The sequence below is a fragment of the Vulpes vulpes genome, chromosome 10, assembly GCF_048418805.1.
Source record: "Vulpes vulpes isolate BD-2025 chromosome 10, VulVul3, whole genome shotgun sequence".
Classification (NCBI taxonomy): domain Eukaryota; kingdom Metazoa; phylum Chordata; class Mammalia; order Carnivora; family Canidae; genus Vulpes; species Vulpes vulpes.
The window spans coordinates 37,856,429-37,917,376 of record NC_132789.1 but is presented as its reverse complement, the minus strand read 5'-3'; the positions used below and the strand labels follow the sequence as shown (position 1 = coordinate 37,917,376).

Below are 60,948 nucleotides of genomic sequence, written 5' to 3'. Positions count from 1 at the left end.
ATCGAGTTCCGCATCGGGCACGCTGAAGGGAGCCTGCTTCTCCCTCTGCCTGTGTCACTGCCTCTCTCTGTGTGTCTCTCATGGGGAAATAAATAAAATCTTAAAACCAAAATAAGAGAAATCCTGTGCCTACCGCTTGCCCTCGTTTTGAGTCCAAAATGTGAACTATGTGATATAGAGATCCACAGCGAAAAATGAAACTGGTTTTAGGTCCATGTGACCTCTGAGGTGTTAGGTACCAAATTTATCACACTGTAGGAGCACCACCATGGTCCAGATCACAAGGAAAGCCCCGCTGAAGGTGAGCTCACACTCCAAAACTAGGAAACGGTCGAGCAAACAATCCATGTGAGGGATGGTCAACAGGTATAAGAAAGGGCATATTTACACAAATACTTCACCAATAATTTCATGTCATGAAAGGCGTAGAACAAAAACTTGAAGTTCTATGAAAAAGTACAAGACCCTGAAGAACAGATGCCAAAACAAACAAACAACGAAACCAACCCCAGAAAGAAAAATGGAGTCATTGAGATAAAGAAATCAGTGGATAGTATACACTTCAGATGGACACCACGTACTTTTTAAAGATGGTATATATTTAATCACGAGAGACACAGAGAGAGACAGGTAGAGACACGGGCAGGGGGAACGCAGGCTCCAGGCAGGGAGCCGGCTGTGCGGCTCGATGCCGGGACTCCAGGATCACGCCCTGGGCCGAGGGCACATGCTAAACCGCTGGGCCACGCAGCCATGCCCAAGATGAGGGATTTGAGCCAGTGCATGCGGGCAGAACAATGTGAGACTCCACAAAGGAAAGGTCCGACTGACGCTTGAAAGTCATCTTTATGTATCCACGCATGGCACACAGGCTGGGTTTCAGGAACGAGGCTGAGATGGGCGCTGAACACCACGTGTGGCCATCATCTTCTCCCAAGCTCCACACTGTAGCGTTGTGGAGCGCGATATCGCTGTGCACCCTGACATGGTTCAGCCTGCGGTCATCACATTGCGGGCTGACCCAGAGACGAGATCGTGGGCATCAGAAGGACGCCCCAGGGGGAGGGAGGGCGACTTGGGTCCAAAGTCCGTGGGGCCTGGGCCAGCACACCCCAGGGGCTCAGCACACGATCACAGGATGAAAGAATGGACGTTGTTGACGTGGTTACACGGAGAAGCAACAGCAAGCGCTCTGACACGTCCATCTTAGAGAAGCTGTAAGATTAACTTACACAATTAACCGAATGGATACATTTTCCTCAAATTTACCAGGAGGGCAGAAGTTGCAGGTGTTTGAGTGTGGCTTCCCCAGTGTCCCCACTTTGGGAGTGGCGTGGTCTCATGTCTGGGGTGGGGGGCAGGGGGCCCTAAGTTACACTGGGGCTAATGGAGCTCTCTCAGGCTCAGCTCCCCTTGTGGAGGCTGGGCGTCCCCGCTGGACCCTTTGGTCTCCCAGTCTGCTCTCCAGGGTTGATGCCCCACTGGCGAAGGGAAGCTCCAGTAAATGAGGAGCTTTCTACTAAGGCCTTCCTTCCTTCCCTCTCTCCCTCCTTCCTTCCCTGCCTACTTCCTTCTTTCCTTCCTTCCTTCCTTCCTTCCTTCCTTCCTTCTTTCCTTCCTTTCTTTCCCCTCCCTCCTTCCTTCCTTCTGTCCCTTCTTGCTTCCTCCCTTTCTTTCTCTTGCCATGGGTCCACACCTCCCTCCCTCCCTTGCTTTCTTTGAACTGAGCTCTTTACCCCAATTGCCCTGAGGCAGCCCCACAGGCAGCCCTGTGACAGCCCAAGACACCTGCTTGGACTAGAGTTGTAGAATGGGGTGAGAGGGCCACGCCCCACAATAGAAAGGTAGAGAGGCAAGGGCTATGGAATTTTGGCTCTTGTGGTAAGTCTCGTATCCGGTAGCAAAATGATTCTTACCAGTTCTTAAAGGAGTCATGGGTATTCCTGGCTCTTTTGCCTGTCGCTGCAAAGTATCATCAGCTTCTCACGTTTCCTGAAGATATGTGTCCGAATTTGATTGAGATTCCACGGGATCTATATATTGGTTTATGAAGATGACTTTAATATATATACGAATATATATATATATATATAATGTATACTTACTATGTACACATATGTATAATCTGTTTATTTGATGCTATCACCTGGAAAGGATATGGATGTATACTTTCCTTCCAGGCTCGGGTCCTGCCATTTTCTGGGATTCAGAGGTTCAAGGGTCAGAGCTTCAATGAGATCATAATGTGGGGCCCCCTTCTTTTTTGCAGGAAGCATTTGTTAACGGCAAAAAGTCCCTAGTCCGTTTCCACAAATCCTAGGTGCAGAACAATAGAGTCTTGGAAGAACCAGACCAAAGAACCTTGAATCCTTCTATGTCTATAATAGGGGTCTTGTGCTTGTGTGGGAGTTCTTCGAGGTCACCCATTCTCGCATTCACTTTCATCCAGGGCAGATCAATAGGACTCACCTGTGTAGAGATCAGATGACATGATTTCCACTCACTCTTCTCTACCTTGTGTCCTTGGTCTTGCTGTTTGCTCTGGGGTCACAGACCAAATTCCATGGAGAAACCAGTTATAAATGTAGAATTCATTCAGGCCGGCTAATTAGGAAAGAGAGGAAAGAAACTGGTTTTCTGGCAGAGACGACCCTGCTAAAGGTATCTCTGGCATCTGAAGGCGATTTACAAGGATGAAGGTAACATACAGAGAATAGTACGATAACCACGTTGTGGGTGAAAACGCCATGATGGACAAGGCTTACCCTGCAAGCTAAATGTTGATTGGCATTGTCTTGAGTTCCCAACATTCACCAAGTGAAGCTCCTGGGGATCGATTGTTCTGGCAATTCTGGATGATGTCAGAACCGTCCCACTCACAGGGAAATCATCTCTCCAGGATAGGATTTGTGAATCACGGAGGTCTGGATGGAGTTGGCTGGAATGTTGGGGAGGATAAGACTTTAACGTCTACTTAGGGCTGGGAGGGGGAGTAGGAGCAAAGAACAAACTGGAGTAACGGAGAACAGTAGCGAGAAAAAAGGAGCGGGGGCTGGAGGTTTTGGAAGGAATAGAGCAAGATTTGGGTGGGGAAACCTGTACGTTAGGGCGGCAAGGAGGGACAGCACTATGAACAGGAGGGAAAGAGATAGGCTTATGAGTTGAGAGGGGTGGCCGACGCTGGGGAGTATTCTGTGGACAAAAAGAGTTACGTACAAGAGGAAAGGGCCTTGGACAATGAGAGAAGGAAGGAATAGAGTAGATAGAAGGAGACCGGGGTTGAGAGGAGGAAGGAAAAGAGTGGGTAGGTGGAGCTCGGGGTCGAGAGGAGGAAGGAAAAGAGTGGGTAGGTGGAGCCCGGGGTCGTGAGGAGGAAGGCAAAGAGTGGGTAGGTGGAGCTCCGGGTCGAGAGGAGGAAGGAATAGAGTGGGTAGGTGGAGCCCTGGGTGGAGAGGAGGAAGGAATAGAGTGGGTAGGTGGAGCCCGGGGTCGTGAGGAGGAAGGAAAAGAGTGGGTAGGTGGAGCTCCGGGTCGAGAGGAGGAAGGAATAGAGTGGGTAGGTGGAGCCTGGTTTCGGGAGGAGGAAGGAATAGAGTGGATAGGTGGAGCCCGGGGTGGAGAGGAGCAAGGAATAGAGTGCGTAGGTGGAGCCTGGGGTCGAGAAGAAGAAATCCGAGGCAGCTTTTTTGTCATTTCTCCAAGGGCGTTTGGCTAGTTACTCATCTTGACCAAATGAGTAACTGGACATAAGCTCAGACTTACCCCATTATTTATGTCCCAAGCCAGGCCGCGCATCATCCCCTGGCTCAATGCCCATTGTGATACGTGTGGGCCCCTCCCTCTGGGCACGTCAGCAGGCTCACCAGCCAGGGACATGGCCCCGGGTGCGAGGTTGGAGAGTGATCCCAGGAAATAGCAGACAGAAGAAATGTCATAGGAGTCCCTAGGCCTTGGGAGAACATGTAGTTTTGCCCCTCACTAGGCAAAGATCGATCCAAGGGCTGTGCTGCAGTCCGGGCCTGGGCACCAAGAGAATGCATCGGAAGCAGGTGTGGGTAAAGTGGGAAGTGCATGCCTCCAGCTAGTTAACTTATTCCCTTCTCCAAAGCCCTCGTACATCACTTAGGCCACTCCATGAATATCAGTGATATTATTAAGAAGTCCAGGTGAATACCTGGAAAACTTCCTGTTTCCTTAGTCGGTTTCATGATTTCCTGTTTCTTGAGTTTCCTGGCTTTAACTGTAACCTGGATTTTCCATGAAAATACTGCTTCCTTTGCGTATGTCTTAAATAGGGACCCTTCCTCCCAAACTCTACGGTTCTTCGAGGTGGGGATGTACAGTATTTTCCTTGTTTCTTCTGACACCTTCAAGCTATTATGCCTCTTCCTCATTAGGAAATCTCTTGTTCCATAGAAACTTTGCTACTCACCATTTCCCTGGCACTCCAGATATAGATACCCGTTTCTTCGATGAGAAACTTGCGCTTATCTCAAAGTCTTAGTCTTGAAGCCATCATCGTTTTTGAACAAAAATATTTATTTATTAGAGAGAGTTAGACAGAGAGAGACAGACAGACAGACAGAGAATGACAGCGAGAGCAGGACGGAGGGAGGGAGAGAGAGAGAGAGAGAGAGAGAGAGAGAGAGACAGGGAGGAGAGGCAGTGTGTGTGAGAGAGAAGAAGCTGGGGAGGGGCAGAGGGAGAAGTAGAAGGAGATGTCCCACTCAGTGTGGAGTCTGACATGTGGCTTGATCCCAGGAACCCAGGATCATGATCTGGAGCAGAGGCAGATGCTCAACGCACTGAGCAACCCTGGCACCCCTTGAGTCCATCATCTTGAGTGACGTCAGCGTCCATGTAGATGATCCCGTTCAATCTACAGTGTCCATGTAGATTCAATGCTTTGTCTTCTCCTTTGATTTCTTTATCAATAATATCCACCCATCCATTCTACCTCAGCTGCTGCTTATGGCCATACCTGGTGTTTTCCAGTACCCAAGAATTTTCCCACTTCTGAAATCATGTACTCACACATTGCATTTTCTGACTACTACTTCCTGAGCTTACAATGTAATCACTGAATTGTTCTTACTTCATGGGGACTACAACCACTGACCCTTCCTTTCTTCTTATTGATTCTGATTCCTTTTATCTTGATTTCTCTCCTCACCCACTTCAGAATCTATGATTCCTAATTTCAATGATTTTCTTACCAAAGTCTATGCTCTCTTGCCAGATCTCTTTATTCTGCTTTCTTGGGCAGAAAATCCCAAGTCTGACAGATTCCAACAATTTGACATTCTGATGTTGATGAATGCTGCTGAAAAAAAAAATGTCATACAATGAGGAAGATACAACATAATACCCATAATTCTCAATACCTGTAAGACTGTTCATGGTGAGGTTTTTTTTTTTTTTATTAGAGTTGAGAAATATGCGAGACAACCTTAATGCACGTCAATAAGGACTTAGGCAAATTGTGGTGCAGCCATGAGAAAATGCTCCGCATCACTTGCCATCGGGGAACTATGAATCGATCCCACAATGAGATACCATCTCACACCAGTGAGAATGGGGAAAATTAACCAGGCAGGAAACCACAAATGTCGGAGAGGATGTGGAGAAAGGGGAACCCTCCTGCACTGTTGGTGGGAATGTGAACTCGTGCAACCACTCTAGAAAAGTGTGCGGGGGTTCCTCAAAGAGTTAAAACTAGATCTGCCCTTCGACCCAGCAATGGCAGTGCTGGGGATTTACCGCAAACATACAGATGCAATGAAACGCTGGGACACCTGCACCCCGATGTTTCTAGCAGCAATGTCCACAACAGCCAAACTGTGGAAGGAGCCTCGGTGTCCATGAAAAGATGAATGGATAAAGAAGATGTGGTGTATGTATACAATGGAATATTACTCAGCCATTAGAAACGACAAATACCCACCATTTGCTTCGACGTGGATGGAACTGGAGGGTATTATGCTAAGTGAAATCATTCAATCGGAGAAGGACACACATTATAGGGTCTCACTCGTTTGTGGAATATAAAGAATAGTGAAAGGGAACAAAGGGGAAAGGAGAAAAATGAGGAGTGGGAAATATCAGAAAGGGAGACAGAACATGAGAGACTGGTAACTCTGGGAAACGAACGGGGCGGGGGGGGGAAGGGGAGGTGGGGGTGACTGGGTGAAGGGCACCGAGGCGGGCGCGTGATTGGAGGAGCACTGGGTGTTGTTCTATATGTTGGCAATTGAACACCAATAAAAAATGAATTTATATAAAAAAAAAAACGATGGTGCAGCCAATCCTAGTATACGAAAAGGAAATGTCCAGATGTACAAAATAAGGAGAGATAAGCACTTGAGGTTATATTAATGGCAGTGTAGGATGCGGTGGTGTGCAGATGATTAAATTTGTTAACTGCTAGGGGCTTGGTTTTTGCTGCTTATCTGGAAGTAAAACAACTGTCGTCACTGAGAATTGGAAATGTCTCTGACTGGTATCTGAGTTAAACATAATTTCCCCTGAGATACCAAAATCCTGTGCCTGGGATGCCTGGGGGGCTCAAGCGCTGTGCATCTGCCTTTGGATCAGGGATTGATCCTGGGGACCTGGGATCGAGTTCCGCATCGGGCACGCTGAAGGGAGCCTGCTTCTCCCTCTGCCTGTGTCACTGCCTCTCTCTGTGTGTCTCTCATGGGGAAATAAATAAAATCTTAAAACCAAAATAAGAGAAATCCTGTGCCTACCGCTTGCCCTCGTTTTGAGTCCAAAATGTGAACTATGTGATATAGAGATCCACAGCGAAAAATGAAACTGGTTTTAGGTCCATGTGACCTCTGAGGTGTTAGGTACCAAATTTATCACACTGTAGGAGCACCACCATGGTCCAGATCACAAGGAAAGCCCCGCTGAAGGTGAGCTCACACTCCAAAACTAGGAAACGGTCGAGCAAACAATCCATGTGAGGGATGGTCAACAGGTATAAGAAAGGGCATATTTACACAAATACTTCACCAATAATTTCATGTCATGAAAGGCGTAGAACAAAAACTTGAAGTTCTATGAAAAAGTACAAGACCCTGAAGAACAGATGCCAAAACAAACAAACAACGAAACCAACCCCAGAAAGAAAAATGGAGTCATTGAGATAAAGAAATCAGTGGATAGTATACACTTCAGATGGACACCACGTACTTTTTAAAGATGGTATATATTTAATCACGAGAGACACAGAGAGAGACAGGTAGAGACACGGGCAGGGGGAACGCAGGCTCCAGGCAGGGAGCCGGCTGTGCGGCTCGATGCCGGGACTCCAGGATCACGCCCTGGGCCGAGGGCACATGCTAAACCGCTGGGCCACGCAGCCATGCCCAAGATGAGGGATTTGAGCCAGTGCATGCGGGCAGAACAATGTGAGACTCCACAAAGGAAAGGTCCGACTGACGCTTGAAAGTCATCTTTATGTATCCACGCATGGCACACAGGCTGGGTTTCAGGAACGAGGCTGAGATGGGCGCTGAACACCACGTGTGGCCATCATCTTCTCCCAAGCTCCACACTGTAGCGTTGTGGAGCGCGATATCGCTGTGCACCCTGACATGGTTCAGCCTGCGGTCATCACATTGCGGGCTGACCCAGAGACGAGATCGTGGGCATCAGAAGGACGCCCCAGGGGGAGGGAGGGCGACTTGGGTCCAAAGTCCGTGGGGCCTGGGCCAGCACACCCCAGGGGCTCAGCACACGATCACAGGATGAAAGAATGGACGTTGTTGACGTGGTTACACGGAGAAGCAACAGCAAGCGCTCTGACACGTCCATCTTAGAGAAGCTGTAAGATTAACTTACACAATTAACCGAATGGATACATTTTCCTCAAATTTACCAGGAGGGCAGAAGTTGCAGGTGTTTGAGTGTGGCTTCCCCAGTGTCCCCACTTTGGGAGTGGCGTGGTCTCATGTCTGGGGTGGGGGGCAGGGGGCCCTAAGTTACACTGGGGCTAATGGAGCTCTCTCAGGCTCAGCTCCCCTTGTGGAGGCTGGGCGTCCCCGCTGGACCCTTTGGTCTCCCAGTCTGCTCTCCAGGGTTGATGCCCCACTGGCGAAGGGAAGCTCCAGTAAATGAGGAGCTTTCTACTAAGGCCTTCCTTCCTTCCCTCTCTCCCTCCTTCCTTCCCTGCCTACTTCCTTCTTTCCTTCCTTCCTTCCTTCCTTCCTTCCTTCCTTCCTTCTTTCCTTCCTTTCTTTCCCCTCCCTCCTTCCTTCCTTCTGTCCCTTCTTGCTTCCTCCCTTTCTTTCTCTTGCCATGGGTCCACACCTCCCTCCCTCCCTTGCTTTCTTTGAACTGAGCTCTTTACCCCAATTGCCCTGAGGCAGCCCCACAGGCAGCCCTGTGACAGCCCAAGACACCTGCTTGGACTAGAGTTGTAGAATGGGGTGAGAGGGCCACGCCCCACAATAGAAAGGTAGAGAGGCAAGGGCTATGGAATTTTGGCTCTTGTGGTAAGTCTCGTATCCGGTAGCAAAATGATTCTTACCAGTTCTTAAAGGAGTCATGGGTATTCCTGGCTCTTTTGCCTGTCGCTGCAAAGTATCATCAGCTTCTCACGTTTCCTGAAGATATGTGTCCGAATTTGATTGAGATTCCACGGGATCTATATATTGGTTTATGAAGATGACTTTAATATATATACGAATATATATATATATATATATATATATATATATATATATATATATAATGTATACTTACTATATACACATATGTATAATCTGTTTATTTGATGCTATCACCTGGAAAGGATATGGATGTATACTTTCCTTCCAGGCTCGGGTCCTGCCATTTTCTGGGATTCAGAGGTTCAAGGGTCAGAGCTTCAATGAGATCATAATGTGGGGCCCCCTTCTTTTTTGCAGGAAGCATTTGTTAACGGCAAAAAGTCCCTAGTCCGTTTCCACAAATCCTAGGTGCAGAACAATAGAGTCTTGGAAGAACCAGACCAAAGAACCTTGAATCCTTCTATGTCTATAATAGGGGTCTTGTGCTTGTGTGGGAGTTCTTCGAGGTCACCCATTCTCGCATTCACTTTCATCCAGGGCAGATCAATAGGACTCACCTGTGTAGAGATCAGATGACATGATTTCCACTCACTCTTCTCTACCTTGTGTCCTTGGTCTTGCTGTTTGCTCTGGGGTCACAGACCAAATTCCATGGAGAAACCAGTTATAAATGTAGAATTCATTCAGGCCGGCTAATTAGGAAAGAGAGGAAAGAAACTGGTTTTCTGGCAGAGACGACCCTGCTAAAGGTATCTCTGGCATCTGAAGGCGATTTACAAGGATGAAGGTAACATACAGAGAATAGTACGATAACCACGTTGTGGGTGAAAACGCCATGATGGACAAGGCTTACCCTGCAAGCTAAATGTTGATTGGCATTGTCTTGAGTTCCCAACATTCACCAAGTGAAGCTCCTGGGGATCGATTGTTCTGGCAATTCTGGATGATGTCAGAACCGTCCCACTCACAGGGAAATCATCTCTCCAGGATAGGATTTGTGAATCACGGAGGTCTGGATGGAGTTGGCTGGAATGTTGGGGAGGATAAGACTTTAACGTCTACTTAGGGCTGGGAGGGGGAGTAGGAGCAAAGAACAAACTGGAGTAACGGAGAACAGTAGCGAGAAAAAAGGAGCGGGGGCTGGAGGTTTTGGAAGGAATAGAGCAAGATTTGGGTGGGGAAACCTGTACGTTAGGGCGGCAAGGAGGGACAGCACTATGAACAGGAGGGAAAGAGATAGGCTTATGAGTTGAGAGGGGTGGCCGACGCTGGGGAGTATTCTGTGGACAAAAAGAGTTACGTACAAGAGGAAAGGGCCTTGGACAATGAGAGAAGGAAGGAATAGAGTAGATAGAAGGAGACCGGGGTTGAGAGGAGGAAGGAAAAGAGTGGGTAGGTGGAGCTCGGGGTCGAGAGGAGGAAGGAAAAGAGTGGGTAGGTGGAGCCCGGGGTCGTGAGGAGGAAGGCAAAGAGTGGGTAGGTGGAGCTCCGGGTCGAGAGGAGGAAGGAATAGAGTGGGTAGGTGGAGCCCTGGGTGGAGAGGAGGAAGGAATAGAGTGGGTAGGTGGAGCCCGGGGTCGTGAGGAGGAAGGAAAAGAGTGGGTAGGTGGAGCTCCGGGTCGAGAGGAGGAAGGAATAGAGTGGGTAGGTGGAGCCTGGTTTCGGGAGGAGGAAGGAATAGAGTGGATAGGTGGAGCCCGGGGTGGAGAGGAGCAAGGAATAGAGTGCGTAGGTGGAGCCTGGGGTCGAGAAGAAGAAATCCGAGGCAGCTTTTTTGTCATTTCTCCAAGGGCGTTTGGCTAGTTACTCATCTTGACCAAATGAGTAACTGGACATAAGCTCAGACTTACCCCATTATTTATGTCCCAAGCCAGGCCGCGCATCATCCCCTGGCTCAATGCCCATTGTGATACGTGTGGGCCCCTCCCTCTGGGCACGTCAGCAGGCTCACCAGCCAGGGACATGGCCCCGGGTGCGAGGTTGGAGAGTGATCCCAGGAAATAGCAGACAGAAGAAATGTCATAGGAGTCCCTAGGCCTTGGGAGAACATGTAGTTTTGCCCCTCACTAGGCAAAGATCGATCCAAGGGCTGTGCTGCAGTCCGGGCCTGGGCACCAAGAGAATGCATCGGAAGCAGGTGTGGGTAAAGTGGGAAGTGCATGCCTCCAGCTAGTTAACTTATTCCCTTCTCCAAAGCCCTCGTACATCACTTAGGCCACTCCATGAATATCAGTGATATTATTAAGAAGTCCAGGTGAATACCTGGAAAACTTCCTGTTTCCTTAGTCGGTTTCATGATTTCCTGTTTCTTGAGTTTCCTGGCTTTAACTGTAACCTGGATTTTCCATGAAAATACTGCTTCCTTTGCGTATGTCTTAAATAGGGACCCTTCCTCCCAAACTCTACGGTTCTTCGAGGTGGGGATGTACAGTATTTTCCTTGTTTCTTCTGACACCTTCAAGCTATTATGCCTCTTCCTCATTAGGAAATCTCTTGTTCCATAGAAACTTTGCTACTCACCATTTCCCTGGCACTCCAGATATAGATACCCGTTTCTTCGATGAGAAACTTGCGCTTATCTCAAAGTCTTAGTCTTGAAGCCATCATCGTTTTTGAACAAAAATATTTATTTATTAGAGAGAGTTAGACAGAGAGAGACAGACAGACAGAGAATGACAGCGAGAGCAGGACGGAGGGAGGGAGGGAGAGAGAGAGAGAGAGAGAGAGAGAGAGAGAGAGAGACAGGGAGGAGAGGCAGTGTGTGTGAGAGAGAAGAAGCTGGGGAGGGGCAGAGGGAGAAGTAGAAGGAGATGTCCCACTCAGTGTGGAGTCTGACATGTGGCTTGATCCCAGGAACCCAGGATCATGATCTGGAGCAGAGGCAGATGCTCAACGCACTGAGCAACCCTGGCACCCCTTGAGTCCATCATCTTGAGTGACGTCAGCGTCCATGTAGATGATCCCGTTCAATCTACAGTGTCCATGTAGATTCAATGCTTTGTCTTCTCCTTTGATTTCTTTATCAATAATATCCACCCATCCATTCTACCTCAGCTGCTGCTTATGGCCATACCTGGTGTTTTCCAGTACCCAAGAATTTTCCCACTTCTGAAATCATGTACTCACACATTGCATTTTCTGACTACTACTTCCTGAGCTTACAATGTAATCACTGAATTGTTCTTACTTCATGGGGACTACAACCACTGACCCTTCCTTTCTTCTTATTGATTCTGATTCCTTTTATCTTGATTTCTCTCCTCACCCACTTCAGAATCTATGATTCCTAATTTCAATGATTTTCTTACCAAAGTCTATGCTCTCTTGCCAGATCTCTTTATTCTGCTTTCTTGGGCAGAAAATCCCAAGTCTGACAGATTCCAACAATTTGACATTCTGATGTTGATGAATGCTGCTGAAAAAAAAAATGTCATACAATGAGGAAGATACAACATAATACCCATAATTCTCAATACCTGTAAGACTGTTCATGGTGAGGTTTTTTTTTTTTTTATTAGAGTTGAGAAATATGCGAGACAACCTTAATGCACGTCAATAAGGACTTAGGCAAATTGTGGTGCAGCCATGAGAAAATGCTCCGCATCACTTGCCATCGGGGAACTATGAATCGATCCCACAATGAGATACCATCTCACACCAGTGAGAATGGGGAAAATTAACCAGGCAGGAAACCACAAATGTCGGAGAGGATGTGGAGAAAGGGGAACCCTCCTGCACTGTTGGTGGGAATGTGAACTCGTGCAACCACTCTAGAAAAGTGTGCGGGGGTTCCTCAAAGAGTTAAAACTAGATCTGCCCTTCGACCCAGCAATGGCAGTGCTGGGGATTTACCGCAAACATACAGATGCAATGAAACGCTGGGACACCTGCACCCCGATGTTTCTAGCAGCAATGTCCACAACAGCCAAACTGTGGAAGGAGCCTCGGTGTCCATGAAAAGATGAATGGATAAAGAAGATGTGGTGTATGTATACAATGGAATATTACTCAGCCATTAGAAACGACAAATACCCACCATTTGCTTCGACGTGGATGGAACTGGAGGGTATTATGCTAAGTGAAATCATTCAATCGGAGAAGGACACACATTATAGGGTCTCACTCGTTTGTGGAATATAAAGAATAGTGAAAGGGAACAAAGGGGAAAGGAGAAAAATGAGGAGTGGGAAATATCAGAAAGGGAGACAGAACATGAGAGACTGGTAACTCTGGGAAACGAACGGGGCGGGGGGGGGGTAAGGGGAGGTGGGGGTGACTGGGTGAAGGGCACCGAGGCGGGCGCGTGATTGGAGGAGCACTGGGTGTTGTTCTATATGTTGGCAATTGAACACCAATAAAAAATGAATTTATATAAAAAAAAAAACGATGGTGCAGCCAATCCTAGTATACGAAAAGGAAATGTCCAGATGTACAAAATAAGGAGAGATAAGCACTTGAGGTTATATTAATGGCAGTGTAGGATGCGGTGGTGTGCAGATGATTAAATTTGTTAACTGCTAGGGGCTTGGTTTTTGCTGCTTATCTGGAAGTAAAACAACTGTCGTCACTGAGAATTGGAAATGTCTCTGACTGGTATCTGAGTTAAACATAATTTCCCCTGAGATACCAAAATCCTGTGCCTGGGATGCCTGGGGGGCTCAAGCGCTGTGCATCTGCCTTTGGATCAGGGATTGATCCTGGGGACCTGGGATCGAGTTCCGCATCGGGCACGCTGAAGGGAGCCTGCTTCTCCCTCTGCCTGTGTCACTGCCTCTCTCTGTGTGTCTCTCATGGGGAAATAAATAAAATCTTAAAACCAAAATAAGAGAAATCCTGTGCCTACCGCTTGCCCTCGTTTTGAGTCCAAAATGTGAACTATGTGATATAGAGATCCACAGCGAAAAATGAAACTGGTTTTAGGTCCATGTGACCTCTGAGGTGTTAGGTACCAAATTTATCACACTGTAGGAGCACCACCATGGTCCAGATCACAAGGAAAGCCCCGCTGAAGGTGAGCTCACACTCCAAAACTAGGAAACGGTCGAGCAAACAATCCATGTGAGGGATGGTCAACAGGTATAAGAAAGGGCATATTTACACAAATACTTCACCAATAATTTCATGTCATGAAAGGCGTAGAACAAAAACTTGAAGTTCTATGAAAAAGTACAAGACCCTGAAGAACAGATGCCAAAACAAACAAACAACGAAACCAACCCCAGAAAGAAAAATGGAGTCATTGAGATAAAGAAATCAGTGGATAGTATACACTTCAGATGGACACCACGTACTTTTTAAAGATGGTATATATTTAATCACGAGAGACACAGAGAGAGACAGGTAGAGACATGGGCAGGGGGAACGCAGGCTCCAGGCAGGGAGCCGGCTGTGCGGCTCGATGCCGGGACTCCAGGATCACGCCCTGGGCCGAGGGCACATGCTAAACCGCTGGGCCACGCAGCCATGCCCAAGATGAGGGATTTGAGCCAGTGCATGCGGGCAGAACAATGTGAGACTCCACAAAGGAAAGGTCCGACTGACGCTTGAAAGTCATCTTTATTTATCCACGCATGGCACACAGGCTGGGTTTCAGGAACGAGGCTGAGATGGGCGCTGAACACCACGTGTGGCCATCATCTTCTCCCAAGCTCCACACTGTAGCGTTGTGGAGCGCGATATCGCTGTGCACCCTGACATGGTTCAGCCTGCGGTCATCACATTGCGGGCTGACCCAGAGACGAGATCGTGGGCATCAGAAGGACGCCCCAGGGGGAGGGAGGGCGACTTGGGTCCAAAGTCCGTGGGGCCTGGGCCAGCACACCCCAGGGGCTCAGCACACGATCACAGGATGAAAGAATGGACGTTGTTGACGTGGTTACACGGAGAAGCAACAGCAAGCGCTCTGACACGTCCATCTTAGAGAAGCTGTAAGATTAACTTACACAATTAACCGAATGGATACATTTTCCTCAAATTTACCAGGAGGGCAGAAGTTGCAGGTGTTTGAGTGTGGCTTCCCCAGTGTCCCCACTTTGGGAGTGGCGTGGTCTCATGTCTGGGGTGGGGGGCAGGGGGCCCTAAGTTACACTGGGGCTAATGGAGCTCTCTCAGGCTCAGCTCCCCTTGTGGAGGCTGGGCGTCCCCGCTGGACCCTTTGGTCTCCCAGTCTGCTCTCCAGGGTTGATGCCCCACTGGCGAAGGGAAGCTCCAGTAAATGAGGAGCTTTCTACTAAGGCCTTCCTTCCTTCCCTCTCTCCCTCCTTCCTTCCCTGCCTACTTCCTTCTTTCCTTCCTTCCTTCCTTCCTTCCTTCCTTCCTTCCTTCCTTCTTTCCTTCCTTTCTTTCCCCTCCCTCCTTCCTTCCTTCTGTCCCTTCTTGCTTCCTCCCTTTCTTTCTCTTGCCATGGGTCCACACCTCCCTCCCTCCCTTGCTTTCTTTGAACTGAGCTCTTTACCCCAATTGCCCTGAGGCAGCCCCACAGGCAGCCCTGTGACAGCCCAAGACACCTGCTTGGACTAGAGTTGTAGAATGGGGTGAGAGGGCCACGCCCCACAATAGAAAGGTAGAGAGGCAAGGGCTATGGAATTTTGGCTCTTGTGGTAAGTCTCGTATCCGGTAGCAAAATGATTCTTACCAGTTCTTAAAGGAGTCATGGGTATTCCTGGCTCTTTTGCCTGTCGCTGCAAAGTATCATCAGCTTCTCACGTTTCCTGAAGATATGTGTCCGAATTTGATTGAGATTCCACGGGATCTATATATTGGTTTATGAAGATGACTTTAATATATATACGAATATATATATATATATATATATATATATATATATATATATATATATAATGTATACTTACTATATACACATATGTATAATCTGTTTATTTGATGCTATCACCTGGAAAGGATATGGATGTATACTTTCCTTCCAGGCTCGGGTCCTGCCATTTTCTGGGATTCAGAGGTTCAAGGGTCAGAGCTTCAATGAGATCATAATGTGGGGCCCCCTTCTTTTTTGCAGGAAGCATTTGTTAACGGCAAAAAGTCCCTAGTCCGTTTCCACAAATCCTAGGTGCAGAACAATAGAGTCTTGGAAGAACCAGACCAAAGAACCTTGAATCCTTCTATGTCTATAATAGGGGTCTTGTGCTTGTGTGGGAGTTCTTCGAGGTCACCCATTCTCGCATTCACTTTCATCCAGGGCAGATCAATAGGACTCACCTGTGTAGAGATCAGATGACATGATTTCCACTCACTCTTCTCTACCTTGTGTCCTTGGTCTTGCTGTTTGCTCTGGGGTCACAGACCAAATTCCATGGAGAAACCAGTTATAAATGTAGAATTCATTCAGGCCGGCTAATTAGGAAAGAGAGGAAAGAAACTGGTTTTCTGGCAGAGACGACCCTGCTAAAGGTATCTCTGGCATCTGAAGGCGATTTACAAGGATGAAGGTAACATACAGAGAATAGTTACATTGGGGCTAATGGAGCTCTCTTAGACTCAGCTCCCGGCGGGGCAGCCCCTTCTCCGTGGAGCCACCGTCTGAGCCCCTCCGAGCTGCTCCTGGGTCCAGGGGTGTGTGCGCTGCAGCCTTTTATGTAGCTCAGTGCGGTCTCCCGGTGTGCAGGTGTCTGTTAGTGTCCCATGGAGCCTGAGGGCATCCCCGTCCTCCTGCGATCCTGCTCTAACTCCCTGTGAGCCCCTTTCTGTCTGGTAACATTGGTGAAGCTCCTGCTTCTCTGGGATGGTGCTTTCCTGTCCTTTGGGCACTCCCCGTCCTTAGCCCGGCTCCTCGCGGGGGGGGGGGGCCCTCCCCCTTGGATGCCTTTTTTTTCTTTATTTACTCCCCCCCCCCCCCCCGTCTTCCTACCTTGATAGAGGCACGAACTCTTCTCACTGTAGCATCCCAGCTCTTCTCTCCTTAAATCTCAGGCCGAATACGTAGATTTTCAGGATGATTTGAATGTTATCTAGGTAATTTGGTTGGGACAGGTGACTTGGGGACCCTACTCTTTTGCCATCTTGCCCCTCCCTCCGTCTAATGACTTTGAATCACACATTAGACTGTCCCCTCCAAAACCAGCAGAATACAAATTGTTTCTATTGTCTCAGCAAATTTGACATATTACAAGTTAAAACTGGGAGAACAAACCTGCAATGACTTGGAGGCTAAATAATATGCTACTAAGAGGTCAATGACGAAATCAAAAACCACAGAGCTGCTTTTGCTGTATGTAAGAGGGAAGTTTTTATCAATACAAGACACAAAACCTCGTCAGAAATACAATTTTCTGAAAAATTATATGGCAATAAATTGGATAATGTAGATGAAATGGATCAATTCCTAGACATGTATGATCTTCCCAAACTGGATCAGAAAGAATTCGAAAATTTAAACAGACACTTTCAAACAAAAGTCCAGGACAAGATGGCATCACAAGAGAAGTCTACCAGGGCGCCTGGTTGGCTTAGCGGTTGAGCACCTACCCCTGGCTTGGGGGTGATCTATGGCCTCTGGATCGAGTCCCACATCGGGCTCCTTGCATGGAGCCTGATTCTTCCTCTGCCTGTGTCTCTGCCTCTCTCTGTGTGTGTCTTTCATGAATAAATAAATAAAATCTTTAAAAAAACAAGAGAAGTCTACCAAACATTTAAAGAGTTAACAGCTATTATTCTACTCAAAGTATTCCTAAATAGAGAAGAGGAAGGAAAACATTAAAATCCATTCTATGAAGTCAGCATTACTCTGGATACCAAAATGGTAGGGATGCCACACACAAAAGAAAACTACAGGCCACAATCTCTGAAGACATACCTGCAAAAATCTTCAACAAAATATTAGCTGAGTCCAGCAATACATTAAAAATTTAATTTACCAGGATCAAGCAGGATTTTTTCCAGGGACACCAGGAAATATTTGATTCCCAAATCAATCAGTGTGATACATCCCCTTAACAAGAGGAAGGATAAAAGCCTATGACAAAATACACATTTGCTCATGATAAAACTCTCAACAAAGTGGGCTCAATGGAATAAAGGCCATATATGAAAAAAGCCATAATACTTAATAGTGGAAAAAAAATGAATCTTTCCATCTCAGATCAGGAAAAACACAAGGATGTCTACTTTCACCATTTTATCCAAATAGTATTGGAAGTCCTAGCTGCAGAAATCAAACAAGAAAAAGAAATAAAAGTTATCAAAATTGGAAAGGAAAAAGTAAGACTGTCATTTAGTGTACATGACATGATACTGTATATAGAAAGCTCTAAAGACTCTACCAAAGAACTAGTACAATAAATGAATTCAGTAAAGTTGCAGAATATAAAATTAATCTATAGAAATATGTTGTGTTTCTGATCATTATTATTGTAGGACTACAAAGAGAAGTTAAGAGAAATTTAACCAGGGAGGTGAAAGACATACACTATGAAAACAGTAAGCTATTGATGTAATAAATTGAAGATAATACTATTAATATCCCTACTACTCAAAGCAATCTACAGATATAATGTAATCCCTATCAAAATACCAACATTTTCTACAGAATTAGATTACTTCTAAAACTTGTGTGGAACAAGTCCTTGAATAGCCAAAGCAATCTTCAGAAAGAAGAACAAAGCTGGAGATATGACAAGCATAGACTCAAAGAGATACTATAAAGTTATAATAACCAAAACCATATGGTACTGGCACAAAAATTGATGGATTAACAGCACAGTATAGAGACCACAGAAATAAACCACTCCTATATTGTCAATTAATATAGGACAAAGGCAAGAATATACAATGGAAAAAAGACTGTCTTTTCAATAATGCTGTTGGGAAAACTCAACTACTTTCTTATACTAAAAAATACATGCAAAATTGACTAAAGACCTGAAACCATAAAACCCTGAAAGAAAACATAGTAATTTCATGGACATCGATTGAGCAAGATAATTATGGATATGAGAAACAAAAGCAAACAATTGGGAATAGCCAAAATAAAAAGTTTCTGCACAATGAAGAAAACCTTATCAAAAAAACAAATTGTAAATATCTTTTCACATTCGGTAGGTTGCAATCATAAATACAATAAGAGGTAATAATATCCAAAATATATAAATGCCTTACATAACTTAATATCAAAAACAAAAACAACCTGATTGAATAATGGAAAAAGATTTAAAATAGACATTTTTTCCAAAGAAGATCAACAGATGGCCCCCAGGCACATGTGAAGGTATTCAAAATCAGTAATCATCAAGAAAATGCAAATCAAAACCACAATGAGCTATCCCCTCACACTTAGTAGACTGGTTATTATCAAAAAGTCAAGAAATAACAAGTATTGGTGAGGATATGGAAAAAAAGGACGGTTCATGCAATGTTTATGCAGATGTACATTGATGCAACCACTATGGGAAACAGTATGGAGGTTCCTCAAAAAGTTAAAAATAGAAATGCTACATGATCCAGCAATTCTCCTTCTGGGTATTTACCCAACACAGATGAAACACTAATTCAAAGTGATACACACCCCTTTATTGCAGCATTATTTCAAATAGCCAAGAGACAGAGGCAGCCCAAGGGTCCATTTATATAGAAATGGCTAAAGAAGATATGACATATAAATATAGAATGAATACTCATCCATAGAAAAAGAATCAAAATTTGCCATTTGTCACAACATGGATGGACCTATACAGTTTTGTGCTGGGTGAAGTTAATCAGACTCAGATAGCCAAATTCCATACAATTTCACTTATTAGTGGAATCTAGCAAAACAAAAGACTTTAAGGCAGAGAACAACCCTACCGGTAGTTGCTGGGGTGGGGGTGGGGCCACTATGGTGGAATGGGAGATAAGAGAACAGTAGAAGGGGATTAATGGTCTGAACTTCTAGCTATAAAATAAATAGTTTATGGAGATAAAATGTAGAACATAGGGAATATAGTCAATAATACTGTAATGATATTGCATCATGACAGACAGTGACTATACTTCTCAATAATAGAGTAATGCATATTACTGTGAAATCACAATGTTGTACACCTGAAACTAATATCGTTTGTATCAAATAGATACCAACAGAGACCAACTCAACAAGGTATATTCATTTCATCAAATGTGACTTATAATTACAAAAAATTTGCATGTGTTCCAATAGTATTTTTTAAAAGTACCCATTATATGGGACCAGGTGCAAGATAAGTACAGACACAGGTTATAGCCTCAAAAATTCCTTAGTGAGATTGTCAAAGGAGATGAAATATTAAGAAAAATCACAAGTTGCTACCAGGATTCAAGGAAATTATCTATTAGAATCCAGAGACTTTATGGAAGGCTTGAAAGAGAAGGTTGAGTTTGTCTGATACTGAAGAATAATTACTTCTTTTATAAGGTGGAATTGATAGCAATTGCTTTTCCTCTTTTCAAAGAAAGGGCTATCTTGACACTACTTATTCACAGCATAGTTTTGAAATAATTATCACTACCATAAAAATACTTCTCTCATGGCACCAAAGTGTATTCTGCAAAACAAAAATTTCAATTGAGATTTTTTTGAAAAACACTTCTCTTTGAATCCAAGCAGTGTTACTTACCAGGCATGAAACATTGCATTGGCTATGCAATCTCTATGTATATCAGTTTCCTCATATGCAACATGGGGTTGTATTGAGTGTTAAATAATGATGTAAAACATTTAGTGTTGCTCCTGCCACATGGTAATATTTCACAAATCTAGGTTCAAACCGTTTTATCAAGAGAAATAAAACCCTATCTTTTCCTATTTGTACACTGATGTTTGTACTCTTAATTATTTGAGTATTAATATTATATGCTAAATGAGTATAGTGGGCAGAAAATCATATAAATAGAAATTTTAGGACAGTCCCCAAACTTCCATAAAATAGCTGATTAAGTTTGATACCTATGCACACATATAAAATGATAAGCTATAAATACCTAAGAGAACTGAATGACACCAGTTGGAGTTTGTTCTTCAAAAAATGAAATAATTATAGGGGTCATTCTGATGGAAATCAATATCCTTATATAAAACCAAAAGACCTTGGTTATTCTTGTGTATTATGATTAGATGGAAAAACTAAAGAATGCAATGAAATATTGGTAATTCTTTTAAAAAGAATATTTTATTGAGGATATACAATTACATTTGGCCCACTGAAATAAATGAAAGTCACAGTAGAAGTGAATGCCATTCTAGACCTTAGAATATGTTTATAATTATTTTCAGAGGATCTAACTTGATTAAGGCAAGATATCATTGTTTTTGTTGAATCTAGTATTCTCTTCAGTACCAATTCAGTGTGCAATGAATACTTATGAAAGAATGAAGATTCAAAGGAAATGGTACTTTGAAAGTACTGAATATGGGTTTTCATTTCTCCAGTACAAAATCATATTTTTGGCAGCTATTCTCACATAATGGCCCTAGGAAGATATAGGAGGGCAAACAACAACTCACAAAAGAGATACCATAAACAGAGTCTTTAGACAGTTAAGGAAAACCTTTCTGATTGATGAAAATTTGTAGGAAGAAGAGATGGTTGGGGAAAGAAAGTGATGCAATTCTCCTTTGCATGGCTCTATACCAACCTCTCCAACTTGTAAGGTAATAAAGAGGGAGGGACAGGTATAGAGCCTTTGCCTAGCTTCCCATTTCATAATTTTTGCAAAACAACATTAATAAAATTTTACATTTTGTGGTTTCTAAATTCAATAGAATTACTGGAACTTAACATACTAGATCAGAAGTTCTTATTAATATTCTGTAGTTTGTTCTATTTTGCTATCTTTGGGAGCAAAATGGTCAAATAGAATAGATTTGATGTAAAAAGCTTACTTACTGATTACCAATGATTCAAAGAGTGTCAGTCAAGTGCATTATGGATATGAATATAAGAAGCCGTCATATTTCTAAATGTATTCCCATTGTTCTAAAAAATAAGGACTCAAATATTCAATTTTTAAAATAATAAATGCAAAGATTGACAATTAAAACTTCATAACAGTCACCTCTAAATGTGATCTATTTATGAGGTGTGAGGATATATATTCCAGAGTCTAAATATCAGTCTTAGTTAAGGCTGCTATACTTAGATATCCTAGACTGAGTGGCTCAAGCAGTAAACATGTATTTCCCACAATTAAAAAGAAGCTTTTTCACAGCAAAGGATACAGTCAACAAAACTAAAAGACAACCTACAGAATGGGAGAAGATATTTGCAAAAGACGTATCAGATAAAGGTCTAGTTTCCAAGATCTATAAAGAACGTATTAAACTCAACACCAAAGAAACAAACAATCCAATCATGAAATGGGCAAAAGACATGAACAGAAATCTCACAGAGTAAGACATAGACATGGCCAACATGCACATGAGAAAATGTTCTGCATCACTTGCCATCAGGGAAATACAAATCAAAACCACAATGAGATACCACCTCACACCAGTGAGAATGGGGAAAATTAACAAGGCAGGAAACAACAAATGTTGGAGAGGATGCGGAGAAAAGGGAACCCTCTTACACTGTTGGTGAGAATGTGAACTGGTGCAGTCACTCTAGAAAACTGTGTGGAGGTTCCTCAAAGAGTTAAAAATAGACCTGCCCTACGACCCAGCAATTGCACTGTTGGGGATTTACCCCAAAGATACAGATGCAATGAAACGCCGGGACACCTGCACCCTGATGTTTCTAGCAGCAATGTCCACAACAGCCAAACTGTGAAAGGAGCCTCGGTGTCCATGAAAAGATGAATGGATAAAGAAGAAGTGGTGTATGAATACAATGGAATATTACTCAGCCATTAGAAACGACAAATACCCACCATTTGCTTCGATGTGGATGGAACTGGAGGGTATTATGCTGAGTGAAGTAAGTCAATCGGAGAAGGACAAACATTGTATGTTCTCATTCATTTGGGGAATATAAATAATAGTGAAAGGGAATATAAAGGAAGGGAGAAGAAATGTGTGGAAAATATCAGAAAGGGAGACAGAACATAAAGACTCCTAACTCTGGGAAACAAACTAGGGGTGGTGGAAGGGGAGGAGGGCGGGGGTGGGGGTGAATGGGTGACAGGCACTGAGGGGGGCACTTGATGGGATGAGCACTGGGTGTTATTCTGTATGTTGGCAAATTGAACACCAATAAAAAATAAATTCATTATAAAAAAAAGAAGTGAAAAAAATTCTGGAGGCTAGAAATCTGAGATCAGGGTCCTGGCATGGTCAAGTTCTCTGTTGGAGCCTACTTTCTAGCTTATTGATAGCTGCCTTCTTGCTATATCGTCATGTGGCCAACAGAGATTATCTCTCTTGTGTCTCATTGTAAGAGCATTAATACCATTTATGAGGGCTGCATTCATATCATCTAATAACCTCCCAAAGGCTCTACCTGCAAACACCATCACATTGGGGACTAGGATTCAACATGATTCTTTTTTGGGGGGGACACAATCCAATATCAGAGAACCTTTTTAAAATACGATTTTATATGTTTATTCATGAAAGACACAGAGAGAGGCAGAGTCATAGGTAGAGAAGAAACAGGCTCCCTGCGGGGAGTCTGATGCAGGACTGGATCCCAGGACCCTGGCTTGAGCCAAAGGCAGGTACTCAACCACTGAAGCACCCAGTGTTCCACCAGAGAACCATTGATGTTAGAATTATTATTTCAAAGATAAATTTATCTTTGAACTATTACTGTTGCAAATGAGCATATCAGATGCTATAGGATTTCCTTTAGTTAACAAAAGAATGGAGAGGCATTTCTTTAGTTTCCATGGAGGAAATTATGATCACTATATTTAATTCACATGCGATCCTGTCATCTCAAACTATGTCTATTACTAATAAGCTAAGATTTTAAAGCATACACACACACACACACACACAAAAATGCCAAGCAGGATTTTCAAATTCCCAAATTTTAAGAAGCACCGGTACAAATGAAAGCTAGAAATCTGATTTCTAATTTCAGCTCTGCCACTGACCGTGCAACCTGAAATAACTTACTTTTCTTGTAATTTTTTTTATTTATAAGTAAGCTTACTTATAAGTACCCAGTAGTCCCATAATCTTGTATATAAAACTTACTGACATTTATTGAGTAAATTATTGTGTATGTTGAAAAAAATATTGACTAATAAATGATTGTAAAGCTTTTAGTAAATGGAAGTCACTATGTAAACACATATTAAAGTCATTATAGAGAAGGAAGAAAATGAGCATGTAAGTATTACATGACAAGAAAAGGCAAGTAAAATTCTGCATTGCTCTCATATTTCATAATTAAGGGAAAAATATGTAATGGCAACTTTAATGCTTACCTAAGTGGAACATTAAACAACTTTTTTTTAGAGTCATTCACTTACATAGCTCTAGAATAAAGCATATTTGGCCTTCTAATGGATAATAATAATGCTAACAGTAATCCTATGCTGCATTTACATAATATATTTCTTTTGCTGTGCTGAGAATACTTTCACAACATTGATCTCATATTTCTTTTGATGACATTCTTATGAGGCAAGCAGTACATGTAGCTCCGTAATAGATACAGAGTATAGACTAGAGAACAGAATAATCATTATAGAAGAAAAAGAAAACGTGCTGTTACCTATAGAAACACATGAAGAAGCGCATAGAAAATATTTTATAAATTTAAGATGGCAAGTATTTATTATTTTCCCTAACACTGATTTGAACTGTGTTTTTCATTCATGTATAATTTGACGTATTATATCTATTTTTCCATTAATAAATTGCTTTTAGACTTATCATTTTATATTCCAGATTCATATATATTCCATACTACATTGCTATTTGAAATTCTTGTCTTTATAAATTGATCAGTTAATTTTATTTAAATGAACGTCCTCAGTTTAAACTGTGACTACCCCTCTGATCTATAAGCATATAGCAAAAAGAGCTACTAAGTCATGTGCATTAACTTCACAGGGCTTATGGGATATACTTACAGGTTACTATATACTATTTTACTTTAAAAAATATTTCTTTAAATTTTTATTTATTTATGATAGTCACAGAGAGAGAGAGGCAGAGACACAGGCAGAGGGAGAAGCAGGCTCCATGCAGGGAGCCCGACATGGGACTGGATCCTGGATCTCCAGGATCACGCCCTGGGCTGCAGGCGGCGCTAAACCGCCGTGACACCCGGGTTGCCCTCCTGAAGAGGTTTTAAAGAGACTCTATTATCATAGGTTTATGGTAAATTTCCTAGTGACTTGTGAGAAAGGTCATTCATAACATTGTCCCTCTGCCATCTTCCCAAGCTACTGCTAGACAGTCCATTCCATTGATAACGTTTTTAGCAGCTTTGGAACTAGAGACATTAAATGGAATCTCAAGTTTCAGTGATGAAGATTAGATGCAGGAGCTCTGGAATAGGAAATAAATGCTTAAGGAAGGTAAGATTTCTTACAAAAATGTCAGCTCTGTGGAAATTAATGCTATTAGCATTATACATAGTTGGGGACAAAAAGATAATACTAGCATCTACTGAGACTTACTATGTCACAGGTGCCACTGTAAATTTCATATACATAAATATATATATGTGAATATATATGTGTATATATGTGAATATATATATATCAAGCCATTTATTCTTCGTAATAACCCTGTTATCAAGCCATTATTATTATTATCCCCATTTATACTTGAGGAAACTGAAGAACTGAGATGCTCAGTCACTCTCCAAATATCTCATAGTTGGTAAGTGCCAGAGCCATATATTGAATGCCACAGCTTAGAGCTATGCTCTCAATAGAGAGGACAATGGGGGTGTCATTAACTACTATTCCAACTCAAGGCTCGTAAACCTGTTCTGTTTAAATATATGGGGGGGGGGATCTAAGCAACTTAGAGTGTTATAAGACTATGCCTAGGGTGTCTGGGTGGCTCAGCCAGTTAAGCATCTGACTTGGTTTCAGCTCAGGTCATAACGTCAGGGTTGGAACTTTGAGCCCTTCCTGGGGCTCTGCCCTCAGCTCAGAGTCTGCTTGACATTTCCTCTGCCCTCCCCCTGCTCGCACTCGTACTTTCTCTCTCAAATAAATAAAATTTTTTAAAAATAATTTATTTATTCATGAAAGAGAGAGAGACAGAGACACAAGCAGAGGGAGGAGAATCAGGTTCCATGCAAGGAGCCTGATGCAGGACTCGATCCCAGGACCCCAGGATCACACCCTGGACCAAAGGCAAATGCTCAACCGCTGAACTCACCCAGGTATCCCGATAAATAAAATCTTAAAAAAAAAGACTGTTCTATTAGCATTCTTAAAGGAAAACTGGAAAGTCCTTACAGATGAATGGGTACTCATCCTTAATTCTTAGCTGATGAGGTTCTAGAGCCAACATTACATACTAGAATCTCTTTTGACCCCGATTTCTCAGACCCCATTTGCTAAACCTCTTGTGTTCTTCTCCCTTATATTGTTTCATTATAGATTTCTTCAGAGATCCAGCTTTATTTTCTAATAGAAATGTGTGCATTAAAAACCAAAGTCTCAAACACCAACAACTAAAAATCAGGTTTCAGTTTTAGTGTGCTGAATCTTCAAACACTTCATAGAGGTAAAGAGAGAGAGAGGATACAACCCATATTGGGAGTGCAGGGTATGTGAGAAGCATTCCTTCCTAGAATGAGTCTGATTTCTCAATTATAAGGTCTATTAGGGCAAGAACACTCCTGCTCTGTTCATTAACATAGCCCAGTTCCTGTCACATAGTGGCCAATAAATAAATATTTGTTGACTTCATGAATGAATGAATTAACATGGCAGGTAATCAAAGGGAGAAAGAGAACATAGACGAATTTCCACAGGAAAACAGATTCTCTGCCTATAAAAGTTCTACTTTATGTATTTATAACCCTTTTCTTTTCCTCATTAAAAACTTTAAAAAACCAATTGGTTTCTTAGCCCATCTTCTCAATCCATTATTTTATGTAAAACACTCTTAAGTAATTATTTTTTCTTCCACTGCAACTTCAGGAAATGATAACTGAAAATAAGGAGGAAAATTCAATCTTCTGTTTTATACTAACTTTGAAAAAGATAAACTTATAAATGATAAGTAGCAATGCAATTATAATCCTCAGTAAAAATGAGAACTTCTGGTGGAAAACTAAGATATCAACATGACAAAACCTCCTCTAACAAATCAATTATAACAATGGAAAAACTCTTTACAGATTTATCTAATATCTAGTTTCCAAGCCATCTCCCTCACAGTTGTAGAGTCAGTTAACAGAAAAAAACCTCTTAAATTTCTAGTATCTAAAGGTAGATGATGCAAAATTGTTGCTCTGAATTGAACTGTGTCCACCTTTAAACACTAAAGAACCTTATGGAAGCCTGATTGCTAGACTTTGAGAGTATGCATTCACTGAAAGAAGAATATAGATTCTAGTATCCTGATAGGAATAATCCATCATATTTCACTTCAATGACACTTTGAGACCTGCAGTTTGACATTCTCTTACAGCCCTTTATTCCCAAGCCTATAAAATTACTATACTTTTAGAATGCTGGCTATATTTTAAACATGGGGCTCTCTGAAAGATATATGGTTAAAATGTACCTTATATTCTTCTCTTAAAGAGATTTTATTTTACACTAGAACTTATGTATTAGCTCTAGACAATTTTTGAAAACTTGCAAGCCCTGTGGAGAAACACAAATAAGGAAGATATAAAATGCATTTCTCCTTTTTTAAACATCTTTTTTTTTTTTCATTTTTAAGGCTAATTTCTCACCATAAAGAATGATGACTAAAGCTTAAAAGTAAAGGTTATAGAAGAATGATAATTTAGTCAATAGCTTGACGTGTTCTTCTGCTGGCAGAAGGTAATCTATTGGGAAGACTGCCATTCTGGCAACATTCAACCTGCATTTGTAGGTAATGCAAAGCATCTAATCATAGTTGACCTATTAGAATTGAGATGATTCATTGAGATCATTTTTTACACAGAGACTATTAACTTTTAACAATTACTGAGGACCATGGAAAGAAAATAGAATTGAGGACCTACATATAAATGGAGTGCCTGTTTCACTGGGAGGAGATTAGGCCCATTGAAACTGGGCCATACCCAGTGTGGAGATTACCATATAATCAGTTACCATACAAAACTCCTATCTCAATGCTTGCCTTCTTCTCCTCTGTCAGTCTACACAAAAAGTGTTGGTAGGAAGCAAAGCATGGGAATGGTGTTAAGAATCCATGGCCTTGATAGTGTTCCAGCAATAACTGAACTATATTGCCTCACAGAAAGAAAGCTAAATGTGGACATGAGGAAATTTTAACAACCCAGGCATATAACTAACTGGGAAGGAAAGCGAATATAGGGACACAACAGTACTGCTAGAATAAAGATATAAAAGAAATCACTGAGGGCTATTCATTATATTCAAGCTTTTGTCTGAAAAGTATTTAAACATTAAAAGGATGTAGTTTATCAGAATCACTAGGATCCTTAAGAATGTCTTAGGTAAGGCATGCTAGCTAAAGTTGAGGTACGTTAGCTAAAACAAAAGTAATACTGTTTTCTGGTGGTTGGAGCTTGGAATTATTTTAAGTATTATTCCAGGAGAGTTACATATGTCAAATACAGCACGTGATCTCCGTATTTGTGCCCATTAAGAAGTTAAATATACGGAATGCTTCATTAGAGTGTCCTTGTAGTCACTGTATTAGTTTGCAATCTTTCAATTTGCAGTTATTTGCAGATGTATCAAGTGTAATGGGCTCTATTCAGCAAGCCATCCTCCCTATTGGTTGCTTCTCACATGGTCAAGGGCATACTAAACACATTCTTGGAATGATTCCCTCTTTCAATCACTGTGCCAATAATCAATTAGAATACAAGTGGATTCTTTTCGTTTAGAACAACCAGGTGGCTGAAGAGAGTCAGCTAATAAGCAATCAGCAAAATCAAAAGCAATAACGAAGCTCTTCAAGGTTTTGTGCTGTATTGCCTGATATATAATCTCTATTTTGTGGGTAAATATACAGTATGCCTAGCAGTCAAATGACTTTGCTGATGCCACATTCCACTCTTTGTGAGTTTTATTCAGCTTTGAAGTTCTCACTGCCAGGAGAGATCTAACATCGGTTTGAAGGCACTACCTTCTGTTGCAGAAGACTCACTATTACAAAGTTGGGTTTTCTACTGATACTATGGTTTTTAGTAGTGCCTATCAATTTATCTTTTAACTATACAAAGAAGTAAAAAAAAAAATAGAAAACAGTAACCACAAAAAAGTATATTGAATATATTCATCCAATTTGGAAAAAAATTTCTGTAATTAGAAGGATTTTATATTAAAGCTCTATTGGGTTCTCAGACCTTATAAGATTTTTCTTGCTCACGACAATCTATTTTCAGTGGGGAAAAAAACTTTATCACATTCTATACTACTTTTATGTAGATTGGAACATTACTCCTCTGATGACATGAGTCAATATTTCTTTTTTTTCCCTTAATATTGTTCTTTTGGGCATGACAGAGACAGTGTCAATGTGAAGAAAATTCAAAGTCTAAATCAAAAAGGATCTTCAAAAACCTTAAGATAGTCTCCATTTCTCAATTGTATTTTAGATGTCTTTAGTTATATTAGGTTATGATTTTCTTCCAGATTGAACAATGCTTAATATTTAATGGAAGACAGATAGTAGAGATATAGGGACTCTCAGACTCAGATAACATTCTGAATAAGAAAAGTTCATTATCTCTGCTACTTTACCTTATTTTTCTTTAAGTGCCCACTGTCCATTCAACATAGTCAAGCAGTTAATGTTCTCATTTTGCTCTTATAATTGCAGAATTCCAAATTCCTTGATTAGGGTTAGCTCTATTTTATAAGGAACCCCTTATAGACTGTAATTTTATTGTCATTACTGAACATATATTTAAGTACCAAGAATATTCCAGTTATCAAATAATTTACATGGCAAATATCTCAAGTACTTTAGTACTATTATCTTGTTCTCACAGTCACACTTTTGTCTGATGAATTCTTATAAAAGTATAAAAGTTCCTTAACCTGATTATATCCAGGCAAATAGAAGAATCAAGACCGAAGTCCTTATAATGGTCTATATTTCCCTTGTTGGTCTGCTGACATTATTTCTTATACTTTCCACTCTCTAAATTTGCTTTAGTTATTTGGCCTCTTTTCTGTTGAATGAATAATTAAAGTCTGGTTAGCTCTGTATTATTTATCCTATCTTCTTCTCTGATATGTATTTATTATTAGTGATAGCAGTTTTCCTGGCCTTTCCAAGATGACATTGCTTTCCATCTAATGTGGATATTACAGAGTGATCTTAAAATCACGAATTTGAGCTCATCATCTGACTGTTATACTATTTTCAATAATTTTCCTTTACTTGTAAGATAATATTTGAGGATCTGATGCATATTAACTGTTAAATTAATGGACGTTATCATTTTTGAGGAAACATCTGCTGATGAACTCAACATTCTCTAACATGGAACACAGAGTAATTTTCATCTTTTTATTGTAATTAATTAACAGGCCTTCCTCCACATGAAGTCATATTGTTTTTATCCTGTCCTTCCATTCCTTCTTTTTTTAAAGATTTTATTTATTCATGACAGAGAGAGGGGTGTGGGGGAGAAGCTTTAGCTTTACAGGCTCCATGCAGGGAGCCCAGCGTGGGACTTGATCTGGGGTCTCCAGGATCAGGCCCTGGGCTGAAGGCAGCACTAAACCACTGAGCCACCCGGGCTGCCCCTTTTTTCCTTCTCTTTTGTATCTTTCTCACACACCTTCCTGTTCAGTATCTCTCACCCCATATCAATTCAGTGGCATTTACACAATAACTATTTAATAGGGGAAGTGTCATAGATTTCAAAGAGAGTTCTTTTAATGAGTAGTAAATGTTAAGCAGTAATAATGCCCTACTGAATCTGAAAGGGATGATAATCAGCAATGCAGATTAGTAGAGACCTACAGCTTCTGGGTGTGAAAGAAACTGAGTTCAGTCTAAAATCAATCAGATGAGAAGTAATCTCACTAATAATGACAGAAACAGCAACTTCCAGGGTTAAAGCCATAACTTTTTCAACTGCTAATACTTTCTGTTGCCAAATGCTTGGATTTTGCTAGTGTTTGTGAGCATTAATGGTGGATTGGCTGGAGTAACTATAATTATGCAGCTTTCTCACTAGAGATTATATATTTTTATCACTTTTACCATATTTCACCAATCTGAAAGTTCACCTAACTTACCTAGTAATCTGAAAGCATTTTTGTAATATTTGATAATCATTCTTGTGTATGAATACAAAAAATACTCCATTTCTTTTAGAGTCCATGCTAGAGACTCCAAATTGCTTAACTTTTTAAAATAACATCAGAAGATTATTGTCTCAATTACAAGTTTTTAAACTGTCAATTTTATGAGGCTAATTGAAATTCATTTTGTTAAATATCTTTTGATGATAAATAGATTGCCTTCTATGTATTAAAGAACAGCTTGTTTCCTTTGGATTAAATTTTTATGGTAAAATGCAAATAATTTTCCATTTCTTATCATTTATGATATTATTATCATATCCTGTTACATAAAATGACAATGAGAAAAAATACTCCTGCTGTTGCAATCTGTGCTGAAAAGCTTCCTCAAAATATATTGTCTCCATTATTATCTGTAGTTATAGCTGTAGGAAGTAGGAATTTTCTCACAGTATTTGCTGGATGATGCTAATACTTGGTTATAATGGGCTCTAAAAATATAACATGTGTTTGTTCAGCTCAAATTATAAACAGCAAAACCTCTCTGAATAAGAATCATATGCTTTTAAGATTCATTTTTGCCTGTCAGTATTTTCTGTTTATTATTATTGGCACTTGTTTGCCATTTACATATAAGTAAATTCAACAAGAATTGCTATACTCTACAATCAAGATGATACATAATACAAGTCTAAGCATAAATGTGTGTATCCTTCTAACAGTCTCTATGATTTGGAGAATGATCTCTAACAGGAAAAATAGAAAGTTTTAAGGTAGGCAAATAACCCATAAACTCAGTGTTTCTTCAGGCTTGAGAACACTATGACCACTTGAGTAATTTATATATAGTTTTGAGTAATTTCCTTATGTTTTATAAAACCAGGACCATGGGGGATCCCTGGGTGGCTCAACGGTTTGGCACCTGCCTTTGGCCCAGGGCATGATCCTGGAGTCCTGGGATCAAGTCCCATGTCGGGCTTCCTGCATGGAACCTGCTTCTCCCTCTGCCTGTGTCTTTGCCTCTCTCCATCTCTATGTCTATCATGAATTTAAAAGCTTAAAAAATAAATAAATAAAACCAGGACCATAACTTGGGAATATTATAATATAAATTATAATTTTTTCTTCCTGAAAATCTAGATTGTTAGAATAAGGGAATATAACATGGTGGTTTTACAGTTCTAGCTCTGGCTAGATTGTCTGTGTTCAAGTTGGTCATTTCCAATCCCATGACCACAGATCTCAATTTCATTATGTAAAATCAGATAAAGACAGTATCTTAGGATTAAGTGAGAAAATATGATATAGTTAATACTAATAATTTCTGGTATTTCATAAATGCTTAAAAACATTAGATTTCGCAATATTCAATTGATTCAAAGTACATTTTTCTTACATTTTAGCTTTACAGAAAATAGGATGCATATTACAGTCTATAGGGTTTTTTTTTTACAATTACAATGCAGTCATAGCATAGCTGCCAATAAACATTAGAAGAACTGGAATTAACAATTAAAAATTGGAGACATTAATTTTTTAAGGTCTTTCTCTCAACAATGTTCCTGTTATTTGTTTTTTTTAAGATTTCTTAGAGAAATCTTAGAGATTTAGAAAAGAAAGAGCAGGAGCAGGAGGGGCAGAAGAAGAGAGACCGATAGAATCCTAAGCAGACTCCATGCTGAATCCAGAGCCCGACACGGAGCTAAATATAAGACCCCTGAGATCAGGACCTGGCCCAAAACCGAGAGTCAGATGCTTAACTGACTACATCACCCAGGTGCCCCTATGCTTTTTAATGTCTTACACAAATTTTTAATGATTATTTCAAATTATTTTGTTTTCATATACTAGTATAAACATTTTCCAATTTTTCATTGCTAAATATATATAATTGATTTTCATATTGACCTTATATCCTATAATGAGATTTGTTAGTTTAAGTATTATATTATAGAATATGTAGGATTTTCTATATACATATTCCTGTAGTCTAAAAATAGGCCGCTTTGCTTCTTCTTCTCTGATATGTAGTTTTTTAACCTAGCATTACTGCAACAGTAAGGGCATCACATACAATGGAAACTAATATTATTTCTGTGTCCCTAATCTTAAAGGAAAAGTCTTTAGTCTTTGATGACTGAATACAGTAGTAGCTGTAGATTTATCAGGCTGAGGGAATTTCTATTTAGATGTCCTTTATCAGGCTGAGGGAATTTCTTTATCAGGCTGATGTCCTTTATCAGGCTGAGGGAATTTCTATTTTTAGTTAGATGAAAATTGTCATAATAGGTGTTGAATTTTGCCAAATTCAAACACTTTTTTATATCTACTGAGATTATCATATGATTTTTTTAGTGTGTAAGATTACATTGAATGGTTATTAAATATTAAACCAGTTGCATTCCTGAGCTAAATTCCAGTCACGATCATGGTTTTGTGTGCATACATACACAAAAATACATATATACATAGCATATGTTTGCGTGTATAGCTATATTTAATTTGCTAACATTTGTTTATGAATTTTACATTGCCATTTTGAGGTATATTAATAATTATTTTACATTTTTTGTGCTGTCCTTTTCTGGTTTTGGTATCATGATAATGTAGGCTTCCTGTACTCATATGGCTAGTATTTCCATTTCCTCTTTCTCTTTTTTCTACGTAATTTATGTAAGATCAATGGACTATATCAATTTATTTCCTTGGACCTAGAATTTTCTTAAAACTTTTTTTAAAATTTAGGTTACAACCTCAATATCTTTTTTCTTTTTTTAGATTTTATTTATTTATTCATGAAAGACACGGAATGAGAGACAGAGACATAGGCAGGGGAAGAAGCAGGCTTCCAGCAGGGAGCCTGATACAGGACTTGATCCCCTGACCCCAGGATCATGACCTGGGCCAAGGCAGACACTCAACCACTGAATGACTCAGGTATCCCCAAACTTAACATCTTTAATAACTAGACTACTATTCAAATTTTAAAAGTCATTTTATAAGTTGCCTTTTAAGTCATTTTTTATTCATTGTTTTTCAAAGAATTTGTCAATTTTTTTCTAAGTTGTTTGTCTTAGATTAGGCTGCTACAGTGAAATACCACAGAATGGAAGACAAAAATAATAAACATTTATTTTTCATAGTTCTGGAGGCTGAGAAAGTCAAGTTTCAGGTAATAGCCAATATAGTTTCTGCTGATATTTTCTTTCTGGCTTCCATACAGCTTTCTTCTTTCTCTATTCTCACATGGCATAGAGAAAGATTATCTTTCTCCTGTTTATTCCTTTTTTTATTTTATGATAGTCACAGAGAATATTAGAGAAGATGGGCAGTACAGGAGAAGGGAGTGAGCAATGAAACTGACAACATACAAATTAAAATTAAATGGAAGATATAACATGCCTGAGCATCTATAATATTACTTGGGAAGGATTCTTGGAATAGAAAAGACACAAGATTAGGCAAAACCTAATAATAGACTGTATTCTTTGAAATCATCTTGCTACTTTGTGATTCAGTTAATGATTAGATACGAATGGGTGTAAAATGTATGTAACCAGATACAAGGATGAATGTGGGATGGCAAGACCTGCAATAAAAGCAAATGTTTGGGCAGCCCTGGTGGCTCAGCGGTTTAGTGCTGCCTTCAGCCCAGGGCGTGATCCTGGAGATCCGGGATGGAGTCCCACGTCGGGCTCCCTGCACTGCTTCTCCCTCTGCCTGTGTCTTTGCCTCTCTCTCTCTCTCTCTCTCTCTCTCTCTTATGAATAAATAAAATCTTTTAAAAAATTATACACCAACAAATTTAAAAACCTAGAACAAATGGATAAATTCCAAAAATATACAACACATCAAGACTACATTATGATGACATAGAAATATGAACAGACCAATGTCTAGTAAGGTAATTGAATTAGTAACTAAAAACTTCTCAACAACAAACTGTGGAAGCAGGTGGTATCACTGGTGAATTCTATCAGACATTTAAAGAATTAATATTAATTATTCTCAAACTACTAGAAACTTTAAGAGGAGGAAATATTTCCAAACTCATAGTATGAGGTCAGGATTACCCTGATATGAAAACCAGACATGGACCTACAGGAAAATAAAATTATAGGCCCCAAATCCTCATGAATATAGACACAAAAATCCTCAACAAAATATTAGCAAACAAAATGAAACTATCCATTAAAAGAATCATGCACCACAACCAAATGGGATTTATTACAGGAATGCAGGGATGGTTCAATACTCACAAATCAATTTGATGTGCCAGTTAACAGAGTGAAGGATAAAATCCTGTAGTCATCTCATTGCATGCAAAAAAAGGATTTTACAAAACTCAACATCCATGCATGAAACAAAACTGTCAGCAAATGATGTGTAGGGGGAATATAATAAACATTAATAAAGGCCATGTGCAACTAGCCCACAGCTAAGATCATACTCAAAGGTAGAAAGCTAAATGCTTTTTCTCTGTAATCAAAAACAAGATGAGGATGTTCATGCTCACCATTTTTTACTCAACATAGTGCTAGAAGTATTAGCCAGAGCAGTTAGGCAAAAAAGGGGAGGGCATCCAAACTAGAAAGGAATAAGTCAAACTGTCTCTATTTTCAGGTGACATGATATTTTCATCATTTACAAAAAAAAAAAAAAAAAAAGCCCATGGGGTACCTGGGTGCCTCAGTTGGTTAAGCATCTGACTCTTTATTTCAGTTTTGGTCATGATCTCAGGGATGTGAGTTCAAGCCATGCATTGGGCTCTGCACTGGAGTGATGCCTGCTTAAGATTCTCTCTCCCCATCTGCTCACCCTGGGAAGGAAGGAAGGGAGGGAGATGGAGAGAGGGAGGGAGGGAGGAAGGAAGGAAGGGAGGAAGGAAGGAAGGAAGGAAGGAAGGAAGGAAGGAAGGAAAGAAAGAAAGAAAGAAAGAAAGAAAGAAAGAAAGAAAGAAAGAAAGAAGAAAGAAAGAAAGAAAGAAGAAAGAAAGAAAGAAAAAAAGAAAGAAAGAAAGAGAGAAAGGTGAAAAGAAAAAAGAAGAAAAAGACTTCACCAAAAAACTTTTAGGATTAATAAATGAATTAAGTAAAGCTGCAGGATACCAAACCAGTATATAAAAATCAGTTCTATTTAAGAATTCCAAGGATAATGGCTAACTAGAAGGTCCCTAAATTCACCTCATACCTTGGCTAAAGCTAGATAATATTCACATCAGAGCAAGAAACCCAGAAAAAGAACCAAAGGCTGGCTGAAAAAATTCCACAATTAAATGTAGAGAAGAGGCCACACATCAAAGACGTAGGAAAGACAAAGACTCAGTAGGAACCTAAATCTCATGGGTCTGACCACAGGAGGGAGGGAAGGAGCCACAGGAATGGAGAGGGGTGAGAAATAAACTAACACAATGTGGAGCCTACAAGGGCAAGAGAAATTCCTATAGCATTTGGCTTTGAAAATCAGAGGGCCTCAATTTCCTGAAACCATACAACCAGTGAGACTTAAAGCCCGGAACTTTAAAAATCAGTGGGCTCAGCTCTGAGAGAACATAGAAGGTAATAGGAAGCTGAGGCCCTGCCCTTAAAAGATGCAGGCAAACAGTCTGCAGAGACAAATCTTGGAAGCATGAGTTGGAAAGATGGCTGAGGCTTACAGAAGGGACAGTTACTAATCTCAGAATTCACTAAGGGACTTTTCCAGAAACAAAGGAGCTGGCAGGTACCATTTTCCTTCCCAGTTCCTCCTCATAACATAAACACATAAACACACAGATACCTAGAGGAACTAGCACTCTGTGGGCAGTCGTTACCCAACTTGCTTGTACCACCACTGTAGCTATACCTGCTTCAGTCATAGTATTGTGGATTCCCTCCCCCTGAAGACCCAAGCAAACTTTGCCAATACTGCCTCTCTTGACCTCCTGTAGAGGACACTGGCACCTTGTTAAAACTACAGCCCCCATGGGGTACCTGGTTGGCTCAGTTCATTTGCTGTCCAACTCTTGATTTTGGCTCAGATCATTATCTCAGCATTCTAGAACTGAGCTCTGCATTGGGCTCCACATTCAGTAGGGAGTCTGCTTAAGAATTTTCTTCCTTTCCCTCTGCTATCTCACTCAAATGGGTAAACTCTTAAAAAAATCCCACAAAAAACCCAAAAAACTACCCCTCCTGCCCATGTGTGTTTTTGCTCAGCCATTCCAGTCATCCCTGTTCTACACAGTGGCTGCACATTGCCTATGGAGAACCAGCACCCACAGTTTGTGGTACCATGCCCTCACCCACCTGCATGTTGTGGAGTGGCCCATCAAACCCAATCCCCTCAGTGACTGTGCATTCCTGGTGGAGGAGGAAGAGCACTACCTAGTTAAAGGTATGTCCTACTTATTACTTTTAAGAGCAAGAGACATGGCTGGCTTTCCTAACCCACAGACGCAGGCACAGATAATTGGGCAAGATGAGGAGACAGAGGAATTTGTCACAAGTGAAGGAACAAGACAGAGCCACAGTGGAAGACTGGGGTAAGACAGATATAAATAACATGGCTAGTAGAGAATTTAGGTGGTGATCATGAAGATACTCACTGGACTTGAGAGGAGAGTGGAGAATATCAGTGGGATACTTGGGAAATAAATAGAAGACATACAGGAGAACCAACTAGAAAAGAAGAATAAATGAAATTAAAAATATACTTGTTGGAGTAAGTGGTAGGCTGGAAGAAGCAGAGGATTGAATTGGTGACCTGAAAGATGACCTGGAAAGGAGTCAAATTGAACAAATGAGAGGAAAAAGAAATATGCAAGATAAGAGTGGGCTTGGGGACTCAGTGGCTCCATCAGGTGTAATAGCACTCACATTATACGGATATGGGGGTGGGGGTCAGAGAGGGGAGAAAGAGGGAAAAATAAATTATTTGAAGAAATAATGGCTGAAACCCTCCCTAAGCTGAGGAAGGAAACAAATTTCTACATCTACGTGGCATAGAGATCCCCCAGCAAGAGTGAACTGAGGGAGATCCACACCAAGACACATGGTGATCAGAATGGCAGGGAGTAGTGATAAAGAATTTTAAAAGGAGCAGGAGCAAGGAAAGCAGTTATAAGCAAGAGAAGCTCCCATGAAATTGTCAGCAGATTTTTCAGTAGATATTTTGCAGGCCAGAAAGGAGAGGTGTGATATATTCAAGGTGCTAAAAGGATGGAATCTGCAGTCAGGGATACTCTATCCCACAAGGAAATAATTCAAAAGGAAAGATAAAGAGTTTCTTAGAAAAACAAAAACTAGGGGCAGCCCAGGTGGCTCAGCAGTTTGGTGCCTGCCTTTGGCCCAGGACATGATCCTGGAGACCCGATCAAGTCCCATATAAGGCTCCCTGCATGAAGCCTGTGTCTCCCATGAATAAATAAATTTTAAGAAAAGGAAAACAAAAACTAAGGGGGCTTGTGACCACTAAACTAGCCCTACAAGAAATATTGGAGAGTCTCTGAGTGGAAGGGAGAGACAGCAAGAGTGTGAAAAGTAGGAAACACAAAAACAGTGCATGTATTTCTTTAAAAAAAAATCAGTCAAGAGATCCACAAAAGAATGTAAAATATGACACTATATGCTTAAACATGGAGGGGATAAGAGTAAGGAGTGGGTTCAAATTTAACTGACCATCTAATTTTAAAAAATTAACTGACCATCAACTTGGTGTAGACTACTAATATGCAGAAGATGCTGTACAAACCTAACAGTAACCACTAATAGATATGCAAAGTACAAAGAGAAAGGAGTCAAAGTGTACTACTAAAGAAAACCAGCAAACTATGAAGGAGAGACAGAGAAGAAAGAACTAGAGAAAAAATACAAAATAAAAACAAACATAAAACATGTAACAAAATGGCAATAAATACATAGTTATCAATAATTACTTTTAATGTAAATGGACTATATGCTTCAACCAAAAGACACAGGCTGACAAAATGAATGAAAAAAAAACAGAATCATCTATATGCTGCCTACAAATGATTCATTTTAGACCTAAAGACACCTGTAGATTGAAAGTGAGGATGGAGAAACATTTTCATACAAATGAATGTCTAGAGAAGATGTAGTCCATATATACACTGGAATATTACTCAGCCATCAGAAGAGGTGAATACCCACCATTTGCTTTGATGTGGTTGGAACTGGAGGGTATCATGCTGAGTGAAGTAAGTCAATCAGAGAAGGACAATCATCATATGGTTTCACTCATATGTGGAATATAAGAAATAATAAAAGGGGGATCCCTGGGTGGCGCAGTGGTTTGGCGCCTGCCTTTGGCCCAGGGCACGATCCTGGAGACCCGGGATTGAATCCCACATCGGGCTCCCCGTGCATGGAGCCTGCTTCTCCCTCTGCCTATGTCTCTGCCTCTCTCTCTCTCTCTGTGTAATTATCATAAATTTAAAAAAAGAAATAATAAAAGGGATTATAAGGGAAAGGAGGGGAACTGAGTGGGAAAAATTAGAGGGAGACAAACCATGAGGGACTCCTAACTCTGGGAAACAAAGGGTTGCAGAAGAAGAAGTGGGTGGGGGGGATGAGGTAACTGGGAGATGGACACTAAGGAAGGCACGTGATGGGATGAGCACTGGGTGTTATACTATATGTTGGCAAATTGAATTTAAATAAAAACAAATGTAAAAAAATAAGCAATGATCAAATACTCCTGAAGAGGAAGAATGAGATGGAGGGCTTTCCCAGTTGGCAAAACTTTTTGCTTTTATTAAAGGTATAGTGATAAAAGAAAAAAAAAGAATGTCAAAAGAAAGTTGGAGTAGCGATACTTATGTTAAACAAAATATATTTAAAATGAAGACTGTGAGAAGAGGCAAAGAACAACACTGTAAAATAATAAAGGAGACAATATTGATAAAATGATATAACAATTGTAAATATTTATTCACCTAACATGGGAGTGGCCAAATACATAGAACAGTTAATAACAATGATAAAGGAACTAATCTATAATAGTAGGGAGACTTTAACATCCCCCTTACATTGATGGACAGATAATCCAAATAGAAAATTAATAAGAAAACAGTGACTTTGAGTGATGCATTGGGCCAGATGGATTTAATAGATATATAAAGAACATGTCATCTTAAAATAGCAGAATACGCATTCTGTCCAAGTGCACATGGAATATTCTCCAGAATAGAACACATGAGCCCACAAAACAAGCCTCACCAACTTTAAATTGATCAAAGTCATACTATATATCTTTTTCTGACCACAATACTAGGAAACTAGAAATCAACCACAAGAAAAAAAACTCAAAGGACAACACATACATGGACATTAAATAATATGGTACTAAACAATGAATGTGTCAACCAAGAATTCAAAGAAGAAATCAAGAAGTACATGGAAACAAAAATGAAAACACAATGGTCCAAAACCTTTGGAGTATAGCCAAAAGTCATTCTAAGAGGAAGTTTATAGCAGGCTTCCCTCAAGAAGCAAGACAAATCCTTAGTGCACTACCTAACCTTATGTTTAAAGGAACTAGAACAAAACAAACAAAACCCCAAACCAGTAGAAAGGAAAGATTTAAAAAGTAGGAAAAAGAAAAACAATAAAATCCAAAACAATGACAAAAAACAAGTGAATACAACAGATCAATGGAACAAGGAGCTAGTTCTTTGAAAAGATTAACAGAATTGATAAACCTCTAACTGGACTCATTAAAAGATAAAGTAAATAAATAAAAGTAAGGACGCAGATAAACAAAAAATGAAAGAGGAGAAATAATAACCAATAGCACAGAAACACAATTTTAAGAGGATATGATACAAAAAACCATATGCCTACAAATTAGACAATATAGAAGAACTGGATAAACTCTTAGGAACTATCATCAACCAAGACTGAAAAAGAAATAGAAAATTTGAACAAATTACTAGCAAAGAGACTGAATCAGAAAGAAAAAAAAAACAATAACAACAAAACAAACAAAAAACAACTCCCAATAAGCAAAATTCCAGGGCCAGCTGACTTTACAGGGAAATTCTACCAAACACTTAAAGAAGAGTTAGTATCTCGTCTTCTCAAACTATTCCAAAAAATAGAAATGAAAACTTCCAAACTTATTCTATAAGGCCAGTATTATCATCCCGATACCAAAACCAAAGAAAGATAACCCCCAAACATACACACACATAAAGAGCACTACAGGCAAATATCTCTGATGGATACAGGTACAAAATTCCTCAAAAAAGTACTAGCAAACCAAATCAAACAATACATTAAAAAAAATCATTCACCATGATCAAGTAGGATTTATTCCCAGGGTATAAGGGTGGTCCAAAATTCACATATCAATCAACATGATACATCAATAAAAGAAAGGATAAAAACCATATGGACATTTCAAATAGGTACAGAAAAACTATTTGACAAATTCTAACATACATTCAAGATAAAATCCCTCAACAAAGTTGTACCTACAGTACAATACTGGCACAAAAATAGACCCATAGATTAATGGAAGAGAATAGAAAACCCAGAAATAAACCCACAATTACACGGTCAATTAGTCTTCAACAAAGCAGAAAAGAATATCCAATGGGGAAAAAGACAGTCTCTTCAACAAATGGTGTTAGGAAATCTGGTCATCACAGAAATAAACTCAGAATGATTTAAAGACCTAAATGGGGGACCTGAAACCATCAAACTCTTAGAAGAGAGCACAGACAGTATGTCTCTGATATTAGTGGTAGCAGCATTTTTCTAGATAGGTCTCCTAAAGCAAGGGAACTGAAGCAAAAATAAATTTATGAGACTTCATCAAAATTAAAAGCTTCTGCACAGTGACAGAAACAATCAACAAAATTAAAAGGCAACCTACTGAATGGGAGAAGATATTTGCAAATGACATATCAAATAAAGGGTTAGTGTCCAAAATACATAAAGAACTTACATAACACCCCAAACACAAATAGTCCAACTTAAAAAATGGGCAGAAGACATGAATAGATATTTCCCCAAATGAAAATTTTTTTCCAGATGGCCAATGGACACATGAAAATATTCTCAGCATCACTTATCATCAGGGAAATGCAAATCAAGAAGTACAATGAGATATCACCTCACACCTATCAGAATTGGTAAAATCAAAAACACAAGAAAAGAAACGTTAGTGAGGATGTGGAGAGAAAGGAACCTACTGCTGGTAGGAATGCAAACTGGCACAGCCTGTGTGGAGAACAGTATGGAAGTTCTTCAAAAAGTGAAAAAATAGAAAAACTCTATGATCCAATAATGGCACTACTGGGTTTTTACCCAAAAAATACAAAAACACTAATTTGAGGGCATGTGATGTAATAAGCGCTGCGTATTATATAAGACTGATGAATTACTGAACTCTACCTCTGAAACAATACACTATGTTTTAATTTTTCAAATTTAAATAAAAAAGAAATACAGTATGAGAACTCCGTTTAAAAAAAACCACTAATTTGAAAGGATATATGTACCTCTGTGTTTATTGCAGCATTATTTTTATCAGCCAAATTAGGGAAGCAGCCCAAGTGTCCATTTATAGATTAATGGATAAAAAAGATGTAGTATGTATATACACACACAACAAGAGGATATTATTCATCCATAAAAAGAATAAAATCTTACTTTTGCAATGACGTGGATGAAGGTAGACTATAATGTTAGGTGAAATGACAGAGGAAGACAGATGCCATATGATCTAATATATGGAATTTAAGGATCAAAACAAATGAACAAAGGAGAAAAGAACAGAGAAATAGTCTTTTAATGATAGAGAACAAACTGATGGTTACCAGAGGGAAGGTAGGTGGGAAGATGGGTAAAATAGGAGATGGGGATTAAGGAGTATACTTGTTGTAATAAGCACTGGGCAATATATAAAACAGTTGAACAACTATATTGAACACCTGAAACTAATGTAACACTGTGTGCTAACTCTACTGGAATTAAAATTTTTAAAAAGCTGCAAGAAAAAAAAAACGAAAAAAATATATACCTCCTTGCATAGCAATGGAATAAAAGTAAATTTTCCATACCTAATTTTAAACAGATCAAGAGATATGGCATAAAAATATAAGTTGCCTATTTTTTATTTATACAAAATATTAAAAAATGAAAAAAATCATTTGCAATTGTGTCAAAAAGAAAAAAATACCTAGTAATAAATTTCTCCAAGGTGCTGAAAGGTCTGTACACTGAAAACTATAATATATGGATGAAAGAATTTGAAGACACAAAATAAATGAAAATAAATTCCATTCTCATGAATTTGAAGAATATTGTTAAAATGTCCAAATATCTGAAGCAATCTAGATTCAATACATTCCCTATAACAATTGCAATTAACACTTTTCACAGCAATAGAACAAACAATACTAAAATGGGTATGGAACCACAAAAGGCTAAATAGGCAAAACAATCTCGCTGACAATGAGCAAAGATGAAGGTATCACACTTCATAATTTCAAACTATGTTACAAAGCTATAGCAATCAATATAGTATGGTAGCATAAAAAACAAACATAGATCCGTGAAATAGAACAGAAAACCCAGAAATAAACTCATGCATATGTGGTCAATTTATTTAGGCAGAGGAAACCCTGGAGCCAAAAACTATACAATGTGGAAAGGCTCCTCTTTTCAATCAGTAGTGTTGGGAAAACTGAACAGCTACAGACAAAAGAATAAAACTGGACCCTATCTTATGCCATTTGCAGAACTCAACTCAAAACAGATTAAAGACTTGAACATAAGACCCAAAACCATAAAACTTCTAGAAGAAAAGATAGTAGGTAAGTTCCGTGACATCACTCTTGAGGATAATTTTTTGTATTGAGCATCAAAAGCAGAGGCAACAAAGGCACAAGGTCAACCAGTAGGACTATATCAAACTAAGTATCTGTGCATTATAAAGGAAAACATCAACAAATGAAAAGGTAACCTATGGAATAAGAGAAAATATTTGCAAATCATGTATCTGATAAGAGGTCAATATCCAAAATATATAAAAACTAATACAACTCAGATGCCTGGGTAGCTCAGGGGTTTAGCACCTGCCTTCGGCCCAGGGAGTGATCCTGAAGTCCCAGGATCGAGTCCCACATCGGCTCACTGCATGGAGCCTGCTTCTTCCTCTGCCTGTGTGTCTCTGCCTCTCTCTCTCTGTCATGAATAAATAAATAATATTTTTTAAAAATACAACTTAATAGCCAAAAAAAAACTTAAAAATGGAAAGAGGAATTGAATATTTTCTCTTCCAATGAATACATATATATGGTTACCAGGCACATGAAAATGTGCTGAATGTCACTATGCCTCAGGGAAATGCAAACCAAAACCACAATGAGATGAAACCACAATCTTCCACTTGTTTAGAATGGCTTTCATCAAAAAGATAAGTGATAACAAATGTTGGCAAGACTGTGGAGACAAGGAAATAGTTGCATTGTTAGTGGGAATATAAATTGTCTCGGCCATTATGGAAGACAGTATGGAAATCCCTTTATTTTTTATTTTTCTTGGGAATCCCTTAAAAAAATCCGTCATTGAGCTACCATATGACCCAACAATCCCACTTCTGGAAATATACCCAAAGGAAATGAAAAAAAGGGTATTAAATAGATCCCAGTTCTTTGAGGACTATTTGCATAGCCATGGTATGGAAACAATGTAAGTGACCACCTATGGATTAATAAAGAAGACATGGCATATATACACATGAAATATCACTCAGCCATGAGAACAAAGTAAATCCTGCTTTTTATGATGACATGTATGGAACATGTGGGCCTTATCCTCAGTGAGATAAGTCAGACAGAGAAAAACAAATAATACGTGGTATCACTTAAATGTGAAATCTAAAGATTTTTCTTAAAAGTCAAAGTCATTAGAAACAGAACAGGAAAGTGGCAGGAGCTGAAAGCTGGGTAAGTAGGGGAGAAATTGGTAAAAAGGTACAAACTTTCTGGTATAAGGGGAATATGCTCTGAAGATCCGATGTAAATGGTCAATAGTCACCAATACACCTACTCTGACCCACCCACCCCTTTTCTCAGAAAAAAAAAATCATGAAATGAAATTGTGGCCTATCAAAAGGAGGACCGATTATTCATCTCCTGAGCAAATCAGTTCTACCCTCAAGGGCACACAAAGCTAAAATGTATTTTAAGTTAAAATTTCCAGGTTTCAAAATGTATCTGTGTGTATTCAGGTCCCATCATATAACTACTGCTGCTGCTGACAGCAGAAACCCTTGAGATGACAAACAGAGGCAAACTTTAAAAATAGAAAGAAAAGGAGTGTTTTCACCCTTTGATGATCTCAGCACTTTTAGAAATAAGAGTAAAAGATTCTTTTTTAAAACTTCATGATTCTTTGCTATTGTCTTGTTTCAATGGAATTATTATCTTCAGTATATACCTTTTCCCTTGACTGCCAAGGCTCCAGGCTACTCTACTGTCTTCTATCATGTTTTGTTGTCCTCCAAGGGCTACATCTTCCCCAGACACTGGTCCCAGGCACTTTCTAATTTCCTCTTTCTCAAATCCTTGTTACCCTGAGCTCTGATCCACAAGGGTTAGCATCAGGTCTCAGTATTTCCCCACAGTGAGTGAGCCCTAGTTGACATTTCCTTAGTTCCTCCACAACTGACACCCACAGGCCTCTTCTTTCCTTATGAGATTCCTGTCCGCTTCTAGGGTCTGGGACAATAACAGACACCTGCGCCCCGGGAGAGTGCGCTGAGCTGCAGCGCACACGGCGGGACCCAGAGCAGCTCAGAGGGGCTCAGGCGGCAGCTCCGCGGAGGGGGCTGCGGGCGGGAGCGAATCCAACAGCGCAGGCCCCGGAGCACGGGGCCCCGGGACACAACCCAGGATCCAGCCTCCCCCGGGACAGGCAGACCGGGAGGGCCCAGGGCAGCAAGGACGCTCCTGCCCCGAGCTGAGCAGATCAGCGGCCCCGCCCCGGAGCCCCCAGGCCCAGCAGACGGAGAGCTCCGGAGCTACTGCGGGAGCTGACTCCAGGGCTCCAGAGCTGGCCCCGCCACTGGGGTTGTCCCTGCTGGGGCCTCACGGGGTAAACAACCCCCACTGAGCCCTGCACCAGGCAGGGGGCAGGGCAGCTCCCCCAAGTGCTAACATCTGAAAATCAGCACAACAGGCCCCTCCCCCAGAAGACCAGCTGGACGGACAAGTTCCAAGGGAAGTGAAGGGACTTAAAGTATACAGAATCAGAAGATACCTCCCGGTGTCTTTTGTTTTCGTTTTTTGTTTTTTGTTTTGTTTTGTTTTGTTTTTTGTTTTTTGCTTTTTGATTTCTTTTTGCTTCCCCCAACCTTTTTTCCATTCTTTCTTTGACTTTCTCTTTTTCTTCTATCTTCATTTTTTTTTCTTTTTCTCTTTTCTTTCCTTCTTTTTCTCCTCTCTTTTTCGCCTTTTCCCAATACAACTTGTTTTTGACCACTCTGCACTGAGCAAAATGACTAGAAGGAAAAACCTCACCTCAAAAGAATGAATCAGAAACAGTCCTCTCTCCCACAGAGTTACAAAATCTGGATTACAATTCAATGTCACAAAGCCAATTCAGAAGCACTATTATAAAGCTACTGGTGGCTCTAGAAAAAAGCATAAAGGACTCAAGACACTTCATGACTGCAGGATTTAGATCCAATCAGGCAAAATTAAAAATCAATTGAATGAGATGCAAACCAAACAAGAAGTCCTAACGACGAGGGTTAACGAGGTGGATGAATGAGTGAGTGACATAGAAAACAAGTTGATGGCAAAGAGGGAAACTGAGGAAAAAAGAGACAAACAATTAAAAGACCATGAGGATAGATTAAGGGAAATAAACGACACCTGAGGAAGAAAACCCTATGTTTAATTGGGGTTCTTGAGGGTGCCAAAAGGGACAGAGGTCCAGAATACATATTTGAACAAATCATAGCTGAAAACGTTCCTAATCTGGGAAGGGAAATGGGCATTCAGATCAGAAAATAGAGAGAACCCCCCACCAAAATCAATAAAAACTGTTCAACACCTCGACATCAAATAGTTAAGCTTGCAAATTCCAAAGATAAAGATCCTTAAAGCAGCAGGAGACAAGAAATTCCTGAACTTTATGAGGAGGAGTATTAGGATAACAGCAGACCTCTCCACAGAGACCTGGCAGGCCAGAAAGGGCTGGCAGGATATATTCAGGGTCCTAAATGAGAAGAACATGCAACCAAGAATACTTTATCCAGCAAGGCTCTCATTCAGAATGGAAGGAGAGATAAAGAGCTTCCAAGGCAGGCAGGACCTGAAAGAATATGTGACCTCCAAACCAGCTCTGCAAGAAATTTTAAGGGGGACTCTTAAAATTCCCCTTTAAGAAGAAGTTCAGTGGAACAATCCACAAAAACAAGGACTGAATAGATATCATGATGACACGAAACTCCTATCTTTCAATAGTAACTCTGAACGAGAACGGGCTTAATGACCCCTGCAAAGGCGCAGGGTTTCAGACTGGATAAAAAAGCAGGACCCATCTATTTGCTGTCTACAAGAGACTCATTTCAGACAGAAGGACACCTACAGCCTGAAAATAAAAAGTTGGAGAACGATTTACCATTCAAATGGTCCTCAAAAGAAAGCATGGGTAGCCATCCTTCTATCAGATAAACTAAAATTTACCCCAAAGACTGTAGTGAGAGATGAAGAGGGACATTATATCATATTTAAAGGATCTATCCAACAAAAAGACTTAACAATCCTCAATATATATGCCCTGACTGTGGGAGCTCCCAAATATTTAAACCAATTAATAACCAAAGTGAAGAAATACTTAGATAATAATACACTTATACTTGGTGACTTCAATCTAGCTCTTTCTACCCTCAATAGGTCTTCTAAGCACAACATCTCCAAAGAAACGAGAGCTTTAAATGATACACTGGGCCAGATGGATTTCACAGATATCTACAGAACTTTACATCCGAACTCAACTGAATACACATTCTTCTCAAGTGCACATGAAACTTTCTCCAGAATAGACCACATACTGGGTCACAAATCGGGGCTGAACCGAAACCAAAAGATCGGGATAGTCCCCTGTATATTCTCAGACCATAATGCCTTGAAATTAGAACTAAACCACAACAAGAAGTTTGGAAGGACCTCAAACACGTAGAGGTTAAGGACCATCATGCTGAAAGATGAAAGGGTCAACCAAGAAATTAAGGAAGAAAGAAAAAGATTCATGGAAACTAATGAGAATGAAGATACAACTGTTCAAAATCTTTGGGATGGAGCAAAAGCAGTCCTGAGGGGGAAATACATAGCAATACAAGCATCCATTCAAAAACTGGAAAGAACTCAAATACAAAAGCTAACCTTACACATAATGGAACTGGAGAGAAAACAGCAAATAGATCCTACACCCAGCAGAAGAAGAGAGTTAATTAAGATTCGAGCAGAACTCAACGAAATCACGACCAGAAGAACTGTGGAACAGATCAACAAAACCAGGAGTTGGTTCTTTGAAGGAATTAATAAGATAGATAAACCATTAGCCAGCCATATTAAAAAGAAGAGAGAGGGGGATCCCTGGGTGGCGCAGCGGTTGGGCGCCTGCATTTGGCCCAGGGCACGATCCTGGAGACCCGGGATCGAGTCCCACGGCGGGCTCCCGGTGCATGGAGCCTGCTTCTCCCTCTGCCTGTGTCTCTGCCTCTCTCTCTCTCTGTATGACTATCATAAATAAATTTTAAAAAATTTTAAAAAGAAGAGAGAGAAGAGTCAAATTAATAAAATCATGAATGAGAAAGGAGAGATTACTACCAACACCAAGGAAATACAAACGATTTTAAAAACATATTATGAACAGCTATTCGCCAATAAATTAGGCAATCTAGAAGAAATGGACGCATTCCTGGAAAGCTACAAACTACCAACACTGGAACATGAAGAAATAGAAAACCTGAAGAGGCTAATAACCAGAGTAGAAATTGAAGCAGTCATGAAAATCCTCCCAAGACACAAAAGTCCAGGGCCAGATGGCTTCCCAGAGGAATTCTATCAAACGTTTAAAGAAGAAACCATACCTATTCTACTAAAGCTGTTTGGAAAGATAGAAGGAGATAGAGTACCTCCAAATTCGTTCTATGAGGCCAGCATCACCTTAATTCCGAAAGCAGACAAAGACCCCACCAGAAAGAAGAATTACAGACCAATATCCCTGATGAACATGGATGCAAAAATTCTCAACAAGATACTAGCCAATAGGATCCAACAGTACATTAAGAAAATTATTCACCATGACCAAGTAGGATTTATCCCCAGGACACAAGGCTGGTTCAACACTCGTAAAACAATCAGTGCGATTCATCATATCAGCAAGAGAAAATACAAGAACAGTATGATCCTCTCATTAGATGGAGAGAAAGCATTTGACAAAATACAGCATCCATTCCTGATCAAAACTCTTCAGAGCGTAGGGATAGAGGGAACATTCCTCAACATCTTAAAAGCCATCCATGAAAAGCCCACAGCAAATATCATTCTCAATGGGGAAGCACTCGGAGCCTTTCCCCTAAGATCAGGAACAAGACAGGGATGTCCACTCTCACCACTGCCATTCAACATACTACTGGAAGTCCTAGCCTCAGCAATCAGACAACAAAAAGACATTAAAGGCATTCAAATTGGCAAAGAAGAAGTCAAACTCTCCCTCTTGTATCCCATGATACAAGATGACATGATACTCTACAGAGAAAACACAAAGGCCTCCACCCCAAGATTCCTAGAACTCATGCAGCAATTTGGTAGCGTGGCAGGATACAAAATCAATGCCCAGAAGTCAACTGCATTTCTATACACTAACAATGAGACTGAAGAAAGAGAAATGAAGGAGTCAATCCCATTTACAATTGCACCCAAAAGCATAAGATACCTAGGAATAAACCTAACCAAAGAGGTAAAGTATCTATACCCTAAAAACTATAGAACACTTCTGAAAAAAAAATTGAGGAAGACACAAAGAGATGGAAAAATATTCCATGCTCATGGATTGGCAGAATGAATATTGTGAAAATGTCAATGTTACCCAGGGCAACTTACACATTTAATGCAATCCCTATCAAAATACCATGGACTTTCTTCAGAGAGTTAGAACAAATTATTTTATTATTTTTGTGGAATCAGAAATGACCCCGAATAGCCAGGGAAATTTTAAAAAAGAAAACCATATCTGAGGGCATCACAATGCCAGATTTCGGTTGTACTACAAAGCTGTGGTCATCAGGACAGTGTGGTACTGGCAGAAAAACAGACACATAGGTCAATGGAACAGAATAGAGAACCCAGAAGTGGGCCCTGAACTTTATGGTCAACTAATATTCAATAAAGGAGGAAAGACTATCCATTGGAAGAAAGACAGTCTCCTCAATAAATGGTGTTGGGAAAATTGGACATCCACATGCAGAAGAATGAAACTGGACCACTCTCTTTGACCATACACAAAGATAAATTCAAAATGGATGAAAGGTATAAATGTGAGACAAGAGTCCATCAAAATCCTAGAGGAGAACACAGGCAACACCCTTTTTGAACTCAGCCACAGTAAATTCTTGCAAGATACATCCAAGAAGACAAAAGAAACAAAAGCAAAAATGAACTATTGGGACTTCATCAAGATAAGAAGCTTTTGCACAGCAAAGGATACAGTCCACAAAACTCAAAGACAACCTACGTAATGGGAGAAGATATTTGCAAATGACGTATAAATAAAGGGCTAGTTTCCAAGATCTATAAAGAACTTCTTAAACTCAACACCAAAGGAACAAACAATCCAATCATGAAATGGACAAAAGACATGAAGAGAAATCTCACAGAGGAATACATAGACATGGCCAACATTCACATGAGAAAATGCTCTGCGTCACTTGCCATCAGGGAAATACAAATCAAAACCACAGTGAGATACCACCTCACACCAGTGAGAATGGGGAAAATTAACAAGGCAGGAAACCACAAATGTTGGAGAGGATGTGGAGAAAAGGGAACCCTCTTACACTGTTGGTGGGAATGTGAACTGGTGCAGCCACTCTGGAAAACTGTGTGGAGGTTCCTCAAAGAGTTAAAAATAAACCTGCCCTACAACCCAGCAATTGCACTGTTGGGGATTTACCCCAAAGATTCAGATGCAATGAAACGCCGGGACACCTGCACCCCGATGTTTCTAGCAGCAATGGCCACAATAGCCAAACTGTGGAAGGAGCCTCAGTGTCCATCGAAAGATGATGGATAAAGAAGATGTGGGTTATGTATACAATGGAATATTACTCAGCCACTAGAAACAACAAATACCCACCATTTGCTTCAACGTGGATGGAACTGGAAGGTATTATGCTGAGTGAAGTAAGTCAATCGGAGAAGGACAAATATTGTATGTTCTCATTCATTTGGGGAATATAAATATTAGTGAAAGGGAATATAAGAGACGGGAGAAGAAATGTGTGGGAAATATCAGAAAGGGAGACAGAACATAAAGACTCCTAACTCTGGGAAATGAACTAGGGGTGATGGAAGGGGAGGAGGGTGGCAGGTGGGGGTGAATGGGTGACGGGCACTGAGGAGGGCACTTGACGGGATTAGCACTGGGTGTTATTCTGTATGTTGGTAAATTGAACACCAATAAAAAATAAATTTATTATTAAAAAAAAAAACAAAAACAAACAAACAAAAATAATACAGAACTCACACATCATAAAAGATGTAGAATTAGGGAAATAAACATCCAAGGCTGGAAGAACAAGCTCTGCATCCACTTGACCCTAGAAGCGGACAGGAATCTCATAAGGAAAGAAGAGGCCTGTGGGTGTCAGTTGTGGAGGAACAAAGGAAATGTCAACTAGGGCTCACTCCCTGTGGGGAAATACTGAGACCTGATGCTAACCCTTGTTGATCAGAGCTCAGGGTAATAAGGATTTGAGAAAGAGGAAATTAGAAAGTGCCTGGGACCAGTGTCTGGGGAAGATGTAGCCCTTGGAGGACAACAAAACATGATAGAAGACAGTAGAGTAGCCTGGAGCCTTGGCAGTCAAGGGAAAAGGTATATACTGAAGATAATAATTCCATTGAAACAAGACAATAGCAAAGAATCATGAAGTTTTAAAAAAGAATCTTTTACTCTTATTTCTAAAAGTGCTGAGATCATCAAAGGGTGAAAACACTCCTTTTCTTTCTATTTTTAAAGTTTGCCTCTGTTTGTCATCTCAAGGGTTTCTGCTGTCAGCAGCAGCAGTAGTTATATGATGGGACCTGAATACACACAGATACATTTTGAAACCTGGAAATTTTAACTTAAAATACATTTTAGCTTTGTGTGCCCTTGAGGGTAGAACTGATTTGCTCAGGAGATGAATAATCGGATTCATTACTATGACCAGGTGAAATCTAACATAACCCAAGGTATTCCCTTGTTGTTGAGCAGCTTAAAGATTGTGGAGAGTAACGCATCCCCATTTCTAGTGATTTCTTCTCTTACAACTGAAATCATCAACAAATGGTGTATCTACATTCATAAGTATGGGGAGCCTAGGCCAGCCCTGTGCACATTCATGTGACTTTCTTCTATTTCATTTTAGTTTTATGAAGGAAAAAAAAAGGTGTTTATCACATATGCTGTAAAAAATAGACTTGATTAATATCTTATCGGTGTAAATAATTACTTACACATTTTGCTTTTGTTAATGTGTCCAAATAGTCACATGAATCATGTTAGACCACTTATTAAGAGACGCTTTTTGTATTTTTCATTCTGTTATATACACAATAAAAACTGTTATATAAAATACAAATTCAACAAATTTAGGCCACTGTTTTCTTTATAGTAGTTAAAATCCACAGCCAGAATGCTTCTTCTGTATGTCTTATCAAATATTAAGTAGAAAAAAATTAATCATAAACATTCAAAAATTTTTCCAGATAATAGGAAAAGAGAGTTTACCTGCCTTTGCTTTATTTAGGAGGCTAAAATTGATGCAAACACCTAATGAGTGTGCTATAAAAAAGTTATAGGCCAATTTATCTATGAATATATGTAAAAATAAGATGAGTCTCAAAAATCTGTATTTAGAAGCTCTAATAAGGGACAACTGCCACATTTAGCAAAATCAAATCAAACCAAACCCTATAACCTCAGAATTTTAAAATGACTTGTTCCAATCCTAGTTATTGTCAAAGTTAAGATCAGAACCCATAAATTGATGTCCAGTACTAAGCTTTTCAATTCAATGATTGGGTCAGTTAGGATAACATATGTCACTATTGCAAGTCAACTCACAAGCACTATGGTTTAACACATTTAACATTGGTTTGCTGCTCACCCAAACTGACAAACACTGACAGCCTTCCCTCTGGGGATTAAGGCCTACTGGTACCTTCCATCATATGTCTCTGCCATTCTCTAGGGCCTTTATCCTACCCATCCAGTTAACAGAAAGAGATAAAGAAACAGAAAAGCTCATTTTCTTAACTATCATAGCAAATGTGACACTGATCACTCAACTTCCACATTTCATTCCTGAAAAGCAGTCAGATGCTTTCAGGGAACCCAGAATGGTCCTACCAGCTCCACAAAGATTGTGGTGAAATGCTAGCAGTCTCTTTATGGAAACCATACAATGTTCTGTATTAAATTTGTCCTGTATAAGCCTACTTATTATCATCCAATCCAGGGCACTTTAAAAGTATTTCTCAAAACTACCCTGGTTTGAATGACAGATTATATGATCATCCTATGTTCTGCTACAATGCTCTTAGAAAACTGCAGATTTTTAATTTGTTGTTTGAATTTGGTTTGGTTTTAAAATTTTTAAAGGAAGTGACTATTCCAACATTGTACTGTTTTGTTGTAGATATTATTCATATACTGTTTAAAGTATCTAGTCCTTAGAAAATACTTAACAACTCCAATGATCCAGAATGTTGTGATGATTCAAAAAATATTTTCCAGAGATATTTAAAAATAACATTTTCAGAACAATTATGTTAAAACCTGTATCATAAATTTCTCAAAATAGCATGTATGGGGTTTTTTGACCCTAGATAATATAGTTTTGAACAAATTCATACTTAGATTAGTGAGACATAGCTGTTCCAAGGTATTTTAAATACACAACATAAGTACACCTCAAAGAAAGACAAATGAGATATTATGCTGCCTGAAGGCAAAAGAATTGGATGTATGCCCCATTAGAGTTCCTTACAGTTTCACAGTACTATAATAAATTCTCCTGCAGAGTATACTTTGAATATATAAAAAATGTTTTACAATGATATGATATGAAGCAAATGAGGATGTAAAGAAGGACCCTCTAAGCAGTAAGATGCCCTACATCCTGCATACTAGCATTCTGTGATATCATGTTAAATCTGCTTAGGAAATCTGAGAAATAGAACTTAACATGACAAAGTGTTGAGATCCAAGGGTAAAGGCAATAATATTCTATCTCTTGAAATATAATTAAAACTACACTTCATTAAAGTGCAATTGTCAACTTAGAGGAATGATACTGCTTTGCTCTGTCAAAATAACAAAAGTAAATAAAATAGAACATGAATTTTCAAAATCCTTAGGACAGGAGCCTGTATAATTTAATCAGATGCCTCTATGATGCATTTTTTGGAATAAAAATGTATTGAATATGAACATGGTAGATATGATCCATTCAACTTATTTTCTTTCGAAACTGCCCACCCTTACCCCCTTACCCAATGCCCTGTTTGTCCTTAATCCTCATCTCAAAATAAAATAAACGTAGCTGTCAGACATCAATGTCACAGTGAAGACTTTATAAAATCTTCAATGTTTTGAATTCCAAAATAACAGCCTGACCAGCACATTCTGAGCTAAAACCCCATAAATTCTTAAATGTACTATTCAATAGCAAATGTTCTGAAATCTTCCTAATAATGATTCATGTCATGAAAAGGAAAACAAGTAGAAATGGATGTCTTTATTCTTTAATAGAAAATGTCAAAATTTTTCATTATTTTTAATACCTTGGTGAACTTTATAATCTTCCACTCTAAATTGCTCTACGATTTGCACATTTCTAAGGGTTTATGGACTGTCTTTTGAGAATTACTGTCCATTATACCCACCTTTATTCATCAAGATATCATTAATTATCCTCTAAAATCTGAGACCCTCTGATTAGAAATAATTTTAGTATTACTTATAAACATGTTATTGTATTATATAAGGCGATATTCGGATAAAATAGAATTTTTATCTATAAGATGTCTCTGTAAGTCTCATGGTAACTAGAGAGTAACGCCTATACTGGATTCACAAAATATGAAGGGAAGAGAATCAGAGCATACGACTATGAAAAAACATCCGTTTACAAAGGAAGGTAGCAGAGAAGAACAAAGGAAAATCAGAACTACAAAACAGTAAGATGGCATTAGTAAGTCCTTACCTATCAATAATGACTCCAAATATAAATGGATTGAATTCTTTAATAAAAAGGCTAAATGGATAAGAGAGCTCCTACTATATATGCTTCCTACAAGACACATTTATTTCAGCTTTAAGAACATGCATATGCTTAAAGTAAACGAATGCAAAAAAAATATATTCCATCCAAGTGGAAACCAAAAGAAAGGACAGGCACCTACATTTATAACAGACAAGAGACTTTGAGGCAAAAATCCAAACAAGAGACAAATAAGATCATTATATAATAACAAAGTAGTCAAACCACCAGTTATAAATGTTGTAAATATATGCATTACAAATTAAAATACCTGAATATATTAAGCAAATACTAACAGATCTAATCAATAATAATGGGGGACCTCAACACCTCACCTTCAACAATGAATGGATCATTCAGGCAGAAAATCAATTAAATGAGACCAGAAAAACAAGGAAAAGATCAAGGAAATTGAGCCCTTTTTTTGTAATAAATTAATTTTTATTGGTGTTCAATTTACCAACATACAGAATAACACTCAGTGCTCATCCCATCAAGTGTCCCCCTCAGTGCCCGTCACCCATTCACCCCCAACCCCCACCCTCCTCCCCTTCCACCACCCCTAGTTCATTTCCCAGAGTTAGGAGTCTTTATGTTCTGTCTCCCTTTCTGATATTACTCACACATTTCTTCTCCCTTCCCTTATATTCCCTTTCACTATTTTTTATATTCCCCAAATGAATGAGAACATACACTGTCTGTCATGTATACAATGGAATATTAGCCATTAGAAACAACAAATACCCACCATTTGCTTCAACGTGGATGGAACTGGAGGGTATTATGCTGAGTGAAGTAAGTCAATCGGAGAAGGACAAATTGAGCCTTTTTTTAAAAAAAGATAAGTCAACAAATTTTTAACTAGACCTAGAAAATAAGAGACTTGAGTAATAAAAATTAGAAATGGAAAAGGAAACATTACAACTAATATTATGGAAATAAATAGGATAATAAGTAATTTCCACAATTATGTGTCAACAAATTAGAAAACCTAGAAGAAATTGATAAATTCATTGAAATCTACTTATCAAGACTTAATCACAAAGATCCCGAAAATATGATCAGACCAATACAAAGTAAAGAAAAAATATTTCAGTCAGTAATCAAAAACCTCCCAAGAACAAAGAGCAGAAGACCAAAAAGTGTAATTGGTGAATTCTACCAGACACTTACAAAATTAGTTTTAATCCTTCCCAAACCTTTCCAAAAAATAGAAGAGGAGATAATACTCCCAAACCTATTTTGTAAGACCAGCATTACTGTGATACCAAAGCCTGATGAGGACACTGCAAGAAGAGAAAACTACAGACCAATATCCCTGATGAATACAGAAATTCTCAGGAAAATATCAACAAACCAATTTCAACAGCATGTTGAAGAAATATATACTATGACCAAGTCAGATTTATTTCTGGGCTGCAAAGATAGTTCAACACATGCATGTTAATAAATGAGATATACCACATTAAAGCTAAAAATCATATGATCACCTCAATAGGTACAGATAAAGCATTTGACAAAATACAACATCCTTTTATGATAAATCTCAACAAATTGGGTTTTGGAGGAACATAATTGGACTTAATAAAGGCCATATACAGTTAGCCTATGGGCTGAAGCCATATTTAGTGGTGGAAAGTTGAAAGCTTTTCCTGTAAGATCAGGAACAAGACAAGGACAACCAGTCTCACTACTCTTAATTCAAAATAATTCTAGAAACCTTAGCCAGAGTAATCAGGCAAGATAACTAAAAGACATCCAAATTGGAAAGAAAAAAGTAAAATTTTTATTATTTGCTGATGATATGATCTTATAGGTTAGAAAATCCTAGATGTCACCATTTTGTTGTTTTATATTCCATGATTCAATGTAATTTTGTCCAAACATAGATACTGTTATGAACTAACATTGTATAGAATTATCTGTATTTATTTATCTGGCTTAGAATTCTCAAATCCCTCAAAGCTGGCAGTGTCTACTTTAAAGAGAAGTGGTCAATAGAAAACAACTTGGATACCACTGCTTCACTGATGATGTCAGTATAAGAAGAAATACAATAAAGAATCCTCTATACATGTAAATACAATCCATATATAATGTGTATATACTATATATTTTATATTACATTTATAGTATAAAATTATATATATTAAATGTATATTACATTTACATTATAAAACGTTTATATATTTTTATATTCTATAGTTGATATATTTTATAATTGGAACACTATAAAATATATAATTATATGTATTATGTATTTTTACTTTATATATATTTTTATAAATCTTTTATAAGTAATTATATAGATATAGAGGATATAGATCTTTTTTGGCACAAGCTCCCCAACTCTTTACATCTTACATCATTCCAGTTCATGAGGCTGCTCTTCCACACCATTGTCACCCAGATTCCCACAATTTATATTAGACTACACACTTGGTTTTGTATATTTGATGAATTTTGATGAATATATAATTTGATAAGAGTAGAATAGTTTAATTACCCTAAAAACCCTTTCTCTTCTACCAAATCATCTCTCCCCAGTCACAGTCCCTGGAAACCACTGATATTTTATTGTCTCCATAGTTTTGCCTTTTTCCTGAATGTCATATGGTTGGAATCATACTGTTTGTAGCCTTTTCAGGTTGGCTTCTTTCAGTTGGTAATATGTATTCACAATTTCCCTATTCCTTTCTATGACATAAAACTCATTTCTTTTTATTGAATAATATTTCATTTAGATGTGTCTTCATTTCTTTTTTTTTTAATATATATTTTTATTATTTATTTATGATAGTCACAGAGAGAGAGAGAGAGAGAGGCAGAGACACAGGCAGAGGGAGAAGCAGGCTCCATGCACCGGGAGCCTGATGTGGGATTCGATCCCGGGTCTCCAGGATCGCGCCCTGGGCCAAAGGCAGGCGCCGAACCGCTGCGCCACCCAGGGATCCCCTTCATTTCTTAATTTATATCTATACTTCTATATAGCAGCTTTATCTTTTGCCTCAGTAAGTTTAGATTTCTTATAATGCAGGTATCCTGATGATGAATATTTTCAGCATGTGTGTACGAAAAACTATGTATTTTGACATAATTTTTTTCTTTGCATTTTATTGAACTGAATATGTTAAACTAATCCACAGTAAGATAGATATTTTTCTTTTGTGTATAACCCTATGGGTTTTAATACATTTATAGATTTGTGTAAACACCACCATGATCTAGATAGAAAATGGCTCCATTTCATAACCACCATTTTTGAATAGTTTTGAACAGTATTTTTACTATGTATCGAATTCTAGATGGAGGGTTTTTATTTTGCCTTATGTTCTTTCAGCATTTTCTGATGGTCTATCTGCTCTATTTTCAGATCTTCTATGTCATTTTTTTATAATTTCTTCTTCCATGTATAAAAGCAAATCAAGTGTTTTGGGGATCAAAATGTATACAATTTAGAGGAACACTTCTTTTTTTTTTTAATTTTTATTTATTTATGATAGTCATCACACAGAGAGAGAGAGAGAGAGAGAGAGGCAGAGACACAGGCAGAGGGAGAAGCAGGCTTCATGCACTGGGAGCCCGACGTGGGATTTGATCCCGGATCTCCAGGATCGCGCCCTGGGCCAAAGGCAGGCGCCAAACCGCTGCGCCACCCAGGGATCCCTAGAGGAACACTTCTATAAAAGAATAATACAGGGATCCCTGGGTGGCGCAGCGGTTTGGCGCCTGCCTTTGGCCCAGGGCGCGGTCCTGGAGACCCGGGATCGAATCCCACATCGGGCTCTCGGTGCATGGAGCCTGCTTCTCCCTCTGCCTGTGTCTCTGGCTCTGTCTCTGCCTGTGTCTCTGGCTCTGTCTCTCCTTCTATCTCTCAAGAATAAATAAATAAAATCTTTAAAAAAAAGAATAATACAAAATTATAGTCATTAAATTAGGCACAGAGTTTGCACAACAATGTCAATGTACTTAATCCCACATAACTGTACAATCAGCGATGGTTAAGTGGTAAATTTTATGAGTGATTCACAATATAACAATAGCAACAAAAAACAAAAATAGTTACACAAATAACAAAAAATAGTTATTAAGACTTTGAAGGTACTTGTGTAAGTATAAATTAATTTTAAGCTTTACTGACTTCATACAAAATTCAAGCTATTGTCAAGCTATTGTTTCTTTAGCTACAATGAACATATGCATTATAAGTTTATTTCTAATATCTGAAATGCATGTATTTTTCCCCTATTACTGTTCTCATTGCAACATTAAGTACCCTACCGTTGGAGTTGAGGGCATCTTTATCAAGCACTTTGCAATAAATGTGGGGAAGATATCCTGTTAGACCCTTAACTTTTTTAATTTTAAAATTTAAATTTAATTTAGGTAATAACATATAGTGTATGTTAGTGAGGGGTATGTATCAGGGGTAAGATTTAGTGATTTGTTAGTTGCATTTAATATCCAATGCTCAGTACAACATCAAGTACCCTCCTTAATGCCCATCACCCAGTTACCCCATCCCCCCACCCACTTTCCCTCCAGTGACCCTCAGTATATTCCCTACAGTTAAGGGTCTCTTATTCTTTGCCTTCCTTCCTGTTTTATTTTTCCTTCCCTTCCCTAATATTAAAAGCTGTTGACCTTTGAATTCCATCCCTCTTTTCCTGATAGGTCATCAAAATCAAATGTCCACAATTAAAAATCCCATAGGGAAAAAAGTTTAATGCTGAATAACCCTGTTATTTCTAATTTTCTTCAGACTTTCCCTGATTGTATATTAAAAAGCTCTTAAGAGATAATTTTTATAATGTATACCAGAATTATTTTTCCACAAGAAAATTTAGCCTGCATCATCGACTCTATTCCTCAGACTGTAAGTATCTTCACTTTAAAATACCACCTTTGGACAGTAATTTTCAAAAAATAAACAAAACTAAAGGAAAATAAATCTACCTTTCATTTTCCCATTATTCAAATATGGCATTATGTTGGCTTTTCCCCTCTCCAAGTTAAAAAAAAGATATTTTTCACAGTTGTTATGTTCCATATACAATTTCTAAAATAATATTGTGTTAAGGAATATTGTTCATACTACATCCTTTTATAAACATAATTTTAAGTGGTTGCTTGAGCGCAGAGACTATGCCCTTTGCATCTCCCCTGCTGTTAAACACTGATACCCATTCACATTAAGCATTCAGTTATATTTGTTAACTTGAATGAGAGTACAGGAGTTTTAAGCAGAAAGGTTTCTGGGACAGTCAGTTCTTTCTGCCATATTACCTAACATAGTAACAGTTCAAAAGTTGGCATTTGATAAACAATTGCTGAATTAAATGCTGTAAGATTCATGTTGCCAAGTGACTATACTACAGATGGAGATGCAGTATGTGCACATGAATCCTTGCAAAGCCCCAGGTTCCTACGGCATTCAGTTTAGGGGAATAATAATGAATTTCCAAACCAATGGATATGGTAACTTATATTTACTACATATAAGAATATTTCTCTGGAGACAATTCTACTTGCTTTTGTC

General features: G+C 39.3%; 3 long non-coding RNA genes across 3 annotated transcripts; all 3 read right to left on the bottom strand.

Moving 5' to 3' along the window:
- Positions 1-897: 897 nt before the first annotated feature.
- Positions 898-2,598, bottom strand: LOC140594171 (uncharacterized). Its single transcript, XR_011994751.1, has 3 exons — positions 2,470-2,598; positions 1,917-2,033; positions 898-1,215 (listed from the first exon to the last, which is right to left on the bottom strand). It is a non-coding gene; the product is annotated as an uncharacterized lncRNA (long non-coding RNA).
- A 4,915-nt stretch (positions 2,599-7,513) lies between these two features.
- Positions 7,514-9,244, bottom strand: LOC140594170 (uncharacterized). The gene is made up of 3 exons (XR_011994750.1): positions 9,116-9,244; positions 8,537-8,653; positions 7,514-7,831 (listed from the first exon to the last, which is right to left on the bottom strand). It is a non-coding gene; the product is annotated as an uncharacterized lncRNA (long non-coding RNA).
- Positions 9,245-14,165: 4,921 nt separating this feature from the next.
- LOC140594169 (uncharacterized) lies at positions 14,166-16,205 on the bottom strand. The gene is made up of 3 exons (XR_011994749.1): positions 15,774-16,205; positions 15,193-15,309; positions 14,166-14,483 (listed from the first exon to the last, which is right to left on the bottom strand). It is a non-coding gene; the product is annotated as an uncharacterized lncRNA (long non-coding RNA).
- Positions 16,206-60,948: the final 44,743 nt, after the last annotated feature.